This window comes from Oryza glaberrima, chromosome 11, assembly GCF_000147395.1.
Source record: "Oryza glaberrima chromosome 11, OglaRS2, whole genome shotgun sequence".
Classification (NCBI taxonomy): domain Eukaryota; kingdom Viridiplantae; phylum Streptophyta; class Magnoliopsida; order Poales; family Poaceae; genus Oryza; species Oryza glaberrima.
In genome coordinates this window covers 24,223,925-24,289,619 of record NC_068336.1, presented here as the reverse complement: position 1 = coordinate 24,289,619, position 65,695 = coordinate 24,223,925, and the positions used below count along the sequence as shown (strand labels likewise).

Here is a 65,695-nt window from a genome sequence, read left to right as displayed (position 1 = left end):
CCATCTATTGAAAAGGGCAAATTAAAGCGGTAATTTCTACTAGTTGTTCGCTGATATCCCTGCTACTGTTTTGTGCAATCATGCAAATGCAGGGCATGGCGTTGTTGGGGCTCTATCTCTACTACATTTTCTTCGTGTTTTATATGGTCGCCACCTGTGAAAAATGGTGGCATGCTGCGTTGGCCATTGGGATCGCCACGGCCTTCCTTGTGCTCTCATTCTGCTTGGCGGCAATGCAGTCCAACAAAAAACCTAGCTTCTTCTTCTTCTTCCCGGAAGATTCAGCCTCAGGACACTACTCAAACTGATCTTGGCAGGAGACTACTAGAATCTTCTTATCAATATATGCGTTGTTGGAATTAACGATCTCCAAGCTATACGCTTTATTTAACCGTACGTAATTTGTAGTACTATCCAATATATGTATGCAAGGATGCAAGTGTACAGCAGTATATACGTACAGTTTATTTAATACTACTACTCCCTTTATTTCACAATGTAAGTCATTCTAGCATTTCTCATATTTTACATATATGTCTAGACTATAAAAAATGCCCGTACGTTGCAACGGGTAAAAATATTTTTTATCCTATGCACTATACTCCCTTTAATGCCCGTGCGTTTTAGACCAAACGAACGCACATTCCTTCCGTCCCTTTCAGCTCTAGTCTTAATACAATCCGCTATCTCCTTCTGCTCGGTCTACCTCTCTTTGGCTCAGTCCACAAATGGAGTTGTAGGCCCAAGTCGAACAGTATCGTGTCCGTACCATTACAAAGCCGATCCTCCCATCAAATCCAGTAATCCGCTCGAGCTCCCATAGTCTTATACCATGACGGAGCCGATCCTCCCATCAAATACGGTAATCCGCTCGAGCTCGCATAGTTCCGTACCTGTACGATGACTAACGAAGCCGATCCTCTCCATCAAATTCGGTCGAATCTTTCTCCATATCCAAAATTATTGAGGGATTTTTATCCACTTGATCTCCCTTTTCCCTTTTTTTATCAAAATTAAAGCAATCAGCAAAACTCGGGATAAAAAATGACAACGATTAAATGGTTCATCAAAATCGAAGCAATCTGCAAAACTTGGGATAAAAAATAACGATGATTAAATATGGAGATTCAATCTGGTGAATTAAAGCTGAATCGAAAGGGGAATTCATGGAGAAAAGGAGAGAGTAGTGGGGAATCGGTTATTGCAGTAAATAGGAGGAGGAAGCATATGAGGATGAAAAAACCGCAAAAAAATATAGCGATAAAAGAAATAAACAGAAAAATTGGTGAAAGAAAAAACAGCGAAAAGAAAATACGCAAAAAGGGGGAAAAGAAAACGGACAAAGAAAACCGGAAAAAAGGTGAAAGAAAAAAAAGAAACGGGAAAAGAAAATAAAACGGAAAAAAACAGAAAAAAAAAGAAAACGAACAAAATTAGATGGGAATCGGATACGGTAGTTTTTTTTTTATTTTCACCACTTTCTTATGGGGAATCGGACTTTTTTATTTTAGGTTTTTCTTTCTATTTTTTTATTTAGACGGACGATGAAAGCACCTCTTAATTAATTAAGTAGTAGTAGATAGATTCATTAACATCAATATGAATGTGGAAAATGTTAGAATGACTTATATTGTGAAACGGAGGAAGTAGTTATTATCAAGAGTACCTTACGATCGTTCAGTAATAATTTTGGTTCCGTACAGTGGAAGATTTGTGGTTTAGAAAATACTCATATTTCAAGCAAATATATAGCTCTCTATCTTTATCTATTATAAAAATTAAAAATGATTCCATACTCACCCTATCGTTTTATCCATTGTCCGACGCTTCCGCACCACCACCATATCATTTTCCACTCTGCTAAGATTGATAATTTTCCCTTCAATCGAATCCGACCCCTTAGCTGATAAGCCACTATTAGGGCGTTCACAGTGCTCCAACGTGTCGTTCGGCAAACCGTCGACACGTCAGAGATTCCCATCCAGCTAGGTATCAGGCGTGATCAAACGAGGAATGGGTAGCAAACTTTAGGCATGCGTTCTTGGGGTCGAGCGGCGTGGGGGAGAACAGCATCGCCGCATTGTGGAGGTTGTGGCCTCTTAGCTTGGTGCCTTCGCCGCGTGTTGCCCTCTTCATCCCCCAAGCCGGCAGCGAAAGAGGAAGAGGCGGCGAAGGAGGAAGAGGAGACAGCAGATCTGGTGCGTACCTTGGTGTTGCCCATCGTCGTCCTCCGATCCGAAGAGAGAGAAGAAAGCGGGCTACAGATTTGTAGCTGGCTGCAACACGGACTCCAAGACGTTGCGTATGTATGAGAGGTGGGACCGTATATTAATGATGTAGTATATTTTTATAGTTAACTATTGTATGAATGGACTATTACATTAGCTATAAATGATTTGGAGCCAACAGTTTGCTATACTATTAAACTTGCTCTAAGTTCGTTTGCTTTTGGAAATACATATCCGTATTTGAGTTGGTTTTTAAGATCATTCACTTTTGGTAATACAGAATGAAATCATATAAGAAATCTGTTTAAAAAAACTCGCATGATAACTTGAGACGATCGGATTCCTAACTGCAGCTCAAGATTTTCTAAAAATTTACTCCCACGGTGAATTTTATCTTAACTAAACCATATAACAATTATAAGATCAAAATATACTTTTAACCGTTGCAACGCGCGGGCATTTTTTCTAGTAAACCAAAAATTTCAGTTTTTATAGTACGTACACCCTCCGTTTCAGGTTATAAGATGTTTTTGACTCTGGTTAAAGTCAAACTGCTTTAAGTTTAACCAAATTTATAAAAAAAAAGTAGTAACATTTTCAACCCAAGACAAATTTATTATGAAAATATATTCAATTATTGATTTGATGAAACTAATTTAGTATTATAATATATTTGTTCATAAACTTAGTTAAATTTAAATTAGTTTGAATTTAACCAAAGTTAAAACGTCTTATAACCTAAGTAGTAGATATAAGTTAGATCCTGTTACGACTTATACGAATAAGAAATCATCGGTTTAATCCGGCCACTGCCCGTCATATATATGCCAAACTTCTAATCTGATTAATAGATGGAACTACCTCTATATATATAGCTAATAATCTGATTAATATACACGTACGCCTACGCCCCTTGAGCACGTACGCGGGGAGATGATATATACCGGCAAGATAGATAGACAGAAAGATAGATGGCGACTTCTAGCCTCAACCCCAACAGCATCGTTGATCTCGAGAAAGGCACAGCGGCGGCGAAGAAGAAAAGGACGGCGTGCAGGGATGAGGATGAGGACGACGACGGCTCCACCTCCACGGACGCGCATACCGTGAGTAATTTACTTCTTTCGCTTTCTCTTTTTTTTTTCCCCTACTGTTCCTCCCTGCTAGCTTTGATCGATCGATTTTGTTTAGTGCCTCCTTCATCCCGTGTTTAATCAGTTGACTAAAAATATTTAATTTGTTTCAAAATACAGCAATCATATTTCGTACTATTTTTTTTCCAATTTTAACTAATTTTACAATATTATAATCTCGCCAGATACTATTGTTATTTTCTTATAGAATTTAGTGGGCAAAGTTGCACATAAAAAACCAAATAAGTCCGCAATGTCATATCTATTTAAACACTTGACACAGTTTTCAAAAATCATCTTTGACTTTATTTTTTTTTCATATATGACTATAATGTATGTTTGTATCAACAAAATCACAACCACATGAAAGTAAATTAAATGATAATCAAAAGATATTATTTTCATCAAATAAAATTTAATTTATAATAAATAATTTATTGGCCAAAAAGTTAAATCTTAAAATACGTCCGCGCCTTAGCGAGTATGACATAGGAAGTACCCCGTCTCAAAATATAAGGTGCAACTACCCCAGAAAATGACTAAGAAATAATTATTATAATCGATCTAATAATTTGGATCAACCGAATAAATACAAATGCATGCATGCAACCCCAATAAGATTAGGATTTTAAGGTGGATGATTTAAAAAAACAAATTAAAAGGAAGGAGATGTGCTAGTTATTTACCTTGTTAATTATGAAACATCAAAAAAATGATAGTGTCATATATTTTGGGGAGAAGAGAATACTTGTTAGTTGTAATTGACTTGTTTTGTAATCAATCTCCGGTTGGATATATATAATTCATAAAAATACAAATTCCTTGACAAAACTGCTAATTGTTTTCTGAATTACAAATCCAGTTAACTAGTTAGAGGTGATATACAATGCTAATAGTTTATGAAACGCGGTTTTGCTATAAAATTATTGCCACATTTGTTGAGTGATCTATTTCAGTCAAATTTTTGGGAGTCCGTGCATGCTGGCCACACCAAAATTTTTACAAATTGAACCTTTGCAGAAAACTTATTTTAAAATTAATCCATGCCAAAAACTGACCGCAAAAAAAAAAAAAAAACGGGTACATGCCACGTGGCATGCACCACGAAGTCATATAGATCTTAGCGCCAACGTTACCGGCGCTGAGACGTTATATATCTGCGCCAATTTTAATAGCGTTGTCGATAGCTCATTTTTACAATTAGTTTTTAGCATGGATCAATCTTAAAATAAGTTTTCTTAAAAGGTCAATTTGTCAAAATTTCGGCTGGCCACACGCTGTTGCTTGCTCACGAGTGATCTATGTCGTACGTTTCTACTCCGTATCTCTTTAGGCTTTCCTCTTACTATGTGATGTTTAATTTACGTTATAAATATTAAGAAATAATCTAATATCAAATAAATAAAAGGGGTGAGGTTTCAAACCTAAACCAGCTAGCCCACCATTTTATATGGAGCTAGCCAGAAAATCCCCAGTGTTTCTCAGATGTTTAATTTACATTATATCTTTTTCCAAGGATTCAAAGTATTGCTATATTACTCCCTTTGTTCTAAATTATTCGGCCTATATTTTTTTACACGGTCTTCAACGACAAACTAGTTTGACTAGTATTTTATTTCATCCATTGATCCCAATAAATATAAAATTAGCATCATGTGAAAGTACTTTAAAATATGAATCCAGTGATATAACATGCATAATACTTAGTATAGATATAGTTAGTATGATTATTAGTCAAAAGCTACCGAGTTCGATTTTTCTTAAAAAGGGGCACCCTATTATTTGGGATGGAGAGAGTACATAGCTAATAAAAAGTACTCCATAGTTATCTAAGTAATATTGACGTTGGTTTAATCGACCTTTAATTTTGGAAGTATGGTATGAATAATTCGTGTATAATCCATCAACTACCCTAATGGTACAAAGGAATCAACATGGCCATTTGCAGCCGAGGCCACTTGTCATGTTAAGTTTATATAATAATATAAAAAATTTAATTTAGCCCTATAAACAAACAGACAATCCATCATATTCTATCCTTATCAATATCCATATTAATTAGTGCGTGCTTGCTAATCTTACATGTTTGTGTGCATGCAGGGTATGGCGGTGATGATGCTCTTGATGTACTATGCTTTCTTCATGTTCTACATGATCGGTACTTGCGAAAAATGGTGGCACGCTGCGTTGGCCATTGGAATCGCCTCCGTTTTCGTTCTGCTGTCAGTCTGCTGCATGTTGCCCAGGAATAATACGGATTCACCAGCTGATTCCCAGCAGAATACTCAAAGTGATCACATTGGCACCAGACTACTGGCAGCTCATCAATAGTTATTTGTAGGAAATTAAGTGGTAAATCGTACGGCTTATCAGCAAAAGAAAAAAAAAGAAATATTATCTAGAAAAAGTATTATCTGTGCGTTGTACTGGATGGGAGAATTTTATCAGTATGAAAAGATGCTCATGAGTAATAACAGGTGTCTAAATTAAAGTATTTGATGAGTACTGTTCATACTCATTGCGGATTTTTTTTCATGTAATAAGTGCTGCTGCATATGATAAGCGATGGGGTCTGGGTTTATTTTTTTTCCAGATATTGGGTGGGTTTTGTTCGTGCGATGGGGAATCGAGTCGACTCCATATCCCACATTGACTGTACTCCCTCCGTTTTATATTATACGTTGCTTTAGATTTTTTTTTTTTGTCAAACCTTCTTAAGTTAGCTTATAGAAAATATAGTAACATTTTCAATACAAAACAAAACTTGCTATGAAAATATATTCAATATTGTATGTACTGAACTAACTAGTGCGGTAGATATTACTAATTTTTTCTATTAACTTGATCAAACCTAAAGAAATTTGAGTAGAAAAAGTATCTTAATAGAAGAGAACGGAGCATTAATCCTCAAGGATAAAGTTTCCTTAACTCTGGCGCATAGGCCCAACATGAGTAACTCTAAGGCCATGCACAATGGGTGCCCCTGGAGAGTGTCCCTACTCACGCCGACCATTGACCGGGGCGTTGCTTTTCCGGCCGGGGCCGTCTCCCAGCAAAGGGGCATGACTCCTCTGCGAGGGACACGTCTCCCTCCACTCCTTGCACCCTTTTCGTCGAGCCACGGAGCTAGGCTTCATGTTGGGCGACGTCGTGGCTCATGGACATGGCTTCCTCACCAAAAATTTTTCCTTTCACCCTTGACCTCTTCGATGGGAGGAGGCGGGAGGCCCACGGTGATGGGGAGGAGATGAAGGCGGCGAGATGGTGGTGGAGCCGGTGGATCTGCAACGGTGGGGATGGCGGAGGGAGAGGGACGAGCCTCGTGCGCTGACAAGTTGGGGAAGAGGCCGACCGGATCTGGATGCGGATGATGGCCGCGACGACGGAGCAGAGCACGTCGGCGTAGGATGACATCTCAGAGTTCACCTGTACAATTGTACCCTTTCTTTAAATTGTGATAATGTCTCTCTGCTTGTGGAGATTTGTGATTGAAGTGTTGAACTATGAGTCTATGACGGGAAAACGGATATGCTCGCGGGCACATGGCGCCCTTGGGAAACGGGCATGGGCATTCCTTGCCCTTCATGTAGTAACGGATATGAATTACCTCGTGGGCATAGGCATGGGTAATCACTACCCGTGCCCATCGTGCCCGACTGGCATCCCTAGTTGAGGGACTCGTTGTATTTAGTTTTCTGGTTGAAGGACGAAAATTAGATTAGTTGACAAGTAAAGGGACCTCAGACGAACTTATTCCTTCGGCCTAATTTAATTTAAGGGAGTCAAGGTGGACCTTTTTGATTACACAGTGCAACTGTGGCCCAAGATATAGTTGGCCCGGCCCGCAAGAGAGCCAACATATATTAAAGCTTCCGAAAACCCAGCTCTCCTGTCCAGTCCTTCTCCGCCGCCGGCCAAGGAAGCCTGCGCCGCCGGACCGATCGGCGTGAGCTCCGCCTCTCCACCGCCGACGGCGACGTGAGGAAGAAGAAGGCGGAGGACGACGAGAGGAAGAAGAAGGAGGAGGAGGCGCACATCGCAGCAGCCAGCAGTAGTGCAGTACCGCAAGTTGTTCCCGATTCCGATACCGACTTCTTCTTTTATTTGGATCCCGTTAATTACGACCGAGTAGGAACAGATTCGAAGTCGGACGATGATCGAGATTGATTATAAAATAACGAGATTATGTGTTACTAGCTAGTAATACACTAATACGTACGTGAGGAGAGGACGCCGCTTAGATAGGTAGATGGCGACTCCCAATCTCAACAACATTGACGATCTAGAGAATCCCAACGCAGACGACATCCTCGATCTCGAGAAAGGTCTCAACGCTCATGTCGATGAAGGCACCTCGACGAGAGGCACAAATCAGGCGCCACCGCACAAAAAGAGAAAGAAGAAGAAGAAAAACGACAATGACGATGATGATGACTCCGCAGATGCACAATCCGTGAGTAAATTTGATTTAGTTAATTTTTCTTTGGTTTGTTTTTACCTATCTTGTTTATTGCTTCCTCCCTCCCAGAATATCCATGGTAAGGATGAAATGTATCCTACATACATTCAATCCGATTCTAAGTTTCAATATTCTGAGCCGGATGGAGTACCTTTGTCCTTATAGAATATATTATTTTTGACAACTATATATTTGTTTTGAACTTTTAAAAGACCTTAATTATGTGACGATACTTTATGCAATTAAACTTTCGAAACTTTGGCCCTCAACAATATCTGCGGTCAAATTGACATGTTAATTGTTAAACAAAGATGGTAGGTGGACAAAAATTCCAGAACCCATCCAAGCAAAAATACATTCACTAAGGCAACCCAAGTAGTCCATTAGATTTCCATTTTCTTGCTGGTTAGGTTCAAAACTTCAAATTATAAAGGCAATCGTGAGTAGACTTTCCAAACAATGTGTACAAAGAAAAAAAATAAAAAGGGGGCAAAATTTAGCATTTTTAGGGTCCAGAATTACAAAAAAAAAAGGCATGCAAGGTATTTTGTGTCACCAAATCGCAGGTTTCGGTCCTTTATTTTAGAAAGACATCTCTTGAATTCTTGATAACATAGGCCAGCAAAAAGCTCGGAAGCATATCCATCATATTCTCCAAGTAATAAATTTAGCCCTGCTTTGCCCAAAAAAATAACCTAGAAATTAACGTGGCAATTAACCAATATATAAACTCATTTAAAAGCCTCGAGTGGTGGTGGCAATGAATCTGCCACCCCGCTATTGCTTTAGCAGTTTTTACAAATTGTTCCATGATATTTTCTAATATTATGGAATAGTCCAATATTTGGTCCAATCAAGTAAATCTCTACTATTATAAAAATTGATATCTTCTTTGGAAAAACATATTGTTCGTTAAATACTAGTATTGCAAAGCTAAAAAATCAAGTTATCTAATATATTAACGTAAATATTTTTTCCTTAGAAAACTACACTGATGATTATGCATTTCACACCTAAGATGATGGTTGGGAACCTACAAACTCGATACCAAAAAAAGGAACGACAAATTAACACATGATTGATTAATTAAGTATTAGCTTAAAAGTTTTTAAAATAATATATTAATATGATTATTCAAACAACTTTCTATAGAATTTTTTAAAACACCATTTAATAATTCGGAAAACGTACATATATAAAACGAGACATAGAAATTGGGAAAGATGAGAAAGTTGTGCTCTCCGCTACACTTTCCTAACTTCTACTTTTCATGCATGTACGCTTCCTATATTGCTAAACAATATGTTTTTTTTTTAAAAATGATAGTTGTTTTAAAATATTACATTAATATATTTAAATTTTTTTAAGCTACTACTTTATTAATTATATGCTAATTAACTACTTTGTTTTACGTGCCGAGAGAAAAAGGTTCCCAACCCACGTAAACGAACACAGCCTAAGACCACTTGGTTATATTTATATTATGTAATAATATTTTTATCTCTGTAGAAGCAAGGGGTTTATCTATTACTAGCCTTCATCTGTATATACTTTATCCATATGATACGGGCCACAAATAGTTAATTAATTAATGCGTGCTTGCTAATCTTGGGAGTGTGTGTTTTTGGTGCGTGCATGCAGGCCATGGGATTGATGATGCTCTTCCTTTACTACGTTTTCTACGTGCTTTATATGATGGCCACCTGTGAAAAATGGTGGCATGCTGCTTTGGGCATTGGAATCGCCACGGCATTCCTTCTGCTGTCATTCTGCTGCTTGATGCCCAGGAACACTAACAATAATAAACCTGCTAATTCTAAGAAGAAGAAGATGACGCCGCCTCTGCCGGACACTACTAGTACTACTCAAACTGATCTTAGGGCATCCACAATGTGCATATAAAGTGGGTAGTAAGAAATAAAATACTACTACTATCAGGTTGTATACATTGTGGAAGTAGTAAGTAACAAATACTAGGTAATATGTTTACTACCTAACTATAAGCAGTACAATATCTATAGATACGGTTTGTATAATTGTATTACGACTGTTCTGAATAAAGACATCAAAAGATTTGGTCTACGATATTCTACTCTACCAAGTAACAACTCGTGGAAATTTGAATCCATTTGTCCCGTGATTTTTTTTTCATGTTTAATATAGTATAGCTAACTACGTACTCCATTGGCTATTAGCTTTAAAGCTCACAATTATAAGAGATTAAATATAAGATTGGCTCTATATTTTTTTTCTCTACTATCTTTTTCTCTCATTATAGATTTGTAAATGTCTTGGAGCAAGTGTATAGCTAAGCATGATAGCTAACACTCCTCTTATTTTAATCTCTTTTGATTTTAAACTTATAATAGTTGAATTATAATCCACTATTATCCTTACTCTTAATTATTGCAAGCCCAACCTCTCTCTCTCTCCTGTCCCTTTGTCGTGTGCATAGGCGGTGAATCTCAAGGACATATGTTAGCTTCCTCGTCAATGCTGATATTTGCCTGAAAATTTTATTTAAGCGATATAATTTTCAATGCTTTCGATGTTCATACCAGTCTTATAATTTGCTTCGATGTGGATGCATGAAAAAGAGTTGGCTATGATGCGTTTGAAAGGTGGGGAAAGAAGAATATTGAGAAAATATGCAAAACGAAATAAGCCATTAGCGCGTTAATTAAATGTTGGTTATTCCAAACTAAAAAATAGGTTAGAATTAATTTTTAAAACAATTTTTTATAAAAATATACACAGTTTAGCAGCGCGTACAAAACCAATGAATTTTTCTCCCTATTGTGCTGTAATTAACGAATGCAGCAAGTCTCTAAATCGCCATGGATGTTTTGTGCATGCAAATATAACGAATTTTATATCGTGTGAATGCAAAGTCTATGAATTTGCTGTAGTATTTTTGAGCAAGCACACAAAGCAACCAATAGCGACATTTTGGGGTTAGTCCCCCTTTTTTTTTACCTCGAAACATTGCAAAAGTCCCTCCTTTTTTTCTCTACCTTGAATCCAGCCATTTGATACGGTTTCAAAACTTAGAGCCAATTCAGTGCGGTCTCTAATGTAAATGGTTTTGAGAGGCACATAAATAAGTATTCTTATAAATAAGGAATAATTCCACTTTAACTCATTTAAATACATGTTCAATCTGATTCGTACCCCTCAACTATAATATTAGATATTTTGATCCCAATTATTAAAACCTGTATAATCTAACTCCTACGACAGTATATTGATAGTAGTATTTGTTAGTGTGGCGTCCATGTGTCATCTCAGCATTAAAGAAAATAAAGGACTCACTTATCATACTCTCCTCTCTTTCCTTTCTTCTCTAACCCCGTCTCTCTCCCCTATGTTTTCTGGGTCGTAGCAGGGAGGCATGACAGCGGATGATAGCAGGCACTACTAAAAAAATAATTTTCCCAGTAGGTCGAAAGTAGTTTTTTCTAGGCGGGGGAAAAGACCACCTGTAAGCAAAGGCCTACGAAAATAGATGATTTTTTTCGCAGGCGGTATATCCATCTTCGCGGGCGTTGGATCCACCTGCCTGCTAAAATTTTTTTAGTGCAAAAAGAAAATCCCACCTCTGGTGCAGCCGCCGACCTCCCCATCCGGCCCCTTCCCGTCCGGCCAACAGCTCTCCACCTCCGTTCGGCGGCGTTGCCTAAGGGGAACGCTGCCTCCGCTGAGGGAGGAGCTGCAACAAGGTTTCCCTCTCGCTGTGAGCAGTAGAGGATAAAGATAAACGTGGTCGAAGCGACATGTCCAGTCCTGCATGATTTGTCTTACCGAAGCGTCTGGCTGGATAGAGTGAGAGAAGTGTGCCTCAAATTGAGAGCACAATGGTGATTGTCCAATCCACACATGTTGTGCAGATTGAATAGTCTCTTGACGAGTAGAGCTTCGCTTTGTCTGCTGAGGTCCTTTACTCCGAGTTCTCCCTATTCTTTTGGGAGGCAAACTTTGTCCCAGGACACAAGACATTTCGCTCCCGAGCATGTGTCTTCCCCAGTCGAGAGGAATGCTCGTAGTTTCTTATCAATGGCTTCATTTGTACCTTTTGAGAGCTTGAGGGCGAAAATGGCATAGACCGATAGGCTGCTCAGAACTGCATTGACAAGAACGATGCGCTTTTCATGCGAGAGCAGGCTTGCTTCCTACTCCATCCCACAAAAAATACATTCCTAGCATCCCGAGGTGGTATTAGTGGAAATGGAGAATGACTAAAATGCCCTTAATCATTGAAAAAAGTAGTAAGAGCGATAAGTAGGCAAAAAGTATTCAAGGGATAAAACTTCTCATTTTACGTGTTGATGGTAGGTAGGATGGTAGAAATTGATTTTTTATGGGATAAAATTCAAATTTAGTAGCCAGCAAGAAACTTGTCTACTTTAGCAATAGTCGGAGTGAAGTCTTTGAGTTTCAACTTGTGAGCTGACAGTGGTAAGCCCAGGTATCCCATCGGAAACTGCTCTCGTGTGCAGCCCAAAGCTTGCTGGATTTCAATCTCTTCTTCTTCTTCAGGGACGTGAATTGTAACTATGGAATTTCTTCTTCAGGATCAACTTAAGTCTGGGTACATAAAGGTTTGCACATCTGACAAATTCTGGTTGGTGTGGTATATTCACCAAGGTGGAGTTTGTTTGAGTTTGTGTCGAATATGTGTACTTAGTCGGTTACAGTTTAGGACTTAGAGTTGTAATAGATATTAGGACTAGAGTAAGAGTCAGACTCTATCATAGAATCTCTTTTAAATAGAGGAGCAGACCTATTGTAACCACATGGCGACTCAGCATAGCGAGAGGGAGCGGCCACCGGCGGCATCCGGCCGTAAGTCATTGTAGCTCTGATACGCTGTAATATGCTGGAACAGGGAGGAGCGCTCGCAATCAGTGCCCTGGAGATGTAGACCTCGGCTGAACTCTGTTATCAAATATCGTGCCTCCGTGTCATCATTGTGTTTGGATCTCCTATGGCGTTTCTTCTGCGTTTGGTTTCCGATGTGATTTCGGAGCTGGTTTTATAACAAAATTTTGGACCTTTGCAATGATCAATTTTTCAGATGAAAACTAGAAATGATCTAAAATACTCAAAAGATGAAAGCTAGCAGTAACCAAATCTTTAGATGAAAATTTCAGAGTAAATGTTGTCATCTCTTTCAGCCTCAGCTAATTTTTTTAGAATAGCAAAGTTGTGGGTGCTACATGATGAACACAGATTGCTACATGGTGAAAGCCAAAACACTGACCAAGATTCATTTGGCTGAATAAATTGACAAAGCTTACACAATCTCGGTAGAAAATTGAGCAGAGTCTGAGCCTCCGAGGCCTCAAGATTCACTAGCTATATATTCTCCTCAGGAACAACATCTCAAAGATTAAAAATTCGCAATCACAAACATCAGTATTCAGTTAATCTCCAAGGCTCACGCGGCGAACCTGGAAGATAGAGGAGATGAAGATTAAACCGCGTGACTATGGCGGAGAAGCTAGAGGGGTGGTCAAGGACGATGCCGTGGCCTCTGAAGATCATCCATGGCCGGCGCTCCACGCCCACTCACCCTGCCCTCCTCCATGGCTGCGTAGCCGCCGGGGAAGAGGATGTGAACTCGATCTTGCGAGGAGGGAGGGGAACAACCGCGTGGCCTCCGACGAAATACATGTACGCCTTGCATGCGGCCAGCACACAAACTGGCAATAGAAGTGATGTTGGCTCCCAGCGATTGTCAGCTGGAAGATGTAAGCCAGTGGGCAGCATCCTCAACCTAATTAATCAAGCGTTCGGCATCTTGCATCAACATTTATGCATTCCAGATGACTGCCAAGCCTAGCTAGCTAGCTAGGTTTCTCTATCGATTGAGGAGGAGTATATGTTTGAGTTGGGGGACGATAACCGAGTATGATGATATCATTCATCATTGGACCTAGATATATCGACATACAATATGCCCGTAGAGAATGGAGGAAATGATTGTAGGATGAGTTGTGGGTTTTTTGTGTGTGTGTGTGTGTGTGGGGGGGGGGGGGGGGGGGGGGGGGGGTGGGGGTTGTAGTATATATAATAGGAAATGGCTTTGGTTGAGTAATATATTGTTGTAGGTTACCAAAGGGTACTCCATAAAATGTTTCACTTTGCAATATGGCTACATAGTTAAGTTATTCACTTCACTGACTCGGAGACCAAAAGCAGTCTCCTGCCAAGGAGTTATTATTATTATTATTTTTTGAATGATGTTATGTGAGTTATCGAACATAAAGCCTCTTAGAGCAAGTTTAATAGTATAGCTAGCTACTAGCTCCAATTCATCTATAGCCAATCTAATAGTTCATTCATATAATAGATACATACTACACTATTAATACCTGGTCCCACCTGTCATACGCACACTGCGTCTTGGAGTCCATACTACAGCTGGCTATAAATCTGTAGCTCGCTACTCTTTTCTCTTCTTATTTATCTTCTTAAAATATGTTTGCAGTTGGCTTATAGCCTGCTATTGTACCTGCTCTTAGGCTGTATTCTTTTGGAGGGGTTGGGAGGGAATCGCTCCTCTCTGCACGAAAAACGGAGCGATAGATTAACAAGTGATTAATTAAGTACTCCCTCATTTCCAAATTGATCATCATATATGTTTGTGCATCAAATCAATAGTAATTTAAATCACATCAATCAAGACACCATGCACATATTCTCACACATTGCATGTATCGATTAAAACATCATGCCAATTACACCTTAACATCCACACATTCTCCCATACTGCATTATTTGTATTATGATGAAATCTGTGTCCATGCGGTTATATTTTGATCAATTTGAGAAATTTTGAATTCCGTTATGTGATGATCAATTCGGGGAGGATGAAGTATTAGCTATAAAAAACTTAAAAAAGGTTTAATATGATATTTTAAAGCAAATTTCCTATATAATTTTTTTATAAAATGCGTACTGTTTAGTAGTTAGAAAAGTGTGCACGCAAAAAACAAGGGAGGTGAGTAGGGTTGGACGAAAAGCTCGTTACTTGTTAGCTCGCTTGACTTATGACTGGCTTGGCTAGGCTCGGCTCGTTGGGAATTACTAACGACGAGCCCGGTATTTAGCTCGTTAGACATAACGAGCCAGCTCGAGCTAACTCGCGAGCTGCTCACGAGCCAAACGAGCTGGAGCCCAAAGTCTTTATAGATGAATTTTACATGTATTTTTAATAAAATGAAAAACTAAAAAGAAAATATATGAACTTTTTATTGGACCAAAAGCAGGGCCATGCAGGTATCTGCATAAAATTTTTGATCTATACGTACACACGTCTCGTTGGAAAAAAAAAAGGAAAATGAGAAACGCTAACTTGGTTCCACCAAAATCGGTAACAGCAAAAAAGGAAAAGGAAAAATAACCAAAAACAAAATTCGGAGCAATTTCTAACAGAAAATTAGCGGTAAAAAAGGAAAAATGAGTTCTTTCTACTCATCTGATCCGCACAATGCACTGAAGGCAATATCGCAAAGTTCCTGGCCGGAGATACAACACAATAGCTTGCATCATATACCTGATGTTAACTGGCCTAGTCGAAACCACTCTACTGCTAGTTAGCCGCTTGGTGTATTTCCATATGATGTACGCATCGCTCAGAACGGGCGCACCGCAGAGGCTAGTTAGCTGCTGATTGCAGAGAGTTGCCAGGGCTGTGTAGAAACTATGAAGAGCACCAGCAACGCGATGACCTGCACGCATGATCATATAATTATGGAGCTTGCCTATGGCCGTGGACACCATGATTCCCAGTGGCTTCCAATCCCAAAATCATATTGGGATTGAGGGAGTAATATATAGGCAGAACACATGCTTTGCCATGGATTGGTGTTACTCTGTCATACTGGTACACACATATATATATATACTTCCACTTGGAAGTATATATATACTTGGAAGTAACGGTGGTAACAGACGAAAACCTAGCTTTAAGCTTGAAACAGGCCTGGTTTAGTTCCAAACTATAAACTTCTAACTTTTCAGTCACATTGTTCCAATTTTAACCAAACTTTCAATTTTGGCGTGAACTAAACACACCCACAGTTGAATTTTGGGGAATAATAAATAAAGGAAACTTTTGTAAAACTGTTGATTGACAAGCATAGGAGGGAAGATAGTTGAAGAGCTTTTACTCTTAGAGTAAAACTTATTCAATGCATCCTTTCATCCTGGAGGACCTGGTCCCTACCTAATCTTTAAAATTGTAGATTTAGACCCCTAATCTTGCTAAATATAACACGAAAGGTCCAAATTTGCCACAACCACAACTTAGAACTGACATAGAATGCCATGCATAGCCACATTTCAAGGAAACCCTTCGATCAAAATCTTCTACACAAGCCGGCCATAACCTTCTATTATATTCTATTATATATTAAAAGTCCATTAAAATCATAAAAAACTCTTGAGCTTGGATCACGGATAGGGCTAAATAGTTTAGCAAAAAAATATATTTAAAGCTAATATTTTTCCTTTTCCTTTCAGATGTGGAGCTGGGCTACCGGAGGGCTGGCTGAGCTTAGCGTCCGATCTCAAATGGGATCGGACGTTCGGCTTACTCCTTTAATTACGCCAGAAGGTTAGGTGGCGTTGTTTCCTAATTTTTGAAAATTCGCCGGTTCCTTTCTTTCTATATCTCCTAGAACATCAGGAGGATCAGACTGCGCATACCTCTCTTAGGCACATATTTTTTTGTTGCTAAACATCTCCCACCAGGTTTGGATGTCCTGACAAGGATCCCAGTGGTTCGGATCTAGCTGCTAGCAAGCCACACAAGAAGCTTGAAGACTCCAAATCCTTCCGGTGTATCTGCATTGAGTAAGGAGGTGATAGGCGGACTCATTTGTTGTTCGACATAGGGTACAATGGACGTTGTTGGTGATCTCGTCTCCCCAACCTCCCGAATCCTCCAACTCCGCCGCTGCCGCGAAGCGAAGCAGACATGGGCTTGTACACCTTCGCGTGCCGGAGCTCCAACAACGATCGAGTGGACGGCCAAGCAGCTCAAGGGCGAGCTGGAGGCCTCTGCCGCCACACCCTATCAGCTGTAAATGCCGCCTCGTTGCCGCCGTGTCCGCCACTGACTTGGTTGCCGGAGCCCAGTCCTCATTATTCGCCGTGGTCTCGCCCAGCTCCGTCGTCTTCCTGGTGATCATTGGTGCCGTTGGTGGTGGTGTTGCGATTGGTGGAGATGCTACTGCTAAGGTCCACAAGGTCGAGGAGAAGGAATAAAGTGAGGAAGACCTTGGATTCTCCTTCTTCGACTAGATATCGCTTTGCTTGTATCTCACATACTCCCTCCGTCCCTAAATATTTGACGCCATTGACTTTTTTAAAAATGTTTGACAGTACGTCTTATTCAAAAACTTTTTTAAAATATGTAAAACTATATTTAGACATAAAAGTATATTTAACAATGAATCAAATGATAGAAAAATAATTAATAATTACTTAAATTTTTAAATAAGACAAACAGTCAAACATGTTTAAAAAAGTCAACGGCGCCAATATTTAGGGATGGAGGGAGTATTTGTCATTGCGTTCTGGCAGTAGTTTTTTTTTGTTCTATGCACATAAACCAAAGGCTTGTGAACCTGAAAATTTTCTTAAGAAAAATTGTGTTCTGATACCATATTAAATAGTATAGAGAGAGAGATATTACAAATATTGGATATATTGTATTTAGCCTCAGGGAGTCGGTATATATAAGAGAATACGTGGGTAGAGATAAGGAAGAAATCCATGCAAATCAATCCTATTGTAGTATGACTCTTAACATTTGGGCCATCCTCTTGTTGCAAGTCTATCTGCGGTCCAGACTTTGTATCACTAGCCAGGTATAGAATTTACATTTTGCAGGTGCCCAGACTTTCTTGAATAAGGCGTTAAAATTAGTGCATGTTGTTCTGAGGCATTGGGCCTTGTATGCCGAAGAGGTCGAGTAGGCAAGTACTGGCCATGGCTGGTGAGTTTCCTGGTAATATGGTCAGGCTCAGTCTGCTCCAGGTGGATGTTTTGGGTTGCCTCCCATAGTGAGATGAGCTAGAAACCTTTATCTAAATTTTATAACTTTCAACTTAAAATTTGAAACTCTCAAACTCAAAATTTCAAAACTTTCGACTCAACAGATTTTGTACATTTTTTTTATTAAAAAATGCTAAATGATAGGATTAGCGAAGGGATTAGCACCCGATTTTTTTGGTATATAAGCACATGCAACCTGTTAATTACAAATGTGAGCACACGATATTTGAATTTCTATTTCTAAACAACATGCCCATATAATCAAGTCAATCTGAGTAATCTTATGATGAACAGAATAGTTTGTTTACTTAAATGTCCACGATAGATGAATGGGCCTTTTCTGCCTTGTTACTAGCAGAAACATGCAGAAATCAGGAGCCTCGGTAACTCTCTTCTTCGTGACTATCGTGTTGGTACCTTACTTAGCTTTATTTATTCAGATTACACTGAAAAATTTATATGCATGCTACAATGATCTGAAAAAACTGATATGTAAAACTGCTTTGCAAAACAAATGAAGATTATTAGCACAAATTACGTTTTTGATGATGATTCTCGTGGATGAATTAGATCTGAACAGTACAAAAATGTTACACCTACTATGTTGATCCCATATCTAAATCAAACGCTAACTGGCTAATAGGAGGTGGGCTGTTGGTCTATAAGTGCACGTACTCACTCAATTTAGCATCCAATTAGCTTGTTGACATTCGGTTGAATAGAATCACTGTTGCATCTTGCCTATAAATAAAAATGTGGGTTTGGCGTGCTCACATTTGGAAATATTGTGTTGCATGTGCTTGGATAAAAAAAAATTCGGGATTAGCACTAAGCACGTAAGCGCCAGGATAGGACCGTTCCAACTCCGACGCATGCGCTACTTGCTGTTCGGGTGCACTCCTACTCGTTAAATCCAGCGCGCGATCGTGACTGTCAGCTTAGCTTGCTCAGCAGAATCGCGAACACACAATCAGCATCGCGTCAATCCCAAGCGGAAGGAACATAGCGGGAAGTGGCATCACCAGCACCTTGAGCCACAATTCTACCAGAGCTTCCGCCAAGAACAGGTTCAGCTTGGCTGCTGGGCAGGGTGATGCCCACAAGGGCTGGCCTAGCAGCAACCCCCATCACTCTCGGTGGCTTCCAATCCCAAAACATGCATGCCTGTGGTATAGAACGAAGCTATTTTCATTTGGAAGCTTTGGCACTTTGGTCGTATAATTAGCTAAGTAGGGAAAACAGAGTATATCTATGAGTATGTGTATATATATAGGCACTCTCTGTAGCTTTTAGGTTTGTGGGACACCTATTCCTCCGACATTAAAAACAGTGAAGAATTAATGGTAAACCAACTTTAGCATTAAACCTCCACTACTACCTCTGTCTAAAAAAAACCCACTCCTAATATTTTAAATGCAAATTTTGTACTAACGTGGAATGACCAAAATGCCCTTCTTAAAATAACACTTTTCCAGAAAAAATTCCGTCACTGCTCTCATCCAAGCTGCATTGGCCCCACACTAGACGCATGCAAGCCTCCACCGGCCACCGCCGCCCACTTATGTGTTTGCTACTATCAATATAAAAAAATTGACCCACTACAATGCTCTATTCTGGTAGTAGAAAGTAATCTGAACCGTTAACCTATTTGTGATTGGATGAGTAGTGGAGGTAGGTGGGAAGAGTGAATTAATGGTGAACGGTTATGATTGGTTGGGAAGAGAATTAATGTTGGTGGAGAAGTTGTTATATTTGGGACAAATTCTGAGGGCTAAAAGTTGTTTTATTTTGGGACGGTGGGAGTAGCTAGTTAATCTGGGTTATCATGCATCTTGCACAATGTAAGTTATCCGTAAAATGAGCAACACGATCAAATCAAACAAAGCATCTATGGAATTGGACGTCTCAACGAACAACATGCATGCAAACTGAGCTAATAGCATTATATGAGTTCGTCAATTTATTGGTCTTTTTTTCTTTTTTGTACTCTCTTCTTAATTACTCTTTCTGCTCTCTATGAAGTGACAATAATGCAGCTTGTTGGTTCATGAGCTGATAGGCTAATTAAATCTTCACCAGGTAGAGGTCCAAGCTCATGAAAATAATAGGTTTAACTACCGGAAAAACTGGTAGTGTCTAATTTCTAATCCATAGTAATACAGGAAGAGAGGCCTCATTGCAAAATGTTCCATGGACAAGAACCTGAATGCCTTCCCTGTGCCTTCCAAGCCTAGCAAAGATCTAAGGTGCCTTCCCTGTACAATTAATTAATGGTGAAACAATAAGTCATCGGTACACATGTGTTTTACATATGGGTGAGAACTTAGGGAAACCGGCAGACTATGAGATATAGAAGTGGTAGAGTTCTGAACTATACGTGCCAATTATATATGCAGAAAAACTAGTCCACACTATCCTGTGGGGACAGGATAGCTTTCTCATCCTTATCCACCCGATCGCTCTGCCTCCATCGCCATCCTTCTTCTCGCGGGCGCCGGGTAAGCGCCTTGCGCTTCGACCATGCCGGCGTGACGCCGCCCTGTCTGATCTTTGACGTCGTCGTCGTCATCCCCACCTCCGCCGCTTCCTCCTCCTCCATCGACGCCCGCGCCGCCAGCGGTGGCGACGACGCACAAGCGCTCATGCCACCTCACTCCCCTCTGTCTCCCTCTCCCCTCCACACTCTCTCTCTCTCTCTCTCTCTCTCTCGGGAAAAGTCCAAGAAGGCGGAGATGAAGCCGGCCAAGAGGAAGGGGTCGTCGTCGTCGTCTCCGGCGGCCAAGGAGGATGACGACGGCGCGGCCTTGGCGAGGTCGCCCTCAAGCTCGCCTTGCCTCTCTGGCTCGCTGCCCTCGTTGGTCTTCTAATCGGCTGGGCATGGCGCCCGCGCTGGGCTATCGCCGTCGTCGGGGACAGCGAACAGCCACTGCCGGTAACCCCTGTTCTGCCTCCACCGCACGTCGCCGAGGACTTCCGACCGGACATCACCACCTTCTGCGTCTGTGCTTTGAAGCAATTATCGATTTACTACCATTTCTAATGAACATGCAGAAATGCAAAGATAATCTCTTCCATTGTCGTCTAAATAAAAAGTAGTGCTTATATACATGAATCCTTTCTTTCTAGAAAGTTAAGACCATTAGCTGTGATTAGAAGAAGCCACGTCATCAATTTTTTTTCGCACCGTAGGATTGATTTTTGATGTCACAGATTGCCATGTATCCTTTATATCTCACCGAGCCGACGGGCTAAGCAGTAATGTATGATGGCTAAGCAGTAGTACTATGTAATGTATGATGGCAGAGGTTGTTCGACCAATTGTCTCCCACTAAGGATATTTAAGATTTTCTATCTCCCTCCACAATCAGCCATGTCATCATACAATAAGTGATTGTCCTCGGTTAATACACCCACCATCTCATAGTTCTGCATAAATCATTTCTTAAAATCCATACATCAATTGGAATCGTTTTACCTTATCTGTTTACATGTAATTCCCATTAACTAAATCTCTTCTTTTTATAAAGTTAAGACCATTAGCTGCTTCCACAAGCTTTCACGTCATCAGCTGATTGGAGCAGTTAGATTAGTTCATATCAGCTAATACCAACCGTTCGATTGATAAGGGGTATTAAGAGGGCAAATTGGGATAGTTAAGGTCATCATTACTGATTCTTGAAAAGAAAGGATCATCGCTTCTTAGCCGTTGGATGAAACACAACAACCTATCAATCACCGGGTGAGTCTTTTTGCCTTACCAACTGTTAGATTCGATATAGAAAAACCATCGCAAACATATTAAACAATGGGAAGGCAAAAGGTTGCCCCTTCAGTCCTTTATATTTTTTCAATAAAATTATACAAAATATAGTTATTTTACATGTTATTTCTACTAATATCACATAAAACTCCTGCGGCAACGCGCGGGGTATTAATATCTAGTATCCGAAATGACAGAGGCCTGTCCATCCTCTAGTTAATTAAGCTCAAGCAGTCAAACTAGCTAGCACTAACCATTCTGGAAAGTCAGGAAGGAAAGCAGTCAATTTTTTGAGTAGGACTTCCCGGTTTGTGAAAATAGCTCTTCCAAAATGAAACTCTAGATCTAGAAACATCTCAGTTGGGATGCTCAGCCTCCACAATCACAACTAACATAACTGGATGGAAAATACCCGACATTTGTTTCGTCATGTGTATCTTTGACACTACGAAACCAAGTTGCACAACATTGAGCTCTTATGTCAGCTACAAGAGAAGAGAAAACATGAAACATGAAACGAGTTAGTTAGACAGCATCAAAAAGATCCTTGAAAGTGCACGGAGCAAATGCAGTAGGAATATGTACAAGTGTGCATGTCGAGAAGTTAATTACCATGATTCCTTTAGGATGAGTCATCCATATTCCCGATGACTTCCAAGTCTAAATCAGGATAACTTGTTTCTAAATCAGAGCAATGTATGGAAGAATAACTCAGGCTAGCCTTCATGGTACACCATATAGATATACTCCCTCTATCCTTTGATATTTTACTTTGGTTATGTCAAACAAATTTGTATTCTAGCTAGGAGAAGTAGGCAATTTGTATGTAACATGCCTTGCTAGGAGAAGTAGGAAATTTGTATTCTATAACTCTTTATATGGGCGTAGTCTATAATAGGCCCTTCATACATAATCTAATGCTCCCTCCGTTCCAATATAGATGTAATTTAGTACAGATGTAACATATATATCTTACGACTACGGACAGACAACTGTTCAGATTCGTAGCCTTAGGATATATCATATCCATATTAGATTGCACTTATATTAAGACGAAGGGAGTAGTTTGCTTGTACAACCAAGGTGGGTTATATCTATTCCATAAGCTGAGTATGCAAGGTTGGTGTCCTTGGCATGTTTGTGTTTGGAGAGGGTGTTCATGGGTTTTTTCATGAACTTTTTTTCAGCCGTCTTGAGAAAATGTGTTTGTTTTTTTTACTGTATATCATAATTACGTAGAGATCGAGAATGTTCTCAATATGATATATATATCCACTCAATGTAATCTATTGAGTTCAATGCATGAAAGCTTTCTATGTCACCAAAAACACACATTCGCCCACACAAAAAAGAGAGTCATGTAAAGACAATGAAGTAGTGACAAATAATTGAGCTGGCATGGATCCCACTTAACCCTGCCAAAGAGGAGTGAGGTCGACGACTTATGTACCGATCACCAAATGTCTCCCAAGCCAAAACCAAGAACTAAATCGTTCGCCGTTCCGTCTGAAGACTCCATTACATAGAATGTTACCGGGAATCTATACGCACGGGAAGGTTCCCGTGTGTTTAAGCACACACGGTATGATTTGGGCCATGCCGTGCGCAAAATCGTGAAACACCCGGGAAGTGTGCATGGGAAACCGATGAAGCCGCCGTATGTCTGTTACCGTGCATGGTACTCGGTAACATCGTTACCGTGTGGATCTTGCCTGTTCCCGGGTGTTTTTGGCGCACGGGAGCTTTCCCATCTCTAGTAGTGCGCAACCATGTTTCATGCACAAGTTATTACGGCCTATATTCGGTTGGTACATTACGTAGCCACTCTGATTTATGCAGCTAGCTAGCTTATGAGTTTGGGTTGTCTTTGCCCGTTGGGTTGTACCAATGGGATATATATGTAGTTCGGTAGAGTTCGTATATAAGCACACACCCTCCACGGCTCTTACCTCCATTTATTAGCACGTTAAATTTTATGGTACTTGAAATACAACAATATATACCACTTCTTTTACTGCCTTGTGGAAATCACAATCCAAAAAAAGGACTTTGAGAACAAAATGAAAAGAAAAAGGGCCTACTCCCTCCATTTCATATTTAAAAAATTTTTAACAACATCTAAAATATTTAATTAGTTTCATTAAATCTAGTATTGAATTCATTTTGATAAAACATTTGTTTTGCGTTAAAAATACTACTATATTTTTCTATAAAATTTAACAAACTTAAAAAATTTTGACTAGAAAAAAAATCAAAACTACTTATATATGGAATCGAGGGAGTATTAGATTCACTTTAGTGTACCGCAAACACCTCATCAAAAGAATTAAATGCTCTGGAAAATACAATGCAACATGAACAACACATATTCCAAAACTACTCCACCACTGCTACTTCCCACAAAATTAAATCTACCATGTGTTACAACTAGTGATTAATCGAAATATATTTGCAGTACGGCTGCAGATAATTGTGTAAGAGTTATAGCAAGTTCATGCTAGTGGAATCTCTTCTGCTTCCGAATCTGAATCACATTCAAAGTAACATGGTGACTAATTTTTCACTGCAACAACACACTCATCATCCACCGCAGAGGCAAAGAGGTCGCCTTCCAGAATCCAGCATAACAGAAGAAAGATGATTGACTTGGTCAGTAGTAAGCTAATCTAAATTGAAATTATACCATGTCTTATTTCTTTTCATAACTCGAGAGATAAATTTGGTGAAGTTCTGGAAGATACACATTGATTTGATCTCATAAAAAGATTTGCCAACCTGGGAAACCAAACACACCATTGTATGCTATAGCAATCCAATATGCATCATCTAAGCTAGCAAGTCTGCTCCATGTCAATATCCCCCAAGTATGCCAATCGACTTGGGCTATAACCTCGAGAGGGTAAGGCTCATTTATTTGACACGACATTGGACAAGGGCCCTACCCAAAATTTGAGGCCCCAATGTAAAATATAAAATGATCGAAGGCCTGAAGATAGAAAAAGCGAAGAAACAAAAGAATAGATTTTTACTTCAGACTCTTAATTAGATATTCACAAAAGTTGCACAATAGGCCAGGCTATAGACTCACTTTTTCACTTCGTTCCAAGAAGACTCGTGTCTTGATGCAATGATTTATTTTGGTTAAGCAGGGAAATAGAATATTTGATGTGGCCATAATTACATCGTCATCTCATGAGTCATAGTTCTTTTTGGTGACCATGATTGCCACCTAGCATTTTATTGAAGGTGAAGAATATAAACTCGTTCTAACTAAATCAGTAAAAGAGGACAAATGGAACTTTTAAAAATGAAATGAGAGATCTTTAAAACGTATTACCATGAACTAAAATATGAAAAAACGGAGACACCTGTGTCGGAGGACCTATTCGGTTGCGCAACACACACGTGCGTATTGACGGCCCCCATCATTGGAGATGCATACGGTGCTATGATCTGTTCTAAAATGATGCAAATTAGCACAAAGAGATGTATCTCTCATGATGCTAGGTAATTTAGTTCCCAAAGCCTCCCATGTCCACCATCCTTCACAATTGAACATTCTACCTACATATATGCACATAGAATTCAGAGCTCCAAAATCTAGCTCCTTGAACATCTAATAATATATACCTGTATATATGTTATATTATTTTGATCTTTTTAGTTTCCTCCAAATTGGTGTGGACATGGATAGGCTTGCTAGCTATGTAAGGATGGAATGGGCTTGTTTTTATAGTCCTATCGCAAGACACTCTACATTTTGGTACTCTTTCCGTTTCACAATATAAGTCATTCTAGCATTTTCCACATCCATATTAATGTTAATGAATCTAGACATATATATCTATATAGATTCATTAACATCAATATGGATGTGAGAAATACTAGAATGACTTACATTGTGAAACGGAGGAAGTATGTGTTAAAATACAGAGCCCACTAATTGGATATGCATGTCTGAGTAGCAATACACAGAAATTGTATGTATGTTCATGATAAAGAAAAGCACGTGATCGATATATTTAGAAAATATACAATGTGCAATTGTAGACGTCAGCACGCATGATAGATATCCAATGTACTGTACATTCACATGTGACATTTTATCTTTGTTTGAGCATACATACTAATTAGTGAAAAGTTAGCTTTAATCAAATTAAAACATACTAATTTCACCTAGACATGACAAAGTTTGTTCAAAAATCAAAATGGCCTACTTTGACTACTCATCATATCATCTAGCCACGTCCTGACGCCTCTCACTCCCACAAGCTAGCAGACTCTGACGAACAAGATCAAATCAGTTTGTAGCTTTGGATAGCTAGAGTAGTTTTCATCAAAGTGCATGCATCTTCTAATTTGGAGCCTCCAAAAGAAGAAGAAAAAACCCCGTGTGGAAATCTCAAGCAAATCTATCAACATCACAAGCGCCCATACAGCAAAATCACACAAGATCTTGGAGTATCAAGCACTGTTCAACAAGTTATATATCGAGATGGCACCATTGCATGTGCTTCTACATCTTTCTTTGCCTCTCTATCTAGTTCCTTAATTTATACGCATTCAATTGTCTGGATTGTTCATCTTGACTTTAGTTCCAGCATATGGTTCGGACCATTTGCAGATTAATTACTCATCGCAATCCACATAATAAAAGGAGAAATTTGTTTCATTGTCAGTAACCTATTATACTCCCTCCATCCTAAAATATTTGACGCCGTTGACTTTTTTCAAAATTTTTGACCATTCGTCTTATTTAAAAAATTTAAGTAATTATTAATTCTTTTCCTATCATTTTATTTATTGTTAAATATACTTTTATGTATACATATAGTTTTACACATTTCACAAAAGTTTTTAAATAAGACGAACGGTCAAACATATTTAAAAAAGTCAACAGCGTCAAACATTTAGGGAAGGAGTGAGTATATTTTTAGCTAGTTTAATTTGTTGCAGCACTTCTACCTTTCAGTGTGGCTGAAAACTACTTAAGTACATGTTCAGAAAGTAGGGTCATCAAGATTGAATGATTGTGTGCAACCACTCGTAGACTTCAAAAATTAATCATGCTTAAGACACAAGTTGTAGACATATGTGCATGCTGCTACAATGAACACCACATGATTTTGTTCCTCGAAGGATGGTAGTAAAGCTGTCATTGAATGGCGCCATGCAAGAAACATAAGAAATTGTAAGATCAAACCTAACCAACGACATGCCTGAATTCCCTGTGCTTCCCATCCCAATCTGCAATATACATTTCCTATATGTGTGTCCGGAGTTCATGATGAATTAGAGAGAAATCAGGACGATTGACAAGGCTAGTGGAATCCTTTAACTGCTCCACAAGTGTGCTCCACAAGTGGAAGAATAAATTGGAATCAAGATGCAGCAGAAAAAAAGTCTGTTGCTACAGCTTGCATTTGATTTTGCGTACGCTATGTCGTTGTAGCATTGTTGATCGAGCTGATAAGGGCCAGGCCAGAAATGCTACCAAGTTGCATTAATTTGTTGTAGTTGAAATGGAAAGAAATCAAGAAATGTTATTCTCCACTGGACTGAAAATCTTCTACCGTATGTTATTGTCCTTTGAAGAGATGATCGACTCCATCTCTGATACCATCGTAGCTCTTATGTATTCCCGATGTTTCTCAAGCCTCGGAAAGATGCCACTATCTCCAGCAAATGCAAGCTATATAAAGTGCTAAACAAATCATGACATGGCATTCTACTAACTAATAATAAACTATCATAACGAGCATTTTTTCCCCGCATATTCTCAACCTTGAGTAAGAGTGTGAGATTGAAGTACCAAAACTGCACACTTTGTACATAACGTCCTACTGACTGAGCTGAACTTGTATTGTTGTGACAGGCAAAGAGCACATGCATTGGTTTGTACTTTGGACTGGTATTACACTTTCACCAGAACAAAGCATCAATTTGTATTGCTAGAATTGACATAGCTATAACAGAGGTGTAGTAACCAATGTTGGGTCAACCGCATTTTGGGCGAAATCATAACAGTATGAAAAATAAAAGGTATCTAACAAGTACTAGGAAATAAAAGAGTTGAACTACTGTATTAATGCTAGCTACTGACAAATAAAATGTATAGTTGGGTGAGCTGTCCCATATAAATCAGCAATATGTGGAAAACGAGAAGATTCTCTCTTTTTTAAGGAAATGGAAAAAAATTCCTACTGGGCATCTGCTGATACTATCAAAAGACACACTTAGCTTATGTATTTACTATATATTTAATTAGAGAACGGTTAAAACCTTCTTGTGCAGCCATGTAATGGGACCTTCTTTTTTTTTTCCTTTCACATTAAGGAGCTAGATCTCACGATTATATTCGAAATTCTATCTTTACTGAAACTCTGAAAGTACAAAAGAATGGGGACTCAATTACCACACTGTTCTTCCAAACAACAGAGACAAACCAGTATACCACCCTCAGTCAGACTCTAATACTCAACTAAACTAACCCAAGGAACGCATTAGCACCATCTCACGATCGAAATCCATGTACAGTTCTTTAAATCACTAGCTAGCTGCATCAACTTGGTTCAAGAAGAGAATAATACAGATGACGGCTGAAAGAGGTAGAGGAGAAGGGCAAAGATGCTCCTGAAAACATTGCATTTATAGTACATTGTTAGCGGCTGAGATTGGAAGAACAAACATAAATGTATAGTGATGTTTTGAACTATAGATACTTACACGCCAGTTCTCCAAGAACAACTGGCGGCAATACTCCCAATGCTTCTCATGCTTACTGCAAGCTCAGCAGAGGCTTTCATTTAGTAGGTTTGAAAATGGAGCTTTCAGTTCATCATCTCCATCAGCAGGGATAAAAAGATTGTGCGAATTCTTCCCACACATTTTATAGTTTATAGCTTAAAGTCTTTTTTGCTTTATCCTTAGGGGCTGTATTTTCTCCTTCTATATTCAGTGAAAAGGCGCACTCTTGTGCCGTTTTCCGTTCAAAAAAAGTTCATCATCTCCATCTACCCATTCCTCTCGACTAGATGAATTTATAGCACCATTGTGTTCCAGCTAACCGTTTGAGTATATGCACCATTTATCGAGCATCAACAGTAACGCAAAGCAGCGATGCTAGGCTTCTTGTCAGGACAAGAAGCAGAATTGCTCTGCTTGGTATGTTGATAAGAAGAAGAATGATGATTTGAGTGAAATGTGGAAACATTTCTCATTCTCAAAGGCAAAGCATTTAACTATTGTTGTGTCCAAACAAGTATTACTATGTATGATTATGTAGGTATTGCGACACATGAGTCTGAACATGTTCTGAAGAATGGTACATTCTTGCCTTTTGCACATAACCATTTAAAACTATAATTTTGTTTGACGATAAAACTACGAAACCTGCGGCAAAGACGCGGGGTGCTAACTAGTATAGTAGATGGAAACCACCATGAAACTGTTTCCAACCCAAACGGAGTGGTCCATTAGCACGTGATTAATTAAATATTTGCTATTTTTTTCTCAAAAATAGATTAATATGATTTTTTAAAGCAACTTTCGTATGTAAACTTTTTGAAAAAAAATACACCGTTTAACAATTTGAAAAGCGTGCACGCGAAAAACGAAGTAAGGGAGTTGGGAATTTGGAGTTCCGAACACACCACGTGGTAGAATGATACGCTTGGCCGAATGGCAAAGTTAGCTTTCTAAAGAAATTCAGCAAATAAACTAATCGTGAACTTGAATTGGTTTTTGAAGGAGACCGCAAATATACAGTTTTGTGGTGTTCCAGGTGTGCGAGACTGCAAGTCATGAACCATAATACATAGGCGAATATGGTAACTTTTTTATGGAATCCAACTGCTAATGCTACCCTAACCATCAATTAGAATGAGCAAGAGTCATCATCAAGGTATATCGATCACTCGGAATCAAAGTGTACCTGCAAACATTCTGTGGAAGTCCGAATATTCAGCAATCAGCACTGATTAATCACTTTCTGATAGCAATAATTCATTTACAGTAGGAAGACTTTCATATTATGATTTATGAACCCCTTGCTCAATATGGACGGCCAGGATTGGGTCGCTACTATTGCGATTGATGCAACTCCAACTAGTTCTCTGGGCCTACCGGCACTTCTGGGCTTCTCTCGTATATGGATACTCCATCCCTTTCACTTTCATGTTACAAATCTTTTTGACTTTGGTAAATATTAAAGTTGCTTCAAGTTTAATCAAGTTTGTAGAAAAAATAGTGATATTTTCAACCAAGAAAAATATATATTCAGTTATAGATTTAATAAAATTTATTTGATGTTGTAAATATTATTATATTTAGACAAATATAATAATATTTACACCATTAAATAAGTTTTATTAAATCGATAATTGAATATATGTTCATAATATATTTTTCTGGGGTTGAAAATATTACTGCTTTTTTCTATAAACTTAGTCAAACTTTAAAAATATTACTACTCCCTCCGTCACATATAAATTGTAATTCTAGTTTATTTAGCATATATTAAGATTTGAGAAGAAATACTATGATGCTCCTTATTAAATGGTGTATAGGTAAGAGTGGAATGTTAGTTAAGGGTAAAATAGGGAAAAGTTTGAATGAGAAGTGATTAATGGGACCATTATACTTTACTGTGATAATTATTTTGGGACAAATTCAAATTCTAGAATTAAAATTATTATGGGACAGAGGTAGTATTTTTTTCTATAAACTCAGTCAAACTTGAAGTAGTTTAATAATTTTAATTCAAAGTCAAACTTGAAGTAGTTTAACTTTGATCAAAGTCAAAACGACTTATAATCTGAAATGGAGAAGAAGTCTACGTAAAAACTAGATTCCGGATGCCTCTCATGCCCAATTTTCATCTAGTGTGCAGGCATGATTAGTACTCGCTCAGTTTTCGAACTATAGATAATTACATGCAACATCTCCAAAAACAACAGCTGGCTATACACTCCTAATGCTTCTATGCTTACAAGCTCAGTAGAGGCTTTCATACTAGCAGGTTCGAAAATGGAGTTTTCTGTTCATCATCTCCGTCTGTGCATTCCTTTCCACTGAATGAATTTTATATCACCATGGTTCCTGCTTGAGCTTTGATTGAACCATTTATTGAGCATCAACAGTAACATAAATCAGCGATGTTTATTGGGGAGTTCTAACTGGCCTATTGTTGTGTCACTAGTGTAGATTCACCGATATTGATTAGAAGATGGAACATTAATGATTGAGTGAAATGAAGAAGTTTTTCATACTCAGAGGTCAGCATTGAATTATTGTTGTATATGAAAAAGTACTACCTTCATTTCAAAATAACATCATCTTTGACTCTCGGTATGAAAAATGAGGTTGAGATAAAAATGTGAAAGTACATAGTATTGATGGGTGAATAAGTAAGTGTAGTTAAAGGGTATTAAAGGAATAAAACCTATCTTAGTTCGGAATAAAAGATGGAGGCTAAAAATAAAGTTATTTTAGTCTACCTCTAAAATTTATTTAATCTCACCCATATCCCTGAAATTTTGATTTGATCCCTTACATACCCCTGCCGTTAGCTTTGCATACAAGAGAGATCTATTTTCTCTTGATCCCTTATATGCTTGACAAAATAACATACAGGTGCATAATCATAATTGATGATATATAGGATGGAAAACTGTAGGAATATATCAAGTGTGCTTTCTACAAAATCTGTTTTTATCTTGATCCCTTATCAGGGGCATAGAAGAAAATTTCTCTTAAAAATTTGAACCTTCATCTCCTTTTGCACATTTATACAGACAATAGCCATTTGAAAAATATATATGTTTGCACAACTATACAAAATTACATTTGCACATTACAAATGCAAAAAAAAAATCATTTCCATTAATAAATACAATTGCACATTTCTCTCTTTTACAAATACATATGCACATAAAGCTCTGTGATCTCTTCAATGCCAACTTTCCAGGGGCACGCAAGGAATTTTCTCAAATTTTAATGAGGAATCCATGGCAGCACAAATAAAACGGAATAAAACAGCTTTACCAAGTATTTGCTAAAAAAAAAAAACAGCTTTACCAACTAGTGTACTGTATGTTCTGCGCGAATCTTGATGAGCAACGGGTTGCTGAAACTCCTTGTCCTCTTTCTAATAACAATGAGTAAACAGAGAGAAGATGCAGTGCATGTCTCTTTCTAACAACTTTCCACAAAGTGATAGAAAAAATGAAGTTTCTCAGCAACATCTCGCAGGCACTCTCACTTTGCCAAGATTCCATCCACCACCAATTTTCTTCCTTCTTCTTCCTCCAGCTCCAGGCATTCACTTTCCTCACTCCACAAGCAAAGCTCCTTCTCCCACCAGCATGGAGCTCGCCATGGGTGCCATAGGCAGCGTGCTCCCAAGGCTAGCTGAGCTTCTCAAGGAGGAGTACAAGCTACAGAAGGGCGTCAAGAACGACGTCGAGTCCCTCTCCCGGGAGCTCGCAGCGATGCACATCGCCCTCGAGAGAGTTGCCAAGGTTCCAAGGGAGATGGTAGAGCTCGATGTCAAGCTCTGGGCCTCTAATGTCAGGGAGCTATCATATGCCATCGAGGATGCCATCGACGCCTTTGTCGTGCGTGTCGCAGAGGGCAGCAACCTTGTCGATCCTATCAACCAGGGATTCTTCAAGAGGATCCTTCGCAAGACGAGTGATCTGATCAGGAAAGGGAAAGCTCGCCGTGAGATCGCCGAAGGGATCTGTGACATCAAGGAGCTTGCAGATGAGGTGGCAGAGCTGCGAGCAAGGTACAAGTTCGATGCAGCAGCTGCTGCAACGACTCCGGCTACGGCCACCGTGGATCCCCGGATCCTTGCTCTTTACAAGGATATCACAGAGCTTGTTGGCATCGAAGAGGCCAGAGATGAGCTGATCGGCATGTTGTCTAGGCCTGCAGACGACGACCAACTGAATATCGTGTCCGTTGTTGGATTTGGAGGATTGGGCAAGACGACTCTTGCTAAGCTTGTGTACGACAAGCTCAAAGGCCAATTCGACTGCGCGGCTTTTGTTTCGGTGGGTCAAAATCCTGACTTGAAGAAAGTTTTGACGGACATGATATACGACCTTGATAGGCAGCGGTATATTAGCATTCATAACTCAAAGATGGATGAACGCCTCCTTATTAATGAACTTCGAGATTTTCTTCACAACAAAAGGTATGTACTCTGCTATATATATATATATACCCACTCTAACCCACCGCAACCAACGCACACGCACTGATTCATATTCGTTAGTTAAATTTTTATTCATTCAGTCTAACCATTCGTTGACCAATATTGTAACAATGCGCAGATGTGCATGTATAGTTAAATTTTAACTTTTATCGTATACACCGTGTACTAGCAAATTTTTAACTTAAATAAGGACAGGACAATGCTATGATCTTTTTTTTCGTTAATGTCTTGGAGTTATTTTTTAACTCTGATTTTTTTTACAAGAGTCTTAGCGTTTTCTTTCATTTTTTTAATAATATCTGACTATCATTTATACAGCGGATCTTCAGGGGAGTCTCTGATTCATATCATTAGCGATATGATATACTCCCTCTATCTCAAAATATTTGACGCCGTTGACTTTTTTAAAAATGTTTAACCGTTCGTCTTATTTAAAAAATTTAAATAATTATTAATTCTTTTCGTATCATTTGATTTATTGTTAAATATACTTTCATGTATACATATAGTTTTACACATTTTATAAAAGTTTTTAATAAGACGAACGGTCAAACATGTTTAAAAAAATCAACGGTGTCAAATATTTAGGGAAGGAGGGAGTATATCTTAAAAAAGCTAACGATTCAACCGGTCACCAACGCCACATCAATACAAAGTTAATATTTAACTCACCAAACTTTTAGATGCATACTTCATACTAGCCAGGGATCGAACAATTGCATTAGAGTTTATGTAATTGAAAGTTAATTTGTAACTACTATTGTAGATTGGGATGGAGGCAGGCCATCTGCATTTAGATCGCATTAACTAATCGTCCGTGTTGCGCGCGACAGAGCCCCAACTCAAGTTACTTTTTAACTAACAGCCCTGATTGGATTAGCTAATCGTGTGAGTCGCGCCACATTGGCTTCGCTGGCGCGCGCACCATGTGTGTCGCTCTGCGTAGCGGCCCCGTGTATATATATATATATACACACACACACACACAAGCTAGTTATCACTCCACACAAATACAGTACGTGTCCATTTTAATTTCCATGATTGAGGTACTAGCGCAAATGAATGAAGGGAAAGAATATGAAACACTCTGCAGTTCCTCGCATTCGCAACACTTTTTTTTTAGAAAATAGTATTTTTTATCCGGCCTCTACATCCAACCGGCCGAAATTCGCTTCTATGGAGATTTGAACTCAAGACTTTAGAGTACTACTCAGGTCACTGTAACCACTAGGCTACATAACTTTCCTACAAACGTTTGATTCCACATGAGGAAATTGGTGAGGTCCCCTTCTTCTCCAGCAACAACAAATTAGGTTGTAGTGGTATAGCCCCCATCAAGTTGTAGTGGTATTAGTGTTGGTATACATTCCCAAATATAACTTACTAACGGCTTACAACAAAAACTGAAAACAAATTAGTTATGCCTTCATATTGCTAACTATATATGCTTGACAAAATAACATACAGGTACATCATCATAATTGATGATATATGGGATGAAAAACTGTGGGAATATATCAAGTGTGCTTTCTACAGAAACAAGCTCTGCAGTCGAATAATCACCACGACACGCAAAGTTACAGTTTCTAAAGCATGTTGCTCTCATGACGATGCAATTTATAGGATGAAGCCTCTTTCTGATGATGCCTCCAAAAGGCTATTCTACAAAAGGATATTTAAGCATGATAATGGGTGTCCTCCAGAACTGGAACAAGTATCAATAGGTATATTGAAGAAATGTGCTGGGATGCCGTTAGCCATTATAACTATAGCTAGTCTCTTAGCCAACAAGCAGGTACAAACAAGGGATCAATGGCATGATGTGTTTAATTCTATTGGTCGCGGACTTACCGAAGAGCCCAAGGTTGAGGACATGACAAAGATATTGTCTTTTAGCTATTATGATCTACCGTGTCACCTCAAGACATGTTTACTGTATCTAAGTATATTTCCAGAAGATTTTATAATTAGTAGAGACCATTTGGTACGGATGTGGATAGCCGAAGGTGTTGTCCAAAAAACAACAAATCAAAAGGACGATGTGCTGGTTGAGCTAGGAGAGAATTATTTCTATGAGCTCATAAATAGAAGCATGATTCAACCTTGGGATGAAAATGACTTTATGTATTACAAAGATGGGTATGACAACGCAATAATATCTTGTCGAGTGCATGACATGGTGCTTGACCTCATCCTTTCCCTCTCAAAGGAGGAGAATTTTGTTACCATATTGGATCAGGAGCGAGGCGCATCTTCACTCAGTAAAGCTCACCGGATATCCCTCCGAGATTGCAATGTAGTGCACACCATACCAGAGGCTACTGTGCCAAAAGTAAGGTTCCTCTCTCTTCTTCGCGCAGATGTTCATATGACGCCGGCAATTACAAGCTTTCCAATTTTACGTGTGTTGGATTTATATAATTGTCATTTTGAGGAGAGCTACCACCTTAAGCATCTTGGGAACTTATTTCACCTAAGGTACCTGAGACTACACTGTGGATGTATCACTAAGCTCCCAAATGAGATAGGAAATCTTCAGTTTTTGCAGACTCTAGACGTGCATGGAAGTCGTAGTATAAAAGAACTGCCACCGGCTATTTATCAGCTAAGAAGATTGATGTTCCTATATTTTCCTGAAAATATATCACTGTCAGACAGGATTGGTGAATTGACATCACTGCTGGAGTTGTCCCCGGTAGATGTTTTTCGAAGAACATCCTCTATTGATGTTAATGGTGACTCCTTCAGCTTGCTAAAAGCATTGGGTAACCTGACAGAACTAAGAGATCTTACAATTGAGGTGTGGTCGTCTGAGGTCTCGAGCATCGGGAGAATTCTCGGTGAGGTATTGTGCAATCTACACAAACTCCGCCGTCTAATTCTGCGGGGAGTACATGGAATCGTCCATTTGGATTCCCTACCAGAGTTCTTGGACCTTCCCCAACACATTCATGTACTTGGGATAAAACCCATGTATTTCTTCACTGTACTACCTGTGTGGTTCAATTCCCCGATAGATCTCCCATACCTTTCCTTTCTGGACTTGTCCATCTGCGACATGCGTCAGGAGCATGTCGAGAAACTTGGGAGGTTGCCGGCTCTTCAGGTTCTTTGGATACAGATCAACAGAGAAAGTGAATGGCTTGTGATTGGCGCTGGTGCATTCCCATCTCTGACAGACTGCACATTCATTCAATATTGTGGGCTGGTGTTCCAACCAGGAGCAATGCCAAAGGTTAGAAAACTGGAGTTCAACATCAACGTGGTAGATTCTGAGGATATCAATTTTGATGTTGGCTTGGGGAATCTGGCTTCGATCGAGGAAGTCACCATTGATCTGTTGTGTGAGGATGCTGTAGAATGGGAGGTGGAGGAGGTTGAGAATGTGCTAAGGCATGTAGCTGACATCCATCCCAAGCATCCAACCCTTGAAATGCGCAGATCGGATGAAGATAAAATGGTCTTGGATGATGAAGAGGAGCAACAGGTACATATATTTACATATAGTACCTTACAAAGGTTCATTTTTATTTACTAGTTGCCTTGTCCAGCTATCTACTATACCTGTCTTACCATAATTTTTATATATCTATCTGTGTTAACAAGTAGTTTGTTTCAAATTTCCAGTCAGAGGATCCTATGGAAGACTCCGACATGGAAGAAAACAGGGCACCAGACAGCATGGCCAGTGAAAGTTCTTGAATCATTCACGTTTACAACTTGAATGAGAGGGGATCCAAAATCAAGCAGAACATGAAAGATGTACAGTTCAGACAAACTTGTGTTGAGTTCATCTTTCTATCTACAAAGTGCTCACCTTTACATCTTTTTTTTTTCTTTGTTATGATGGGGCTGTGCAAAAGGTGTGTACATAGTACTCTCAGATCATCATATGCATGTTGTATTTTGCAATGGACCACATGTTGATCGAATGTTAGATTGGGTTATTTTGTCTGACAGAACTCCGCAAAAATATCAGTACGGAATCGAGTATACCTAGTTCCAGACAACCTCTGAACATTCAGCAGTGAGCAATAAAACATTTCCCAAATTCATTTGCAGTGTCTCCTCTTGATCAAGAATGTTTTTTTTAATCAAACGTCTTGATCAACAATCCTTTGCAAACATGGTTCTCCGGTGCTTAATCTTCATTACTGACGACAGGATGGATGTGAGGCCCCTTATTTCTAGCTCTCTATTACATTGCCACAATGACTGCAAAAACATGATGCATTCTCAGTCTTAAGTAAAGCATATAAATTTCATTTGTATTATAATATGTTTTTTTCTCTGGAAATATATTGTCTCTGCAGAAATAAGTTAAGATTATCTGCCTTGAAGTAAAACGCATAAACTTTATGTGTGGTAGTGCAGTATAATGTGTTCTTCTCTGAGAATTCATCATTTCCCAGAGCTGTTTAATGTTAAAATTTCTTTCTTCAACCACTTATTCGTATTGCTAGAGTTTATTTATAGAGCGTTGTTACGATACAGCGGTCGGTACTAGTACCACCCGGTACCAAAATCCTGGCTGTTGGATCTGGCCTGATCCAACGGCTGGTAGAGTTTGGTACTGGGCGATACCAATTCTGTCCCTGGTGCAGTACCACGCAGAGAACTAAGGTGGAAGGGTAAAAACATAACTTTGTGTGCAATGAGAATAGACTGTAACCCTAGAAATCCCGATCCGCCGCCGCCGCCGTATTCCTCTTCCGTGCCACCGCCGTGTTTCTCTTCCGCTCCAGCGCCGCCGTGTTCCTCTTCCGCCCCGTCGTCACAGTGTCTGCCGTGTTCCTCTTCCGCTCCTTCGGCGCCGCGAGATCGGCCTCCGCTACGCTCCGGCCCAAGCCTCCCGGCGACGGGCCTCCGCTCCACTACGGCCGAAGTTGGCCTTTATTAAGTGCAAATGAATTTGGATCACAACTCAACATCCTCCGCCCCGCAGCCTCGCCACCCTCACTCTGCCCGACGCGGTGGAGCTGGTCTGCGGGCTGAAGCAGGTGGAGGAGAGGCGGCTGCCCGACGCGGTGGAGCTGGTCTCCCTGAGCTCCCATCTGAACCTGACACCGAAATGGCATCAAAGCTGTTGGAATTGTGAAGGTGATCGACAGGCCCACGCATGTTTCTTCTCGCTGTAAACCTCATCCCAGAAGGTTTGTTTGTCACCAATCCATCCTGTAAAAGAGATCACCACAAAAACAGAGGAAAGTCAGATCCTACATCCATTGTTCAGTTCCATAATCTCACCCTTATCAAGCAAAAATGAAACAATATGATTCAAGTTCAGCAAGAGAAATTCTGATCCCAAACAGTTCAGCACAAAAAATTCTGATCTCAAACAAAAAATATCACACAGCAACACAGCAACACAGTACGATTCAAGTTCAGCAAGAGAAATTCTGATCTCGAACAGTTCAGCTTGAAAATTGCTGATCTAAAAAAAAAACATGACACAGCAAAAAAACTTCCCAAATGATCAATCACAAAAATGTAAGCTCCCTTTCCCCTATATTTCTTTAGCAATCTTCTTTGCATGCCAAAAGCCTTCTTTCTTATCCATCACCAAAACGAAACAAAGCAATGCAAAGATGGGATTGGGATTCGGTGACATTCCCCCGTAACATTCTCGGTGACATCGAGTCACTGACATGTGGAACCCACATGTGCCTGGACCCACATGTCAGTGACTCAATGTCACCGAGAATGTCACAGGGGAATGTCACCGAATCCCAGTCCGCAAAGATGATGCACTGAAAAGAAAAAGCTCTCAACAACCCGGAGCAGGTGCTGCGCAGGATGGAGCAGGAGAGGCGGCTCGTGCGGATGGGCACCGCCGGGAGCGTGTCCGTCCGCGTCCTCACCGGCAGCGGTGGCGGTGAGGCCGTCTCCTTCCTCTTCAACGGTGCCTCGATGGCCTCCTCGGGAGCCGCCGTCGCCGGCCGCACCACCCTCCGGGCGCGCGCACCGCCGTGGGGGAAGACGACGAATGCGGCGGTGGAAGAAGGATGAGGACGGGAGCTATTGTCACTCCTTGCTACGATGAGGACGGCATCGAGTCCGCCAAGAGCAACGGCAAGGCTCGTGAGTCCACCTCTGCTTCCGGCCCGCCGCCGCCGCGTCGCCATACCACCCTGCCGCTCGTCACCGGCCGCCCAGCTCCTCTCCCGCCGCCCGCGCGCTGCTCCTCCCCTGTCGCCCGCCGCCGCATTCCCACCTTCCGTTGTCGTCTTCACCACCGGTGGTGGAGCACCATCAGACGCCGCCACATCTCCGGCGCCTGTCGCCTCCTCCATCCCTCCCAACTCGCTTGAGCGGACGCGAGCAGCCGCAGGAGCTCCTCCAGCTCCGGCTACCGGCGTTGTGCTCGTGCTCCGCCATGGCACTCTCGCCGGAAAAAGAACCGATGAAGAGAAGAGAGAGAGAGGAGGAGAGGGAGGGGGGAGATGGCGTGACATCCTGACATGTGGGGCCCACGTGGGTCTCACGCTGACTCAGCTGCCACATAGGACAAAACCGGGGTCAAAACCACCCGAGGACCTCAAGCGAACGGTTTTGTTAGTCGAGGGACCTCCGATATCTGGTTTTACGGTTGAAGGACGATTTTGTAACTCGATGACAAGTTGAGGGACCTTCGGTGTACTTTTTCCTTGAATATTTGTGCCTCATAAACAACCCATCAGATGAAGGAGACAGCAAATTGTGCCTAAATGGACGGTCCAGATCGGATCGCTATAATAATATACTCTCCCCATGCTAAAATGTTTGATGCCGTTGACTTTTTAAAAAATGTTTGACCGTTCGTCTTATTTAAAAAATTTAAGTAATTATTAATTTTTTCCTATCATTTGATTTATTGTTAAATATACTTTTATGTATACATATAGTTTTACACATTTCACAAAAGTTTTTGAATAAAACGAACGGTCAAACATGTTTAAAAAAGTCAACGGCGTCAAACATTTAGGGAAGGAGGGAGTATGTTGTTCTTTGAAAAATCATCGTTTCCACAAGAATTGTGCTTTGAAGCTTGTTTAGTCATCACTACTGAAATTGGCGTATAAATTTGGGGAGTCGATTTCACTCGCGCAATCGCTGCTGCCACCAATTTTATTTTCTTCCAAGTTAGTTATTCCCTTTGTCCCATTTCAAAAAAAGGCATAACTTCTTTATTTGGCATCCCAAAATACATGACGAGTTGCTCGATGTCCACTTTCTAAAAATAGGAGGAAGGAGTAATTAATTACAACTCCTGTTTTAACTCACGCGCTCCTCACACTCCCTTAAGTACCTAGTAATTGCTCCGTTTCATATTATAAGTCATTTTGATTTTTTTATAATTAAACTTTTATTAGTTTGATCGAAATCATAGAAAAATATAGTAGTATTTTCGATCGAAAACAAACACATTATCAAAATATGTTCAATGTTAGATTTAATGAAACCTGATATTTCAAATGTTTTTAGTTTTTTTTATAAACTTAAGCGAACTTGATAAAATTTGAGTAGAAAAAAAATTAAAATGACTTGTAATATGAAGGCTATCACACAGTCCCAAAATTATGGGGCCCAATCCAGTCCATACTACCTGGAGTCAAGCCTTTACACATGTAGAATACTTCGCTTCTTGACCATTAATTAGCTGAATAATCTTCTTCTCCTTCAGATCGTCGGCAACACGGCCTAGGTTCTTCGGCTCAGCAGAAGTGGTGACAAAGTTTACATTTGTTTACAATTACTTCATATTCATGGGGTTATTTGTAACTCAAAACAACCACCTCGTTAAGCAAAGATGCAACCTGTGGTCAAGGCTAACGTCGACAAAGCTGGATTCCTTATGCCTCACATGCTCAACTGCCTCACAGTATATACGTGTATGCATAGATTAGTATTAATCACTCGGTTTCTATTAGGAAAGATAAACAAAGCTGGCTCATTCCAAGAAAACTATAGTGTCCTTATGTGTCTCTGAGATCTCATCTCTCCAAAGTCCAAACTATACACTGCTAAAATGCTAAAGCACAATGCCTGAATTTATATGCAATGTGATGGTGTTACACCATGTGTCAATGTGTCATGACTTCTGATGTTCTCTGTTTATAAGGATTATGGAAAGCACATGGATTGAGTTATTGCTATGAGCCAAACTGCCATAGTACAAAGGGGTAATTCACAGTATTTTTCAATGGAGTTCTGAAAGCTGTAAAATGCCAGGCTATATTAAGCCAAACTATGCTTTAATAGAATCGGGCATTCTTCCGAAATCATGCAAAGCATCATCAAACAGGTACACTTCATAAGAACCTGTGTTCAGTATTTTCTTATTCACTTTTTGTTACTATGGACTAGAAAAGGACTTGGCAATCCCAATTACTGAATTGACCATGTACACCAAGCGAAAATGGGAAGAACACCGGACATAGGATTTCGATCAATAACCTTCGTTGACACAATGAACAGGTTATCGTCGCTACCAATGAGACAAACACAGTAGCATTATTTCTCTTTCACAGTTCTTTCTTCAGTACACAAACCCTTGCTTTGGCAAGAGAACTGAAGATCTAAGAGATAAAAGACCACCTCCGTTATCGTTTCGTGTTTGCTAATGACAAGAAGAATGTGGCGAGCACAAAATCAAGCCATCGCACCAGATGAGAGTGTACCCAAGGTAGCTGAATTCCGGATGCCTCTCACTCCCTAGCAGGTTGCAACACATTCTGCTGCTGCTGCTGCTGCGTGACTCTCGCCAAACATCCATGGTTTTCAGTTGCCCAGCTAGCTTTGGCAAAAGAAGAATTATGCATGTATATATATGTGAGATGATCTTGTCCATCTCTACATTTGGTTGTTGGTTGTCTAGTTTCTTTCGCTCAGAGTACTGCATATTCATGCTCTCTTATGCTCTAATTTTGTATCCAATCGATTGCTAATTTAATAGGCCCTCGTGCATTTCTCATGCACTCTTGAAATCTCAATCAAATAATTATGAAAAATTTTAAAAAGACTGGGAACCTAAGTACAATAACTATCCGGTTGGCTGCGCTTATTTATTGGTCATAGCATCACTTTGTTATTTTTGGGCTGAAATGTGAAGGACTGGGTAATTAAGTAAACTAGTAAGGTAGCCCGCGCATTGTGCGGGCATGTATTTTAGATTGCGTTTGAAAATCTTATATAGGTTGAATATCAACTCAATGACATAATTTTTCATAAGTACTATTTCTCCATAATTTTTCATCATCGGCATTGCTTAGATAAGTTTTCCAAGCTATTTGTTAGCTTTTAAAATATATAATATTTAATTCATTCGTATAAACAATTATCTATGATCCGTATAAACATCTGCCATATTTCAAAAGTATCTATTTAGTTTGTTTTGAAAAACATGTCTAACGAATTAAACGTAAATTAAAAGTAAAATGTTTTGTCTTGTTTAATTGAATGTTTAGTGGCCTTTTTTAACAAATCCTAAAGCACAAATAGTTAGTAAACATGCTTTATTTGTACTATCAAGTTAGTCTTCTTTTAAGTTGGTTCAGATTCACGCAAGTTAATACATACTTACATATAAATTAACAAAGACATATCGTAGATCCTCGCTTCCTTGAAATATGTTTGACCTATAATATATTTTCTAAAAGAAAATATAATCAACATGAGTTCAAAAATTTAAGTTTAATAGTAATAAATATAACTTTTCAACTAACTATATGTATACTGCTACCATAGTGTGGCTTAATATGCAGACAAACTCATAATACTATGGTATAGGATATATGCAAGGCCATTAATATGTAAGCACTTAAAAAATATTATAAAAATGGAACATGTAATGGTTGGTCTAATGTTAGTGAAAGGTATGAACTTATTTGATTTTCTCCAATTTAGTCCCTATTGATATTTTATATTTTTAATTTTATTTTATACCAGTTCAAACTATAGAGGTTATGGACCTTTAAATTGTTGATTTAACTATGAATAGAGCAACAGTTAGATTAAAAATCATATGTGCAGCTTAAAAGAATGCATGTTTTAATATTATTGATTATTTCTCGTTGGCAGCTTAAGATTTTCTCTAAAATTATATCTATTGGTTAAAATAATGGATCCACCTATTAAGTGGAAACTGATGGTCAAATGTCTTTTAGTTAAGATGTAACACGTAACACTGTAAGTACGCTACAGGGGATGTACAATGATTTGAGGTGATATAATACTTATTGTCATTTTTCTATAATGCTCCATTTGTTTTCTATTTTGGTTACCATGCAAAGGATAGGTGTGTATGCTTAAATGGTGTATTTTCATTTTTACGAAGTGATATATGAGTAATATGCATCTTGAATTATTTATTTAATTATACACAAAATAACAGTTCAAATAAGCTAAAAAACAGATATGAGATAAGAATCATAATTATTTAGCTTTGTAATTATTGATCTTTTTTATTATATTGTTAATTAGTTAAAAATTGTAAGACGGAGGAGTTGAGTGAGATAGGAAAAGAAGAGAAAGTCGAATGGGACAAAGTATGTGCACATATAATTATTTTTTTACATTTTATAGTGTTTTACTTACTATTACTTTATTAACTAAAAATAGAATAAAAGTTTTATTGATTTATTAAGATATATCCTTTTTGCACGTCTTTTCCTACATAGTATACAATATTGAAAATGTGAACACTACAAATCTACTATGTTATTTTTTATTTATTATAATACCAGAATGGGAGGAGTAATTTTTTGGAACAATACTTAGTGTTATTAGGTTCATTTTACTTTTTGTCATTACAAATATAATAGAATTATGGTGAACTTATATACAATGATAAAATATATATCATTATTTTTCATAATTTTATAATTGTTTGAATGGCACACAAAAGTCAGATAATATAACCCGAATATTGGTCTTTAAATGAAAAATAATCAAAATACATAAGCAAAAATATTACTCGTATGATATAGGAGATCCCATGATTGAGATGTTATAGCTGCTTTTTTTTTTGTATAACACTTGCTTTCTAACTTATATATTTTGGGAACATTACTCGTAGCTAGGGTTGGGCGTTCAGTTAGACCGAAAAATTATGTCTCGGTCTTCGGTCTTTCGGTCATTTCGGTCTTTGGAAACTCAGGACCGTATCTCATCCAAAAAAACTCAGGACCGGTCTTTTCGGTCTCGGTCTCAGTCTGACCGAATTATGCATTGGATTCAAATTAGAGGAGTAGATCAAATAGTAAGCATAATACTTAAATCACAAGAAGCCAATTATCCGATGTAGCCGTCGTCATGAATGTAGCCTCTCGTTGCCTCCCCGGTGGAGACGGATATGGCTGGCGGGATGGAGGCGCCTAGTTGGCCGGTGGGATGGAGGCAGAGGGTGGAGGCGGCGCCGAGGCGGTCAGGCGGAGGCGGAGGGAGGAGGTGGCGCCGGCGCGATGGAGGCGGAGGCGGGGGCATGACAGGCTAACGACGCGACGCGGCGGGGATTGGATTGGAGGCGGCGCGGCGTGACTTAATCCCTCCCTGTTGCCCTCATAGGCCTATTGGACCACAATTCGGTTTTCTTGGGTAATTCAATTAACCGAAGCCAATAACCGAATTGCCGAAAAAAATTCGGTTTTTGATGACTGAGACCGAATTTCTCAGCCTTGGTCTTTTCAGTCTCGGTCTCGATCTTTTCAGTTCGGTTCTTCGATTCGGTCTTATTCTGCCCACCTCTACTCGTAGCTATTTTTATTTTACATTTATGATTGTAGATATAATTTAATTCTTATGAAGTTATGCACAATGATAGAGTCTATAATATTACTATTTCATATTTTTATAGTACGCAAAAGTCTTGAAATATAATCCAAAGTGACATTTTTTTCTCAAAGTTTAATTATTGTGGAAATTTGGTCTTTGGCTGTAGATTTAGTCATAAATAATTTTAAAGATATAAGCGAATTAAAAATTAGTTGTATGATTTAGATGTTATAGTTGTTGAATTGTTTAACACAAAAATTATCTTTTCTAACTAATAAAGTATGATAATAGGAGAAGAAATATGTGCAAAAATACAAAGAAATTGAGGGAAGAAGGGGCGGAATACGTTACTAACTACGTACGTACTATCCTTAAGAAAACATTGGCTACGTTCAGGCCCAATTTTTGGATCCGGTCTGGGGGTTAGAGAGTTTTTTTAAAAGATATATCTAATAGTGGTAAATAATAGGTCCACCTAATTTAATGAAGATCAATGACTAGATGTTTTATGTTTTCTTAATTTTTAGTAATTTCTTTAATTTATTATAGTGCTACGTGGCGTCTTAGTAGCGTTTGTAGGATGCCACGTGGTGGCTTAGAAGCGTTTGTTATATAATAGATCTAATTTAATTTGTTTATGCATATTTTGTGAATTGATATATGATCGTATAGTCTATATTATCAATTTTTCCCTATTTCATATAACAGTTTTAAGTGATATGCAAAGTTTAGGATATGATAAAAAATTAAATATTTCTTATAGGTTAAAGAACACCTTATATTTTTTTACTTGTTAATAGACGACAACAAATAACTATAGAAAAAATATGGTTATTTAAGATTTATTATTGTTCAAAAATATTTATAAGTAAAGAAAAAAAGAAGAGATTGGATAGGAGGGGGGGAGGAAGCACGTACGTATGTAAGAAAAATACAATAAAAGATCATTAGATTGTGGACATAACTCATATAAAAAAATCTAGTGCTATATAACCAATTTTATCAAAAATGTATGTACTGCTGCTGCTTTTCCCTTGATCCCATCTGCACAGCCACTGGAATATAAGGAGAACACGAAGGAGCGTCGTCTCTGGCCGGCCGTGCGAGCGGACCGGGTGCCAGACGAAGAGAACTCCATCGGAGTGTCCTGTGTTGGCTGAGATGATACAATGGTACATGCAAACGCAAATACAAACAGGTTTGGTTTATTCTAACGTGGGGAATATTAGATTAGATGATAGTCTAAACGTGAAGCCGTATTCCGGTGAAAGGGTGGGCCCATAGGGAGAGGAGAGGGGAGGGGAGATTGTGGGGTTATTTTCTTTAATAAAATTTTAATAGTTAAAAATATTGGGCCCACCGATTTGTTAGGGTGCCATGCAGCAGTTTAGGAGTATTTGTAGGAGTACACATGGCGGCTTAGGAGCGTTTATAGTAAGTTTTATGGACTTTTAGTATATAATAGATAGATTTTATGTCTCAGCAGAGATTTACTTGATCTTGTGTTAGTTCTACCTAATACTTTACTACCCTAAACAGAAAGATGTTTAGTACTTCAAGTAGTTCTTCATTAATACTAACTGATTACTTAGTTAATTAATTAACCCCCATATGGTTAGCCTGGAGAAGTTTCTCTGTGATCGATGTACGCAGCGCCTAAAGTGCTATTCTTTGGAAATCCATCTCTAGAAAAACAAAAGAAAAAGGACAACCCCTATTTATAGTGAAAGCTGATTTGGAGTACAAGATGGGTGGGGTTATCAGCTTAGCAAATAACTCCACATATTATCATGTGCCTAACACTTTTCAACGGCTAAAAGAAAACTGAGCTAAGCTCGTTGATATTGAGAGCCTAGATCAAATGTTGGACAAAATTCCAGAATTTTCTGTTTTACGGGACAGCAATACATGGGACAGCAACATCATCCACATGTTGGCTAACATGTGGATAATGTTTTTAGCTGCATCTCAGATATCTCCACTCGCACACCAGGACAAAACATCCCAAATTTTCATGCAATGGTTAAGGCTGTTGAGTTGTGATCCAAATTTGCCCCGCACCCCCAGGCGTCCCCGGGTGCACAACCCAATCGCTCTGGCCCAAGCCTCTGGCGACGGGTCTTCGCTTCGCTCCGGCAAAAGCTGGCCTTTGTTATGTCCAAATGAATTTAGATCACAACTCAACAAAGGCCTGCATTGACGAAACTGAATTCCAGATTCCTCGCATGCTCAATTGCTTCTTGTTTTTCTTTTGTTGATATGTGTGCATGAGTACTATTCTCTTGGCTTCTATTAAGATAACAGTTAACCATCTGTGTCTCTGCGATATGTCATTTCTCCAAACTACACTTCCAAAGTGCTAAGATGCCATGCCTGAATTTATATGCAGTGTTATGGTTACATCATGTGTCATGGCTTCTGATATAGTTCTCTGCGTATATGGATCATGGAGAGAACATGTATTGAGGTATTTCTCTTCATGAGCCAAACTGACACAGTATAAAGAGTGGTAGTTATTAGTAGTACTTTTCAGTGAAAAAAAATACTAGCATATATTAATTGGGACACCAAACATATCAAGAAAACCATGTTTACGTACTTGAATATAATTTGCTATTCTTCCAATCATTCCTAACATCAACAAACATGTACAGTTCCACAGCAACATCATCCACATGTTGGCACAACAAACAAGTTAGTTAGCTGGAGAAATAGATACATTGATCTTTTCTGTTTTACGGTGCTTAGAACGGAACACAAAACCTTGTTTGTCACAAGAACTGAAGGTCACCTTTGTGTTTGATAGGACATCTAGAACAGAGAAGGCGGGAATTGATAGCTCCGGCCGCCATATTTTTTACGAAAGTTTGAGTATATATTATGTGTATACAAGAATCGGGCCAAAATATGTGGTACTAACTTAATGAGACAATTCCAACTCATCAACAAAACACTTGAGCTATTTGTGCTTTAATTCATTTATATGTAACTATCTCGGTTATTTCCACTTTTTAGTAGTGATCTTTTTAACTTTGTAAACACATAAGGAATCTCCTGTGCCTCCCCGTTTGACAAAACTGGATCCCGGATGCCTCACATTCTCAATTGCACCTCAGGGATGTGCATGCATGATCAATACTCATTTGATTTCTATTAGGATAACAGTAAACAAGCATCTTCTAAGGAAACCATCTATGTCTTCGTGGTATATATGTCATCTCTCCAAATTACACTTCTAGGTTTTGGATGGGCGGAAAGGACATAAGGAAGAAAGGAAGGCCGGAAAATCGAATTGATTCCCATTCGCGGATAAGCGGGGCGGCGCTTCCTCGTGGTGGCTATTGGCGGTGGCGGTAGCGCATGGAATGAAAGAAAGCGACCGGAATTCTCTTGAGCAGATTTCTCTTGGGGCAGATCTAACCGAAGAAGGAAACGCGCAAAAAGATAGAAAGACAAATTTACCCTTTTCAATTTATATTGTAAACTAATCTAGAGGAAAGATCAGATGAATCTACATCGTTAGATTGTTTATACTTGCAATATAGTGTACCGTAAATCCGTAATAATCGTCATTTTTCAATGGAGTTCTATGAGCTGGAAACTAGCAAGCTATATTAATTGGCAGTAAGCACCAGACAAATCAAGGTAATCCTGTGTACTTGAATTTGACATTCTTCCCAAATCAAGCAGAACATCATCAAACATGTACATTAATTTCAGACAAACTCTTGTTTACCTTGAGGAGATATCATAAAACTACATCACGATCAAATTATTGGTATTAAGTAGAGAATGATCCCAACAAACTTTTCATTAACTAGATACATCATGTCGAACTGCATCAAGAACATTGGACATACAATGGATCAATCACCATTGCTGGCACAATGAATAGGCTACACCAGATGCTAAACAATTGAAAGCACAGTTTCTGTTTCATATGACACTAATGCGGCAATCATATGAAACCTAAGGCTGAGTATTCTGACACATATTGTGTGGCAGCAATGTATCATACGATTCTGTGGCAGAATAGAAAGAACGGAATGTGATCACTGAACATAACACAAACCCCTAGTTTGTGGCAGGAACTAATGCGGGTCTCATTTGATCAGTGCAGTGCATCTGGAGTGAAGAGGGATTGAGTTTACCACTCCATCATCCTTCCATGTCTGCTGATTACCAATAGGAAACATAGCACAAGGTCATTCATACATCCATCAGACATCCCGTTCCATAGGTGGTTTCCAAACTTTGAACTCAACTCCATCCCAGCACTACACCACTGATCCATGTAGCTGTACTCCAGATTCCTCTCATTCCCAAGGTGGCAACACATGCTTGCTACATGAGTCGCCAAAATGTTCATGGTTTTTCAAGTTGCCCCGGCTAGCTAAGCAAGAAGCAAAATCACGTGTGTGTGGTATATATATGAATGTGATGATCATGACCATCTCTACATTTTGCTGTTGATTGTTTAGTTTCTTTTCTTGATCAGCCTGGGATACTTCATCGATTGCTCTCTTTTTGCGCTCCAATTTATATAAACCATTCGTTGATTAATTAAACATGTCATGGATCTATACAGACCTATATCACTTTTCATTACTCCAATTTATTTCGTGTTTAACGTTTCAAAAAAAAATATTTCGTGTTACTCTCAAGATCGATTTATTTTGTAAGAACTTATGTATTTACAGGGGCGGACCCAGAGGGTGTGCCGGGTATGCACCGGCATACCCAAAAAATTCGTGAAAAGTTTAGGATCTAGTAATATGCAGTGGGATAAATACTAAATGAATGGCTTGCTGAAGGAAGAACAAGGCCCAAAAGCTCATTCCCTCTACACAGCTAGCCCACCAAATAACGGTGTGTGCGTGCGTCTCTCCTGGTCGTTTGAGCGAACGAGAAGCGAGCGGGGGACGTTCTGTTTGGCGGCAGCTTGCTCGCCCCTCGCAGCAAGCAAGATGGGTCACCAGGCACTCAGGCAGGCGGCGGCGAAACGTTGTGGCTAGCTGACGAGCTAGAAGGTTTAGCGGCTGGCACCTGTGCCACAACGGCAACATTGTACAGCAATTGGCCGATTAGCGAGGTAGTAAGGTACCAAGAAATTAATATTCTACATCACCTAGGCCATGTTCAGGGAAGGCAGTGCTTCACTTTTTTTATATGATGGGGAACTCCAAGACAGGAAGTTGTGAAATAGTATGTGGGCAAGGGCAAATCAATTTTATCAAGCTCGTCCAAACAACGAAACATGGAAAATTAACTTGAATTATTTCACTATTTCCATTATACTTTTGATAAATTAAGGCTTATTTGTAATTTTGTGCTTGACCTTTTTCATCGGCTTTTAAACTACATGGGCACACCCAGGGTTAAAATCCTGGGTCCGCCACTGTGTATTTATATAAACAACTATCTTTGTATGCGCTGGCTAATTTATAGCCCATACAGGGTTCATCTTAAACATAAATATTTACACGGTTTTTACAAGAGTTAAATCATACTTTTAAAAGGGCATGTTTATCAGTTTATGGATTTTAATTTTGTATTCGTCAAAGATTGAGACAAATAAAATGTGGACCGATGACGGGAGTACCATAGTAATACTTTTTAATAGAGTTTTATGATTCTGCATCCTTCCCAAATGAAGGGGAACATCAACAACCATGTACAGTTCAGATAAAATTGTGTTCAGTACTGAGTAATTTCTCAAATCCGAACTTGTACTAATTAACTATATACACCATGCAGAATCAAAATAATATATATATATATATATATATATATATATATATATATATATATATATAACCGATCAATAGCCGTCATCGGTACAATGGACAGATTAGCAGTAACCAAAGAAATATTTGTTTCTGTTTTACAGTGGTTAGGAAAAAACACAAATGCTTGTTTGTGACAACTGAATTTACCATCACACCTCACTCACGGCTAGACTCTAGAGGAAAAAAAAATGTAAGGAAGTCCAATTCCGTCATTGGTTCACAGTCCACACTTCATAGACCATCGCACACGAGAAAGTTGAAGTTTGAAGTTGTTAAAAAGAACTAAGCCTTATCCATCCCGCTCTATCAGCGTTTTCCAAACTCTCAATACTGTTGGCTGCACTACCCCATTGGGCGACCCATGTAGCTACGTTCCGGATGCCTCTCATGCCCATTTCTGCAAGAGATGCTTGAATTTGGAAGATTTAATTATCCATGCGTTCAGCTATCTGTATATCTCAGATGTCAACACTCAATTGGTCAAAGCATACTTTAATATAATGGGATAATACTAGGGTTTCAATTATCGCCGATAAGCTCACCGATAAATCCGATTTTTCCCGTTTATCGCTACTCTCCGAGGAAATCTCCTAATGGCCAAAAAATTCAGGGGTTTTTTTATTTTCCTACAATAATCTTTTGGACATAGCGTCAATAACTACTACAACATTGCTTTTGATGCATTGGTTTTAATACAAAATGGTTTGGATATAATCTATGTGTTTTACTAACAAATTTTGTCCAATTTTTTTTTGTCATTCGCTGATAGAATTTCAATAAATCTGATAGTCCCGTTTAACGCTACCCTCCGATATTTTTAGCTATCCATAATTAAAACCCTATAAGACATCCAAACCCCTCACGCAACCTGACATCGAGCAGACAGTGATCAAGGTATGCATATTGACAAAACTGAATTCCGGATGCCTCACATGCTTAATTGTATTGGATTGCAGATGCCTCTCACTCCCAAGGTGCAACATTTTACTCATGCTGCTGTGCATATGAGTCCCCAAGACATCCTTGTTTTTGGGCTGTTGCTCAGCTAGCTAGCAAAGGGGCATATATCATTCATGTGTGTGTGCGCGCGCGTGTGTGTGTGTGATCTTGTCCATCTGTACATTTAGTTGCTAGTTTTTATAGTTTCTTGGACCCAGGGTACTTCATTGGGTCATTTGCACCAGCATGCAAGTTACAAGCCAACCACTCTATGGGACAGATAGGGCCAAAGCTCCGAAGCCCAATATAAATGGTCTAGATTGGATCGTTCCTATTATTGCTGGTACTATGGACCCACTTGAGGTACTAGCACTTTTGGGCCCTCTAGATAACAGGCCAAAATTTTTTGACCTCATAAATAGCCTATTATATATGTGGACCACTACACAAAACCGCTCATCTTTGATGACCCACCAATGACAGACCGAAGGGTTCATCACAGATGATCTCACCTTTGACGGTCCATCGACAGCCCATAACAAATGAGGCATCCGTCCTGCGGTCCTGGAGGAAGTAAATTATTTGGCCTAGATATGGTTATGAGGCCTCTCTCATCAAAGAAAATGCTTAGTACTTCATTGTTCCTCAATCTAGACCGGGTAATTAATCCCCCATATCTAGTGATCTGGAGAAGTTTATTTGGTTCACTATGATCAACGTGACCTGTACCTACAATGCTATTTATTTTGTGGGGAAGCTGATTAATAAGAGTACAAGGTAAATTTCTTTGTCCAGTCTATCATCTTCGTGGAGGTTATTTGGAGCACAAAAAAGCCACGTATTGACACAGAGGTTCAACCCTACATCAATCAAATAGTGGTACTTCCTCCGTTTCACAATGTAAGTCATTCTAGTATTTCCCATATCCATATTGTCTATCAGGATTCATTAACATCAATATGAATGTGGAAAATGGTAGAATGACTTACAATATGAAACGGAGGGAGTAGTTATGAACAGCCTTGAAAAAACGGATTCCAGATGCCCCACATGCTCAATTTAGTACTACTCGTTTTTGGTCTCTCTACTAGGATTGTAAACAAGCCCCTTCCAAATAAACCATATACTTATATGTCTGCGATCTGCCATCTCTCCAAACTGCACTGCCAAAGTGCTAAGATATGCGATTCCTGAATTTATATGCAGTGTGATGGTTACATCATGTGTCATGGCTTATGATTGTTCTTTGTGTATATGGATTATGGAGAGCACATGGATTGAGTTATTTCTCTTCATGGGCCAAATTGGGACAGTATTGAGTAGTACTTCCTTCGTTTCATATTATAAGACTTTCTAGCATTGCCCATATTCATATATATGTTAATGAATCTAAGCACACATATGTTAATTAACGGAGGTAGTAGTAGTTACTAATACTTTTCAGTGGCGTTTTCATCAACTGGGAAAAAAAGACAAGGTTATGTGTTAATCAGCACAAAGCATCAAACAAATCAAGGGAATCATGTGTACTTGAGTACAATTTGGCATGCCCAAATGAAGCGGAACATCATCAACCATGTACAGTTTCAAGCAAAATTGTGTTCATCAGTACTCAAGTACCTTCTCATATCCAAATTTCTAGTAATTAATTATATACACCATTCAATTCGGAATCGGAAGAACATCGGACAAGAGCATGCGTAATCGATAGATCACCATCGATTACGCAATAAACAGGTTAGCAGCAACCAAAAAATTAGATGCGTTGTTATAGTGGTTATAGGACAAAAATGCAATTCCTTTGTGACAAATAACTGAATTTCACCTCACTCGTGGCAGGACTATATAATTAACAGAAAATGCAAGGGAGACTGATGATGCCATTGTTTCATGTTTGCTGATAACCAGAAAATTAGTGACCACAAACTCATTCATCCCACTATCCTATTCCATTGCCGTTTCCCAAACTCTCAGCACGATCGGCTGCACTACAGCATGGTTTCACAGGTATAGCTGCATTCTGGATGCGTCTCATGCCCAAGCTGCAAACACACGCATTGCTGCTGCTACATATGAGTCGCCAAAACATCCATGGTTTTTGGATCAGTTGCTCAGCTAGCTAGTTAGGCAAGAATATATAAGCAAAATTGTTAATGCATATATGGATGTGATGACCTTGTCCATCTCTACATTTTGGCTGTTAGTTGGTACAGCGTTGTTGCTCTCTTCTGCTCCACTTAATTTATATCTAGTGGATTGCTAAAATTAATTTAATAATAGGGCCTCATGCATTTCTCACTCCGCAAATCTCAGTCAAGTAATTATGAAAAAATCTAAAATAAAATTGCCAACCTTAATACAATTAAAATGATATCAAAGTTTGAGGGCCAAGAGGCACTACTAGAAAAAGCATTTTCGTCAACGTTGGGTATTTATTTTCGCAGGCGGACATAGCCCTTAGAGCCAAATAGCCGCCTACAAAAATGCAAATCGGGGTGAAGTTAATGACTGAATTTATGTGCAGTGTGATATGATGGTTGCATCATGTGTACGTCATGGCTTGTCTTGTTTGTTCTGTATATATATGGACTACAGGGAGCAAATGGATTCATATTCATGAGTCAATTAAATTGCCATAGTATGGAGTGGCGGTTAATACTTTTCAATGGTGTTTTAATGAGCTGTAAAATGCCAGGCTATATTGATAGGCACAAGCATCAAACAGATCAACGAAATCATCTGTGGTGGAGGAAAATTTGACATTCTTCCGAAATCGTGCAGAATTTCAACAAACATGTAACTGTCAGTTTCCATGTACAATCTAGATGTAACAGTTAGAGCGAGATTAGATATATCAGATCAGCCATCGTTCCATGTCTACTGATGACGAGCTGAAGGCCGGACAAAACGCTTACGCATCATGTCATCCCGTTCTCTACATCTGAATTTTCCAAAATGTAAAAGAAAGCCACTGCACCGCACCAGTCCTTTCCTTGCCCAATGTAGCTGGATTCCAGATGCCTCTCACTCCCAATGTGCAACACACTACACTTGCTGATTTGCTACATGAATCGCCAACACATGCACAGTTGCCCAACAAGGTAGGAGCATGTATATATTAATGTGACAGATGCTCTTGTCCATCTCTACATTGGACTGTTGGTGGTTTAGTTTTTTGGTCCAGGGGTACTCCAATTTATATTATAATCGGATAAGTTATAAAAATTTCAAAAATGGGCAACTTGAGCATCCAGTATGGCTGCTATTGTATTGGTAATAGCATCACTTTATTATTTTTAGCTGTAATGTGAATGACCATTTAAGTAAATTTACGCCCGGTGTCCAGTCAAAAAAAAATTATATCTTTTCTGGATATATCTTTTCTGGATCCTATATTAGTTCTAGCAAATAATTTACTGTCATAAACAGTAGAAAGATGCTTAGAACTATACTTTAATTAAGTTGTTGTTCATTATTTCAATCTAGATATTAGTAATTATAACCCCAGTACGATACTCTCTACTGGTAGTAGAAAGTAATCTGAACCGTTAATTTTATTTGATTGAAGGGTTCAGATCTATTTATACTACCACCCTAATTAATGGTAGTAGAAAGGTGAAGGTTGTCAAAAAAAAAATGATGTGGAGGGGGTATAATCATCGTTTAGCAGTGAACTAAACTTTTTTCCTTATATTTTGGCTTTTTGATGGAATATGAGCGATGTCAGTGCAATGGATAACCACATATCGATCTAGCCGGAAAATTAAAAACATAAATAACGAAGTTACCCCTAACAATTGTATTAGTAAATTATTGATTTATCCTTAATACTACTAGTAGTATTATACTATCAGTAGAGAGCACAATATTGCTCTAGTAATTAACCCCGATATAGTTAACTAAGTTGTGGGGAGAAGTTTCACTACGATCAATATATGGTGCACCCAAATTTTCTTTTAAATCATCTATTCAAAAAAAGAAAGAAAGAAAGAAAGAAAGAAAGAAAAAAGCCCGACCTTGTACTGAAAGCTAAGAGTACAAGATTATCGGTTGAGTTATCAGCTTAACAAGTTACTCAGCATACCATCAAGTGCCTAACTTTTTTTAACGGTAAGAACTTCTTTGGAACAAAGGAAAACTAGAGGATTTAATTCCTAGGGAAAAAATTCTTATATGATCCTTTTAGAACAAAGAAATATATAGCTCTGAAAAATTCCTTCAAAATTCCTATGAAAAGGGCTATTTCATGGTGTTTTGGAGGAAAACTAACATTAGGTCTTAACTCATGGTTTCTCCTAGTTGTCTCTAGAATTCCTATGTTTTTTCCTATCGGGTTAAAAAAATGTTTTGCAAATGCCTCTGGACTTTTTTCCTTTGGGATGCAATAATGCATGACATCATATTCGTGCATTTATCCCATTTTTGTGTTTTTCAAATACTACGTCCCAAAGGAGGTCTAAAATAAAACTGTTGCATCTCAGATGTCTCCACTTGTCTTCTACCTGAGGCGGAGTGCTGTAATAGACTTGAACAAGACATCCAAAATTCATATGCAACCTCACATCAAGCTCACAATGTTTAAGGCCAACGTTGACAATACTGAATTCCGGACGCCTCACATTCTCAATTTTCCCCATGGTGTGCATATGTCTCTGTGATATATATAACATCACTGCACTGCCCAAGTGCTAAGGTGCAATGCCTGAGGCTGCATTTATTTCCACGCCAAAATTGGAAATTTCAAGAAATTGGAACGATGTGATGGAAAAGTTGAAAGTTTGTGTGTGTAGAAAAGTTCAATGTGACGGAAAAGTTGAAAGTTTGAAGCAAAAGGTTGGAATCTAAATAGGGCCTGAATTTATATGCAGTGTGTGGTACTGTGGTGGCTTCATCACATGTCAACTGTAATGGCTTCTGACAATTCTCTTTATATATGAATTATGGAGGACACATGGATTGAGATTCTTCATGAGCATATATCCACGGTACAGAGTGGTAGTTACCTATTTTGAATGGAGTTTTGTGATCTGGAATACCAGATTAATTAGCACCAATCATCAAACTAAACAAGGAAATCATGTGTAGTTGAATAGACACTACACCAGATCCTCACACCTGTGACGACATATCTGTGACGGGCATAAGTGGTAGTCAGTGATGATGGTCACCTTTGACAGGTTCTAAAAGATTCCGTCATCGGTGAGCTATTCAGCTGCGACCCGTCACAGGTAACTAGTCACCTGTGACGGGTCGAAAACGGAGCCCGTCAAAGGTGAGTTAATCCTCACCTCTGACGGTTTCTACTTCCGGCCCGTCACAGTTGACTAGTTACCTGTGACGAGTTGTAACCGGATGGCCCGTCAGAGGTGAGGTTTACTCACCTCAAACAGGTTCAAACCCTAAACCGTTTGAGGTGAGTTGTCCCACTATATATACTCGAAGCCGTCACCTACCTTCCCAAGCCGAGCCGGAGGAGATATTTCTTCTCCTGGCGGGGCCCACACTCAGAAGAGATAAGGCTGTTTTCTCTCTCTCTTTCTCCATTTCTCTCGAGTTCTCTCTCCCTTTCTCCATTTCTCTGCGTGTAGCAGCGGCGCCGGCGCCGGCCTGGCAGGGGTGGCGGCGCCATCCCGTCAGATCCGGCAGGGGCGAGAGGGGAGGCGCGGGAAGGGAGGCGTGGTGGCGGCGGACGGCGTGGAGGTGCAACGGCGTGGATGGTGGGAGCGCCTTCCCTCCGCCAGATCTGAAGGCCCGACTGAGGGAAGGGAGGCGGTGGCGGCCCGACGGCGGCAGCGGTGGCGCCCTCCCCTCCGCCAGATCCGGCGGGAGGGGAGGCGGTGGCGGCTCCGGCGGCAGCAGATCTGCCCGTCTCCGCCCTCGGGAGCGGCGGCGGCGGGCTTAGGCGGGCAGGAGCGAGCAGCCATGGCGGCGGTAGCTGCGACAACGACAACGACGATGTTGACGGCGGCTGCGATGAAGACGACGAGCGACCGCCTCCATCGACGGCGCCACCAGCTTCTACGCCCACAAACCTCAGATCCGCCCGCGTCGCCTTCCAACGCCCACCCAACAGCCGCCGCTGGATCCGGCCTCCACGGGGTTCTGGTACGTGGATCCGGCTACCGCAGCCTCCATCCCCCAACCGCCGGTGTCCACGCCCTCTCCCCCCGACCATCGGCGTCCTCCACCGTCTCCTTCACCCACGAGCGCCACCGCCATTTCTGACTCTTGTAGGTTGTGCTTGATTTTTCTTATCTTGCAAATGTTCATTGCCAAATTTTAGATTGGGCCATATTCTGTGTTGTTTGTGTGGATGTCTAGTTTGTTAAGATGCAGATCATTACTACTGTGATGTATATTGTTACTCAAGTTGTGTGATCTATATTGTTTCTCTGATGTTATCAGATCTGCCAATGAAATGCAAAGTTGTTGTCTTGCATCTTGAGATGAATCTTGCATCTTTTGCTTCATGTCGTGAGCTGGGGGCTGGTGGCTAGGGGCTGAGGTTTTTGAATTTTTTTTGGATGATTTTTCACACCTGTGACGGGTGATAAATTAGACCTGTCAGAGGTGTATGTCACCATTGACGGGCTAGAAAGAGTCACCCATTACAAGTGATTCTCACCTGTGACGGGCTATTTCTATGCGGCCCGTCAAATGTGTTAATCACCACTGACGGCTTTTCACCCGTCAGAGGTGAGGTGCAGTCATCAGTGACCACTAATCTCTGACGAGGGCTAAATCCGTCAAAGGTGATGACATGGGCCCGTCAATGGTGAGAGGGTACAGCGTAGTGAGAATATGCATGGCATTCTTCCCGAACACGGCACAACACATCAACAAACATGCACTATAGTTCAAACTAATTTGTTTTTTTACTTTTATCGTAAAGCTACATCACAATCAAATTACTGTGGGTACATAAATAGAAAATATATCCTATAAGCTACGTACTAATACTTCTTACGGCTAAAACTGATAGGTGGATGCATACACGTCAGTAAAAGATTAGCGACCGTCAGGAGAATTTCAGTTTCTGGTAGTCGTAGTTGTACATATAATCAATCATTCACCATCGATCACTTGTACAATGAATAGGTTAGCGGTAGCCAAATAATTTAAACAGAAGCAGTACTAACTGGTTATGTTTTAAAGTGCTTAGTTAAGAAACTATGAGTATGGTGCGACATGTAGATCAGCAGAGAAGGTGAGAAAAAATGTACAACTCTGTCATCGTTCATGGTTGTTGATCACGATGTCGATACACAGAATACACACTCATTAATCCTGCTAGCCCGTTTCAGTGGTAGATTGTAGAAGTGCGATAAACTCAGTAGTACTGAGTGGATTCTCTTTTTTCGAAACTCTAAAGACAAATCACTGCGCCTCTCCATAGGATGAGTCACATAGCTGGATCCCTGTTGCCTCTCATGCCCACGGTTTCAAGACATGTTGCCTGCTACATGAGTCACCAAACACATCCCTATGCTACTGCTACACTCATACTCCAGGCAAGAAGCACCACATGCATGTATCTATGACTCTATGAATGTCATGATCTTGTCCATCTCTACGTTCTCTTGTTGGTTGCTATACATAGGCTGATCGGCGTATCTAGTGGGTGGTCCATGTGGTCTTGTGACCATCCAAAAATAAATTGCGTAACCAAAAACCTATATAAGTAAAAGAGAAAAATATATTCTTAGAAAGAGAAACAATAAAAAAATCCCGAGTGTCAATTAGCACGTTGCTTATTAATACTCCCCCGTTTCTAAATATTTGACGCCGTTGACTTTTTTAAATATGCTTGACCGTTCGTCTTATTCAAAAAATTTAAGTAATTATTAATTCTTTTCCTATCAATTGATTCATTGTTAAATATACTTATATATATACATATAGATGTATATTTTTGAATATTTCACAAAAGTTTTTGAATAAGACAAACGGTCAAACATGTGCTAAAAAGTTAACAGTGTCAAATATTTAGAAACGGAGAGAGTATATCATGATGCACTTTTGATCAATTATATACTTTTATTGTGTATTGTCTTCTTATATTTATATTTAAGGTGCTAAAATAATTATGTCAGTTGAACCACCTAGATCTAAAATGCACGATATATCTATAATATAGTTTCCTGGGAACCGGGATACTTCATGGTTGCTCTATTCCCTCTAGTTTTATTCAATCCTTTGCACCATGTATATGACGGGCTATCCTCCCTATGGAGTAGATAGGCCCAATTAAGCTTCCGAGCCTAGTATGAACAGTTCAAATTGGATCACTACATACTAATGGCATCGACTCAATTCTTGCTGGTACTATGGACCCACTCGAGGTTAGTGGCTTTTCTAGACCCTCCCGATAAAGGGCCAAAAGTTTGGGCCCATAGACACCTTATGTGTGGGAGGAATATGTGAGAACCTTATGCGCGGAGGAAGTAAATTGGGCCTAGATAGATCACTACCAATGGTTGTGATGGGCCTCTCTTGACATGTGGGACCCAGATTTTTTGTTGCAACTCGAAGGACTAGCATGGGTTTTTTTATCCTAGAATAATTCTAGCTAATACTCATGTTTAATTTGTTCTAAAGAAAATGCTTGGTACCTAAATTTCTTCATCACTCGATATGGATTGGGTAATTAACCCCATATCTAGTTAATTAAGTGGGCCGGAGAAGTTTATTTGACTCGATCACTGGTCACTATGATCGAAGTGTTCTGCGACTATAATGCTATTTCTTTGAAATTTCATCATTTCTTTTTTTTTAAAAAAAACAGCTTATATTGAAAGATGATTAAGAGTAAGATTAGCTTGGATTACCATCCCAACAAATAAAATCAGCATATTATCAGGTGCCATCAATAAACTCATTACCAACGAGAGCACACTTTTCAACGGATAAAAGAAAATTGAGCTAAATTCCTTCCAAGGTCAAAATTCCAGACAACATATGTATCAACGTTTTAAGCTGGATCCGCATGTCTCCTCCACTCTTCCCTTGTCCAACCTGCTGAAGCATAGTGTTCTATGAGACAAACGTACGAGACATCCCAACTTCCTATGAAATATAGCTGGTTTAATTTAACACTAGTTCAAATTTCATTCTCCAATCACTGTTTCATATTTGTGGGGGTTTTATGTAGCACACAATAACCACGCATTGATACTGGGGTTCAAGCTCACATCGATCATCAAACAGTTGTTAATGACAGTGTCGACAAAACTGGATTGCAGATGCCCCACATGCTCAATTGCCCCCAAGGTTTTCATGCATGATTACCTTGATTAGTACTACTCGTTAATTTGGTCTCTACTAGGATTGCAGTAAACAAGCTCCTCCCAAAGAAACCATATATATGTCTATGTGATCTGCCATCTCTCCAAACTACACTGCCAATAAATTGCTAATTAAGTTGCAATGCCTCAACTTATATGCAGTGTGTGATGGTTACATCATGTGTCATGGCTTCTGATGGTTCTCGGTATATATATGCATGGATTATGAAGAGCACATGGATTGAGTTATTGTTCTTCGATCAGGAGCAAAATTAGTTGGCACGGTGCAGAGTGTAGTAGCTAGCATCACTTTGTTGTTTTTAGATACTGATGTAAAGGACCAGACCAGTTAAGTAAATTTTATGGCCTACTGCGGATATGTTCTTGATTTCACTTGTAGCATATTGTCTACTATCCTAAACAGTACAAAGACGCGTAATACTACAAATTGTTCTTAGTTAATTCAATCGAGACTAGAAAAAATGTACGTGCGTTGCAATGGATAAAAGCAATTTTTGGATCGCATACTTTCAGTCCGAGCCCAGCCCACTGCATCCATCTGCTTGGCCTGCCTCTCTTTAACCTAGTCCACAAGTGTTTGCTAGTCCACAAGTGTCTACTTGGCTTGCCTCTCTTTGACTTAGCTCATAAGTGAAGTTGTAGGCCCAGCCGTCTTCAATCTATGAAAGACACGACAATGTTGGAACTAATCACGCATAAGGAGGTATATAGCTACAGCGCTAGAGTTCGGCCCGACTAAGAAAACCGGCCACATAAAAAAACGAATCCCTAACGCGCGGCGTGGGAAAAAAATGCAACTAAAAAAGACAAAAGAAGGGCAAAAAAAAGACAGAAGAGAAAAGGCGGATGGGAAAAAAAGAAAAAAGAAAAGGGCAGACAGAAGAAAAAAAGAAAAAAAACGACGAAAAAAAAACAGCGGAAAAAGTGACGGACGAAAGGAAGAAAAAAATAGCGAAAAAAGTGACGGACGAAAAAATACCGGAAACCTTATGTATTTTTTTAGGTATAGATTAGTTGATTAACCCCAATGTATAGTTAATGAGGCGACTGAGAGAATTAATTTCCACCATGATAGATGATGCTGCGTCTATAATGCTATTCTTTGAAAACCCATCCTTTTCTTAAAGAAAAAGTGAAAACCCCACTTTATGTTAAAATATGGTTTATTATCGTGTCATCTCTTTATCCATTGTTAGAAATTGTTATACTTGGTTTTTAGCCAAGAATTATGTAATACGCTCTCTATCAAAAAAAAAAATCAACATAGGAGAAGATGTGACCCATGTTCATATAAGTTGATTTTTTTTTTGACAGAGAGGGTATGTAATTATAACTTTTGCTAAAGTAAAGACCAGATCGATTTTATCCATTATCTTAAAAAAAAGATCAGGTCGGAAGTTTTCTGCTTAACAAATATCCGTCATGCAAACGCCTAGTTCTTTCAAATGGCTAAAAAGAAAAGTAAGCTAAACTCCTCGACCTTACACTAGCTCAAACGCTGGACGATTCCAAAAGATATTTCCCTGTTTTTAGTTGTCTCAGATGTCCCCACTCCTCTGCTGGCCGAGTCGAAGCAGAGTGGTCTAATAGACATACCATACCAGTATGCATGCAGCCTCACATCGAGCAAGCAGTGCTTAGGACCAAATATGACAAAACTGGATTCCAGATGCCTCACATTCTCAATCACCCCTCAGTTGATGTGCATGTAGTTCTCAAAGAAAAAAAAAAAGGTGATGGAATGCATGATAAGCATATATGGATCATAGAGAGGTTTCCATTAAGATAACAGGAAACATATTTATCTGATTTATATGTCCTCTCTCCAAAACTACACTGCCAAAGTGTTAAGGTGCTAAGCCTGAATCTGAATTTATATGGAAAATACCATGCTATATCAATTAGCACTAGGCAGTAGGCACATCAACACACATATCAAGAAAGGAAAACCATGGTGTAATTTAATAGAATTTGATATTCTTCCCAAATCATGCAGAACATAAACAAGCATGTACAGTTCCCATGTGGAAAGGCTAGGAGATTTTCACCATTGTTGGCACAAACAGGTTAGCTGGACAGATAGTACAAGCATATGTTTCTGTTTTCCAGCGCTTAGGACAAAACACAAACCCTGCCTGTTGGTAGCCGGTATCAAAGGATATCTGGAACAGGGAAGGCAAGAGTTCATGGATGGATCTGTCATCATACCATGTTTGCTGGAAGTAACGACCAGCGCAGGACGGATCACACACTCATCCATAGATCCTTCAACTTCATTCCATCAGCGTTTTCCAAAATTCACTGCACTACAACATAGGGCGACCCAGCAGGTTGTATTCCGGATGCCTCTCAAGGCCAACGGTAGTGCAACGAATGCTCACTGTACATGAGTCTGCATAACATCTATGGTTTTTCAGACTCAGTTGCCCAGCTATATATAGCTAGGCAAGTTCGTGTATTATATTATACATGAATGTGATGATCTTGCTCATCTGTACATTTGGCTGTTGCTTTGTTTATTTTCTTGAGCGTGGAATACTTCATTGGTTGCTCTCTTCTGCTCCTATTTATATCCAATCGATCCCTAATTTAATTTGTCCTGGGTCATGACAGACATGTCACTTTTGATTACTCCAATTTATATCGAGTAAATCTTAGGATTTATTTTGTAAGTAAATCAATCTGTGTACATAATCTTGTTTTGTAGCATAGAAAGTTAGAATTGTATTTGGGATGATATGATCATGTGGATAAACTTGTGCCTCCCAAATCATCAAAACCATGTACAATTCAGACAAACTTTGTTCGGTACTGCTTAAAGTCAGGGGCGGATCTAGGAACAAAAAAATTAGGGGTGCTCAATTACACAGTTTCTTCAACCTCCAGCTATTTAGGAACCTTTAGTTTATCATTCATGGTGAAAAATTGAAGTAGGTGCTCCGGAGAGTATCCATAGGTCTTGTGGGTGTAGGGGGGAGTCGAGTCCCCCCTGCACCCACGTTGGATCCGCCCCTGCTTAAAGTACCTTCCCAAATCAGAATGGCTACTAATTAACTTATATAGTATATACTAGGGTTTACACTTCAGTTTTCCAGCAAAATTTCAGAATTTTAGTGGGCATTGAACTTTCGATAATTTCGGTGTTTTTTTCCAAAATTATTTGAAAATTTGACAAATTTTAAATGAATTTGAATAAATTTGACCAAATTCAAAAAGGAATGGAAAAAAGTCTGAAAATTTTGAGTGAGATATGTGCTTGCCGGTGAGGGCAAAATTTTCATTCCGGAATTGCAATCCCTGCTATATACATCATGTGGAATTGGGAGAATATTGGACATATAACCAATCGATCACTATCGTCCGCATAACAAATAGGTTAGCAGTAACCAAAGAAATATTTCTTTCCATTTTACAGTGGTTAGGATAACAAAGCGCAAACCCTTGTTTGCGACAATAACAGAAGTTTTCACCACACAGATCGTGATCATATGCTTTTTTTTTATCAAGGGCTGCATGGCCCCCATTTCCATTACCAGAAATGATTCATAGAGTTCTTACATGAAAGGAGAAAGATCACTAAAAAAACAAAATACAGCAAGAGAGAGAGATAGGCATAGAGGGTCTGGACAGACAATAGGAACACAGACAGTTACTGATGCAGGCCACCCCTCTTCTAGTCTTGATCACTGAACCCAGCCAAAAAGCTAACCAAGATGACATTTGTCTTCATCTCGCGCCCAGATTATCCAAAAACAGCCAGCATCAGGTATGATCTTCAGTCTCCCAATCTTCTGATTCCCGTCCCCCAGCCAAACTACGAGTTGAAGATATCATTTGCCATTTCTTACCAATCTGGCCCCCAGCAGTAATCTTTCTCGATTTGCCTCTAGCTTCTGCAAAACAGCCTAGCATTCGATCCAGTGACAAGTCAAGAAAACTAACAAATCGTGATCATGGTAGGACTCCGGAACTAATAGTGCAAGGAGGTCCAGCTCCGCCATCGCTATATGCTCACCGATGATCATGTGATGTGATGGTGGATCAAACACATTCATACCGCTATCCCGTTAGATATCGTTGGTTTTCCAAACCTCTACCGTTAACGACAGCACTACAGCATAGGATGACCCGGGAAGCTGCATTCCTGATGCCTCTCATGCCCATGGTTGCAAGACATGATGCTTACATGAGTCACCAAAACATGCATCTTCCCTAAGTTTTCAGTTGCCCCAGCAAGCTAGGCAAGCACTATGTGCATGTAGAAATGTAGAATGTGATGATAGATCTGGTCCGACTCTGTATTTATGTTGGTTGTTTGGTTTCTTGAGCCTGAGTAGTCCATTGGCTGCTCTGTTCTCATTCAATTTATATCCAAACGATCGCCTAATTTAATTTGTGTTGTGCCCTGGGTTCCTGAGAGACAAATGTCACTTCTGGTTATCCTCCAATTTACATAAAGTAAGTCATAGGATTTGTGTTTATTGCAAATACATCTATCTTTGGAGAAAAACATATTTGTAGGAAGTTATTATTAGAATTGTATTTGAGTTGATGTAATCGACCATGCGGCTAAAAATAGGGAAAAAATGGTCGGAGTTGGTAACATCTCTTTGAAAACGATTCATGGTGGGACGAGAGCTAACCATGTTTATCAATTTAATTATTTAGTAACAACGCTAATTCGACGTTGAAAAAAATTACAGAAAAAACAAAATTTATATATGTCTACAAACGGAAACAGTTGGAAACGGTAACAGCCATGCTCAAACCCCGTTGGATCGATCTGGCATTTTCGTGGCCATTTTCATCCCTGGCTAAAGTATAAGCAAATTATCATGCAATTAGCATCCAGTAAAGGCCGGATAATCCATTATTTAAAAACAACCAATTAACAGTTGACTTATCCCGTGAAAATGTTAAAAAAAAACAGAGGTGAGCAGTAGTATACTAGTAAGTAGAACAGACACATAATCTTCTTGGTATCAATAGTAGGAAGTTAGAACTGTATTTATCAATCAGCTCGATTTGTAATTAGAAGAAAAAGA

General features: G+C 39.4%; 2 protein-coding genes across 2 annotated transcripts; both read left to right on the top strand.

Annotated features, from left to right (window-relative positions):
• Positions 1-3,161: 3,161 nt before the first annotated feature.
• Positions 3,162-5,896, top strand: LOC127753634 (uncharacterized). Its single transcript, XM_052279044.1, has 2 exons — positions 3,162-3,334; positions 5,462-5,896. Exons 1-2 carry the CDS (start codon positions 3,200-3,202, stop codon positions 5,690-5,692), a joined length of 366 nt encoding a protein of 121 aa, XP_052135004.1. The 5' UTR covers positions 3,162-3,199; the 3' UTR covers positions 5,693-5,896.
• Positions 5,897-31,820: 25,924 nt separating this feature from the next.
• LOC127753852 (disease resistance protein RGA5-like) lies at positions 31,821-36,947 on the top strand. The gene is made up of 3 exons (XM_052279299.1): positions 31,821-32,845; positions 34,334-36,353; positions 36,494-36,947. The coding sequence occupies exons 1-3, from the start codon at positions 31,821-31,823 to the stop codon at positions 36,566-36,568; spliced, it is 3,120 nt and encodes a 1,039-aa protein (XP_052135259.1). The 3' UTR covers positions 36,569-36,947.
• The last annotated feature ends 28,748 nt before the right edge of the window (positions 36,948-65,695 follow it).

Excerpts from the sequence above, each read along its gene's own strand:
- LOC127753634 (XM_052279044.1), top strand. The coding sequence starts at position 3,200 with ATGGCGACTTCTAGCCTCAACCCCAACAGCATCGTTGATCTCGAGAAA. Across the intron at positions 3,335-5,461 it reads CCTCCACGGACGCGCATACC|GGTATGGCGGTGATGATGCT; the intron begins GTGAGTAATTTA and ends GTGTGCATGCAG.
- LOC127753852 (XM_052279299.1), top strand. The coding sequence starts at position 31,821 with ATGCAGTGCATGTCTCTTTCTAACAACTTTCCACAAAGTGATAGAAAA. Across the intron at positions 32,846-34,333 it reads GATTTTCTTCACAACAAAAG|GTACATCATCATAATTGATG; the intron begins GTATGTACTCTG and ends AATAACATACAG. Across the intron at positions 36,354-36,493 it reads ATGATGAAGAGGAGCAACAG|TCAGAGGATCCTATGGAAGA; the intron begins GTACATATATTT and ends TCAAATTTCCAG.